The sequence below is a fragment of the Schistocerca piceifrons genome, chromosome 7 (assembly GCF_021461385.2).
Source record: "Schistocerca piceifrons isolate TAMUIC-IGC-003096 chromosome 7, iqSchPice1.1, whole genome shotgun sequence".
Lineage (NCBI taxonomy): Eukaryota > Metazoa > Arthropoda > Insecta > Orthoptera > Acrididae > Schistocerca > Schistocerca piceifrons.
The window spans coordinates 492,481,583-492,553,671 of NC_060144.1; the positions used below are offsets into that span (position 1 = coordinate 492,481,583).

The 72,089-nt window shown below is 43.7% G+C and overlaps 1 protein-coding gene across 1 annotated transcript; it reads left to right on the plus strand.

The window, feature by feature from the left end:
• Positions 1-10,134: 10,134 nt before the first annotated feature.
• On the plus strand, positions 10,135-41,253 carry LOC124804979 (beta-1,3-galactosyltransferase 1-like). Its single transcript, XM_047265369.1, has 3 exons — positions 10,135-10,264; positions 14,740-14,883; positions 39,203-41,253. The coding sequence occupies exons 2-3, from the start codon at positions 14,776-14,778 to the stop codon at positions 39,710-39,712; spliced, it is 618 nt and encodes a 205-aa protein (XP_047121325.1). The 5' UTR covers positions 10,135-10,264; positions 14,740-14,775; the 3' UTR covers positions 39,713-41,253.
• The last annotated feature ends 30,836 nt before the right edge of the window (positions 41,254-72,089 follow it).

Consider the following 72,089-nt stretch of genomic DNA (forward strand, 5'->3'; position numbering starts at 1 on the left):
TGTTTCACTGCGGAAAATCGTAACACGGTCCCTGACTTCAGCCGTCGCACGGACGCCAAAATGGAAAATATTGAAATAAACGATATCGGAATTGAAAAACAACTGCTATCACTTAGTAGCGGAAAAGCATCCGGACCAGACGAGATACCCTTAAGATTCTACAGTGATTATGCTAAAGAACTTGCCCCCTTTCTATCAGCAATTTATCGTAGATCGCTGGAAGAACGTAAAGTACCTAGCGACTGGAAGAAAGCGCAGGTCGTTCCCATTTTCAAGAAGGGTCATAAATCAGATGCGAATAATTATAGGCCTATTTCGCTTACGTCAATCTGTTGTAGAATAATGGAACATGTTTTGTGTTCTCGTATTATGACGTTCTTAGATAATACAAATCTCCTTCATCATAATCAACATGGATTCCGCAAACAGAGATCATGTGAAACTCAGCTCGCCCTATTTGCCCAAGAAATTCACAGTGCCGTAGACACTGGCGAGCAGATTGATGCCGTATTCCTGGACTTCAGGAAGGCATTTGATACGGTTCCGCACTTACGTTTAGTGAAAAAAATACGAGCTTACGGAATATCGGACCAGGTTTGTGATTGGATTCAGGATTTCCTAGAAGAAAGAACACAACATGTCATTCTTAACGGTTCAAAATCTGCAGATGTAGAGGTAATTTCGGGAGTACCGCAGGGAAGCGTGATAGGACCTTTATTGTTTACAATATACATAAATGACTTAGTTGACAACATCGGTAGCTCCGTGAGGCTATTTGCAGATGAAACGGTTGTCTACAAGAAAGTAGCAACATCAGAAGACTCGTACGTACTCCAGGAGGACCTGCAGAGGATTAATGCATGGTGCGACAGCTGGCAGCTTTCCCTAAACGTAGATAAATGTAATATAATGCGCATACATAGGGGCAGAAATCCATTCCAGTACGATTATGCCATAGGTGGTAAATCATTGGAAGCGGTAACGACCGTAAAATACTTAGGAGTTACTATCCGGAGCGATCTGAAGTGGAATGATCACATAAAACAAATAGTGGGAAAAGCAGGCGCCAGGTTGAGATTCATAGGAAGAATTCTAAGAAAATGTGACTCATCGACGAAAGAAGTAGCTTACAAAACGCTTGTTCGTCCGATTCTTGAGTATTGCTCATCAGTATGGGACCCTTACCAGGTTGGATTAATAGAAGAGATAGACATGATCCAGCGAAAAGCAGCGCGATTCGTCATGGGGACATTTAGTCAGCGCGAGAGCGTTACGGAGATTCTGAACAAGCTCCAGTGGCGGACACTTCAAGAAAGGCGTTACGCAATACGGAGAGGTTTATTATCGAAATTACGAGAGAGCACATTCCGGGAAGAGATGGGCAACATATTACTACCGCCCACATATATCTCGCGTAATGATCACAACGAAAAGATCCGAGAAATTAGAGCAAATACGGAGACTTACAAGCAGTCGTTCTTCCCACGCACAATTCGTGAATGGAACAGGGAAGGGGGGATCAGATAGTGGTACAATAAGTACCCTCCGCCACACACCGTAAGGTGGCTCGCGGAGTATAGATGTAGATGTAGATTTCAATTTGAGCTGCCGACATGCGGAGGGAGACAGTTCTCTCAGACGGTCGTTCTGGTGCCACTACAGGGTAACCAACCTCGACATCAGTAAGTCTTTCCACCCAGCCGGTCAAAAGCTCCTGGGAACGTATTCATCTCTCCACCTCCACCCCCATCCCCGTGTACTAGTTTTCTTTTTTTAAGTCATTAAATTTTCCTGCAGAACAGCAGCTCACCGACTAATATACACTCCTGGAAATGGAAAAAAGAACACATTGACACCGGTGTGTCAGACCCACCATACTTGCTCTGGACACTGCGAGAGGGCTGTACAAGCAATGATCACACGCACGGCACAGCGGACACACCAGGAACCGCGGTGTTGGCCGTCGAAAGGCGCTAGCTGCGCAGCATTTGTGCACCGCCGCCGTCAGTGTCAGCCAGTTTGCCGTGGCATACGGAGCTCCATCGCAGTCTTTAACACTGGTAGCATGCCGCGACAGCGTGGACGTGAACCGTATGTGCAGTTGACGGACTTTGAGCGAGGGCGTATAGTGGGCATGCGGGAGGCCGGGTGGACGTACCGCCGAATTGCTCAACACGTGGGGCGTGAGATCTCCATAGTACATCGATGTCGTCGCCAGTGGTCGGCGGAAGGTGCACGTGCCCGTCGACCTGGGACCGGACCGCAGCGACGCACGGATGCACGCCAAGACCGTAGGATCCTACGCAGTGCCGTAGGGGACCGCACCGCCACTTCCCAGCAAATTAGGGACACTGTTGCTCCTGGGGTATCGGCGAGGACCATTCGCAACCGTCTCCATGAAGCTGGGCTACGGTCCCGCACACCGTTAGGCCGTCTTCCGCTCACACCCCAACATCGTGCAGCCCGCCTCCAGTGGTGTCGCGACAGGCGTGAATGGAGGGACGAATGGAGACGTGTCGTCTTCAGCGATGAGAGTCGCTTCTGCCTTGGTGCCAATGATGGTCGTATGCGTGTTTGGCGCCGTGCAAGTGAGCGCCACAATCAGGACTGCATACGACCGAGGCACACAGGGCCAACACCCGACATCATGGTGTGGGGAGCGATCTCCTACACTGGCCGTACACCACTGGTGATCGTCGAGGGGACACTGAATAGTGCACGGTACATCCAAACCGTCATCGAACCCATCGTTCTACCATTCCTAGACCGGCAAGGGAACTTGCTGTTCCAACAGGACAATGCACGTCCGCATGTATCCCGTGCCACCCAACGTGCTCTAGAAGGTGTAAGTCAACTACCCTGGCCAGCAAGATCTCCGGATCTGTCCCCCATTGAGCATGTTTGGGACTGGGTGAAGCGTCGTCTCACGCGGTCTGCACGTCCAGCACGAACGCTGGTCCAACTGAGGCGCCAGGTGGAAATGGCATGGCAAGCCGTTCCACAGGACAACATCCAGCATCTCTACGATCGTCTCCATGGGAGAATAGCAGCCTGCATTGCTGCGAAAGGTGGATATACACTGTACTAGAACCGACATTGTTCATGCTCTGCTGCCTGTGTCTATGTGCCTGTGGTTCTGTCAGTGTGATCATGTGATGTATCTGACCCCAGGAATGTGTCAATAAAGTTTCCCCTTCCTGGGACAATGAATTCACGGTGTTCTTATTTCAATTTCCAGGAGTGTAATAAGACTGCTCTGCATTTAAACTATTATTGATGATCAGTTCATAGTGAGACCTTTAACTGCCTGTATGGTATTTGTTTGTATCCATCCCTTTCTAATACCATTTATTATTGCAGCAGAAATATCTGCAGTACGAAAACAAGAGTCCGATGTGTACACGATTTGTGGGCAGAAGATTGGCAGGTAGGAATTCTTTTATCTGCTACGAGGAAAACTGTAACAACCACGACAGCTACTTCATTTACCTAATTTGCATCTCTTCAAAATAAGTATTACACTCTTTTTCATCCAAGAACTTATTTCTTGGTCTTAGATTCTTACTTCCTCCTCTTCTTTCTTGTTCATACTGTGTATTAGCGAACCCAGCAATGCTTCGCAATCGCTAAATACACACTGTAACGCCAAAGAAAGTGGTATAGGCATGAGTATTCAAATAGATGGATATGTAAACGGGCAGGACACGTCGCTGCCGTCGGCAACGCCTATATAAGACAGCAAGTGTCTGGTGCAGTTGTTAGATCGGTTACTGCTCCAACAATGGCAGGTTATCAAGATTTAAGTGCCCGAATGAGATGAGGTATTGGCAGAAGTGAAGCTGTGAGGACGGGGCATGAGTCGTGCTTGGGTAGCTCAGTTGGTAGAGCACTTGCCCGCGAAAGGCAAAGGTCCGGCACACAGTTACAATCTGCCAGGAAGTTTCAAGATTTAAGTGAGTTTGAACGCGGTGTCATAGTCGGCGCACGAGTGATGGGACACAGCCTCTCCGAGGTAGCGATGAAGTGGGCATTTTCCCTTACAACCATTTCACGGTAACAGGAACCCGGTAAAATAAGGCTAAGAGAATCTTCCAACGAGACTGAAGCGCAACCGTTTTGCAAATTACTGCAGATTTCAATGCTGGGCCATCAAGTGTCAGCGTGCGAACCATTCAACAGAACATAGTCGATATGGGTTTCGGAGCCGAAGACCCACTTGTGTACACTTGATGACTGCACTACACAAAGCTTTACGCCTCGCCTGGGACCGTCTACATCGACATTGTACTGTTTATGACTGGAAACATGTTCCCTGGTCGGACGAGTCTCATTTCAAATTGTATCGAGCGGATAGGCGTTTACGGGTATGGAGACAACCTCATGAATCCACGGACTCTCCAAGTCAGCAGGGGACTGTTAAAGCTGGTGGAGACCCTGTAATGGCGTGGGGCGTGTGCAGTTGGAGTGATAAAGGGCCCCTGATACGCCTAGATACGACGCTGACGGGTGACACGTACGTAAGCATCCTGTCTGATCACCTGCATCCGTTCATGTCCAATGTGCATTCAGACGGACTTGGAAATTCCAGCAGGGGATAAGGGGTCGGTTATCATTACCAACAACCGTGATCTTAAAGGCAATCATCGAAGCTCATTCGAAGCGTGAGTTTTGTTTCATGGAAACGCCTATTTATTACTTCGGATTTCGAAAGAGCGAAGAGAAATTTGAACTTCTAAGTTTTTACTAACGAGTTTATTGGCAAAAATAAATACGTTACAACAATTTTGATATCTGCAAAACTGAACAAACGTAAATAAAGCTTTGATCATTGCTTTAAAAGTCGCTGAGTGAGTCGCTACGCCTCTCATTCCTCACGCTGCTTGATTCACTTTGTACCTCGCAATTAACCATTGAGTATGTGCTCAAAATGACCATAATTTGCTTCAATGAACAAATTAACTCTCGTTAGGAAACGTGTGACAATGAAAAGCTGGAAATCTCGTGGAATGCCTGCATAAGCTCTCCTGGTTTGTCCCATCACGTTTTCTCTTGTCAGCCGTTGCTCACAACTATTTTTCAAATATCGTTAAAGATAAAAATCAGAAGTTAGATAGGGTGAAGAAGCGGGCCACGGATTGGGACCAATCTACTGGTGTGTATATTTTTCGTTTGAAAATGTCCTTATTCATGACTAATGTAGAGGTGCACCATCCAGTTTCACCCACATTGTTTGACAGGTCCATAAATCAACGCCCTCATGAAATCCAGTTAAATGGTCAGTCAACATTTCTAAAAAATTGTTGATTTACATTATTACTAAAAAATAGACCAGTCAGATAGCCATTCACAATTCCGCAACAGACGTTAAGGCTCAACGATGTTGATTGTCAGGACGTGTGTACCGGTGTGGATGGACATCCGACCAGTAATTACAGTTGTGCCTGTTTATTCACCAGTATTTGTAAATGTGGCGTCGTCAGAAAACACCACTGATGTGAACTACTCTTGATATCGCAGGGCCCAGCGGTAAAATGCAAAGCTTTTTTTCCAACATCCGAAGCGTTATTTCTATACGTGGTGTGGTACGCATGAAATCTCCTCGCCTTTATGATTCTGAGAGCCGTTGACTTCGATAATCCAGTTTGCCGTGAGCGGATGTGAGGATTTAGCTGGACCACTGAAAGAACGGCCACGACGTGATTATCATTTTCCCTGCATTCATGACGTCGACATACACAATCTAGCCGTCCATGCCGGGCAGTATCAGTGAGATCGCGAATGGTGAAGTTACTTCGCCGTCATCTGTTGGGAAAACGTTCAGCATAAGTTGTGGGCGCATGGACGTAAACACCCTGACAGTCTGCTAAAATGGTAATCACGTCTACGATTTCATTTGGAGTGCAGCCAGCCATTGTAGCTATGTGAATAAAATAAAGGGAAATAGCGTCGCAGTCTTGACGAACGATCTCTCAAATTAGCGGCGAAACAAGACCAGTGTTCCAGCACGCAGACGTGGGCGACACCTCTCCATCGTCGAACTTTGTCTCTACACGACCGCCCCTCTTACCAGCTCTGCCAGAGGCGCTGGACAAGAGCACCAGAACAGACTGTGCGACGATCTGTCGCAATACCAATACGTAATGATAATTAGTAGTTACGCCATCTGCTTCAAATTTAATAAGTAAACTAGACTTATTCACATAAATTGTTACAATATAACGCCGGCACCGCGTCCATTTCCTGTGTATAAAATGCGTGTTTGTCTGTAAGCTGTTTTTATTTTACACTCAGATATCAGCCGGTTTCAGTCTTGGACCATCTTCACGGATAACGGTTAATATGGTTTAAGCTAGCACACTACATTTGTCATTACTTAAATAATTTGTAGAGCATGTCATGAATATTAGTATACGACACAGGACTTACAAGCAAACATACCAATACTAAATGTATACAGAGCAGTACTGAAGAGAAGATCAACTGACCTTAAAACACTTTAACCCTTATCCGTGAAAAGATGGTCCAAGACTGAAACTGGTTGATATTTTGGTTTAAAATGAAAACAGCTGATGGTCAAACATGCATTTTATACATTACTTGATGGCTGTTGATAGCCACCTTCAAAAATGTTTTTCACCCATTTTCATTGCCTTCTCGAACTGAACTTGTTCTACAAGAACTTTCTTTCTGTTCAGAAAGCATCATTTTATATGTAAAATGGGCCGCTCATTTCAGATTTAACTAAAATGGTATGGTCCCCCATTAAAAGAAAACACTAACTACGAAATCACCTTGAAAATCTTCATGTTCCAGGTCACGGCCATCAGTAGCAGTGCGTGACACTCTATGCCGTCTAAAGCTATTATATAAAACATTTTGGTGTATCTCATCTCTATGCCGCGTTATTACCCATTATGGATTAAAATGGTCCACCCCCTATGTATAGGCTGAACCACTTAAAACTTAGACAGCAGATATTGTGGAAATGGAAAGAGCTATTGATGTACGGTTTTGAGTGGTTCGTAATGTTTGTCGTGTATGGTTTTCAGTGGTTCGTATTGTCAATCAGCAGATTGTAATAATACTTATAAAGCGTATTTTTGTGGAACATACACTTTTTTTCAAATGGTGCAATGCCTGTAGACATTAAGAAACTAAAAGTAGGGTAAAATAAAATGTTAGGGCTATTGTTGGAGGCTTATAATGTGAGTTGTTTACGACATATCGTATTCTGAAAAGTTTCCACACAGACACTTGAACACTTGAAAAAAAGTGCCCTATGTCTATCTGAAAATTTATTAAACTATCGTTTAAAAATTAGAAGTAAAGCGGCCAAGAAATTTCCGAGAATGTTGCTAACAAGTAGTATACACTAAAACACCAAAGAAACTGGTGTAGGCATGCGTATTCAAATACAGAGATACGTAAGCAAGCACAATACGGCGCTACAGTCGGCAACGCCTATATGAGACAACAAGAGTCTGGTGCAGTTGATAGATCGGTTACTGCTGCAACGATGCCAGGTTATCAAGATTTAAGTGAGTTTGAACGTGGTGGTACGGTCGGCGCCCAAGCGATGGGACACAGCGTCTACCAGGTAGCGATGAAGTGGGGTTATTTTGGCCCTTTGAGCACTACACCATTGTACCGCGATTATCAGGAATCCGGTACAATATCAAACCTCTGACATCGCTGCGGCCAGAGAAAGATCCTGTAAGAACGGGACCAACGACGACTGAAGAGAATCATTCACCGTGACAGAAATGCAACCCTTGCGCAAATTGTTGCAGACATCGATGCTAGGCCATCGACAAGTGTCGACGTCCGAACCATCATCGATATGGGCTTTCGGAGCCGAAGGCCCACTCTTGTACCCTCGATGACTGCACGACACAAAGCTTTACGTCTCTCCTGGGCCCGTCAACACCGATATTGGTCTGTTTATGACTGGAAAGATGTTCCTGGTCGGATGAGTCTCGTTTCAAATTGTATCGAGCGGATGGACGTGTACAGGTACGGGGACAACCTCATGAGTCCATGGACCCTGTGTGTCAGCAAATGACTATTGAAACTGGTGGAGTCTCTACAATGGTGTGGGGGCGTGTGCTGTTGGGAGTGATCTGTGACCCCTGATACGTCTTGATACGACTCTGACGGGTGACACGTACGTAAGCATCCTGTCTGATCACCTGCATCCATTCATGTCCATTGTTCATTCCAACGGACTCGGCAGTTCCAGCAGGACAATGTGACACTTGACAAGCCCAGAACTGCTGCAGAGTGGCTCCTGGAACACTCTTCTGAGTTTAAAAACTTCCGCTAGCTACCAAACTCCCCAAATACGACAATTATTGAGCATATCTGGGATGCCTTGCGGTGTGCTGTTCAGAAGAGATGTCCATCCCTTCATACTGTTACTGATTTATGGACAGCCTATTTCAGACAATAGTAAAGTCCATACCACTTCGTACTGCGGCACTTCTACGTGCTCGCGGGGGCCTTACATGATGTTAGGCAGGTGTAGCAGTGTAGATTATCTTTTTTTTTTTAAATCTGTATTTCCAAATCTCAGTAATTATACAATTTTTTAACCCACTACCTTACATGATTAGTGGGTCCAGATGGTGATACAACGGTTACAATTGGAGATAAATCTTAAGTTATATTTAAGTAATTAATTAGTAAAGTGAGCTACAGGATAATTGAAATGGGCAAAACTAGCTGAATTTGATTGTATATGAATTACTTAATAAACCTAACTATTAAGTAGTTACTAATGCCTGCAGCGTTACATATGTGTCACTCAAAAGTATAAACCTACTTATAGAGCCTTGCTCATTGAGCTAAACCCAATGAGCGTGCCCCTGACACTGGGCGGGCCAAGATGTTAGTCGCTGCAGGTTCCTAGACATAGTACCTAAATCTAAGTCTTACAACTAATCCTATCCCAGAGTCAAGTTCGGTGCTTGTCCACAATCGGTAACGTTGCACCCCACTCCCCCTAAGTCTCGAACGCGGCGGATTTCCAGACGGTAGAAGTCGGCCTGTCCACGCTCAGATGGTATGGGAATAGGGTACCAGACTCTATAGGTGTTTAAATATTTCTCAAATTCTTGCTAATTCAAGTCTCTCAGATATTCCTTTAAAACTTTCTGTGATTCCACGTTTGCCAATTTGTTGATGGTCTGAAAAGTGTCGTGTTGTCTAAGTAAGCTGTATATGTTGTGCTGTGGTGTGGCAGTTGGTCACGTAACATTGAAGCTACATCATTGAAAAGGGGGCACTCGTAAACGACATGGTCAGGAGTACCCTCCGGTACACGCGGGTGTAGACTTTTTTTCCGAATCGACATAAATATGTCGGGTAGGGTCCATGACCAGTGAGAAAGTGGAATAGTCCCCGGGTTGGTTCGAAGTATTTCATTCCCATCCGTTCCCCAATATCCGGAAGAAGATCAAAAGTTCTACGTCCGGTTTCTTCAGCTTCCCAGGATTCTTGCCATAACTGGTCTCCTCTTACTCCGATCTCAACCCTGTTCCCAGCCCTGATGCCTAAAATCTCTTCTGTTTTCTCTATGTTCCCCTTCTTGGCCCAAGCGGCCTGTTCCCGAATTTTGAAGTCCAGGGGGCAAAGCCCCATTATGACTAACAGGGCTCCTCCCGGCGTAGTCCTGTATGCTCCCACTGATCTCATTATCACGTTCTTCTCGACTCTTCTCACTGTCATGGCAGGCACCACCCTCGTGAGTCTGTGTGCCCAGACTCCCGAGCCGTAACCCACTATTGATGTGAGTATACTATTATGGTATAATTTGATGAGATGTGGTGGGAGATTATCCGTTTGTGAATTATCCGTTTGTGAAATTCGAACATGTTGCACAAATTTACGACCTCTTTTTGTCTTAGGAATGATCACGGTGTCCACAATGCTGCTTGTGGTGGCGGTGAACACACTGCGCCAGACGGAGGCCGAGAACTGGGGGCCGGGGCCGGGGTCGGGGACTGGCGCCCGTATGGAGTGGCTGCGGGGGCAGGGGGCGCGCGACGCGGCGCGCTACGTGCGGCCGGGCCAGCCCACGGCGCTGCTGCCGCCGCCGGCCGGACTGTGCGCCGGCAGCCCGCCCCCGCAGCTGCTGCTCGCCGTCCCGTCCGCCGTGGCCAACCGCGAGCGCCGCGACGCCGTGCGCGCGACGTGGGGGCGTGCGCTGCGCGACTCCAGCCGCCTGCTCTTCGTTACGGGCCACTCCGGCGACGGCCGGCTGCAGGTAGGCCGAGCTCTATGCGGGACTCCTCTCCACACAGTGGGTGGCAAGTAATGCAAGTAATGACAAATATACATACTATTCTATGTCATCATCAGTTATCTGCTATATTAGCAGGTCCTTTGCTTCTCCATTTTCTGGGATCTATTGCTTCCTTCTTAAGGCTGCTGTATGTTGTACCGTCCATCCTGTCCTCCAGTATCTCGAATCTCTTCCTTCCTCGCTTCCTTTTCCCTTCTACATAACCTTCTAAAACTGTTTTGATCAGTCCGTCATTCTTTCTTAATATATGCTCAATCCAATTTCTTTTTCTTCTCTTTATTACATCTAGTAACTGTCTCTTTTCTCCCACTCTTCTCAATACCTCTTCATTTTTTACTCTGTCCATCCAACTTATTCTTTCCATCTTCCGCCATGTCCAGATCTCAAAAGCCTCCAGCCTTTCTCTGTCTTTCTTCCCCATAGTCCATGTTTCAGCGCAATATAGAACAACACTCCACACAAGACATTTTATGAGTCTCTTCCTGAGTTCTCTGTCCAGACCGCTGAAGAAAATTCTCCTTTTCTTATATAACGCCTCTTTTGTCATTGCTATCCTTGTTTTAATTTCTGTGGTGCACTTCCAGTCGGTGTCTATCCTGCTTCCAAGATACTTAAAATTTTGCACCTGTTCTAGTATTTCTCCATTCAGCATAATTTTTATTTCCTTATTTCCTCCTAGTGCCAATACTTTTGTTTTATTTGTGTTAATTTTCATTCCATATTTTTTCCGTTAGTTTTAATGGTGTCCACCAAATCCTGTAATTCTTTTTCCCCTGTGGCTAGAAGGACCATGTCATCAGCAAACCTCATACACCCTACTCTTCTTCCTCCAATTTCTGCGCCTTTGTCATCTAATGAGCATTGGTCAGTCATATTTTCCAGGTAGAGGTTGAAAAGAGTAGGGGATAGACAGCATCCTTGTCTTACTCATTTCCTTAGTCCGATCCAGTTTGTACTTTCTCTTCTCACTGTAACTGAAACCTTTTAATTAAGATATGAGTTTACAAGTCTTTTTGGTTTTCCAGTCCACTCTCTTTTTCCCTCATTATAGTCGCCAGCTTGTACCAAGCCACATTGTCAAATGCCTTTTCTAGATCGATGAAGCACATATATAGGTCTCTTCCTTTTTCAGTAAACCTTTCTCCCAAGATTCATAGGAGCCCTATTGCATCCCTATTCTATGTACCTTACATTATTTTTCCACATAGTTCGCTTGCCGATTCACGCATTTATCCCATCACAGCGCTAAATTTGAGATGCCCCTGCAGTTGAATTCGTCCAGCTTACTACAGAACCATTGTTGGACTGCTGTCTTGGCTTCATCGTTACTTGTGAATCGCTGTCCTGCCAGGAACTTCTTCGGCAGTCCGAAAACATGGAAGTCACTGGTGGAGAGGGGGGGAGGGGGCGAGGTCTGGAATGCATTGTGGGTGGTCCAGCATCTTCCAGTGAAATTGCCAGAGCTTTTTGGCAGTTCTGATTGCCACATGTGGTCTCGCACTGTCGTGGAGCAGAATCACGTTGTTGACATCGAGAATCCCTCGGCGCCTTCGCCTGATGGCTGGCCATAGACGTAACAGTGTGGAGCAGTGTCTGTCGGCGTTGATGGTTGCACGTTGTGGCACGAAATCCAGCAGGAGCGGTCCATGACTATTCCAGAAGGCCGTTAACATCACTTTACCAACAGACGGCGCTGAACGGAACTTTTTGTCATAGGCGAACTGGAATGTTTACGTATCGTGCTCTGTTTCTTGTATTCGAGCGTGAAATGCAGTATCCACTTTGCATCGCCAGTAACAATGTGGCCCAGGAAACCTTCACCCTCCTTGGAGTAACGTTCCAGATGATTCACTGAAGACATTATTCGCCTCCTTTTCATCATTTCACCCAACTGCTTTGGCACCCACCGACATGAAACCTCCCAGTACCCTAATGATCCGTGAACGAAGTCTTAAGCATTCCCATACGATATGCCAAGTTCTGGGAAATGGCCGTGATGGACACACACTGATCTGATTCACCACTGCACCCACCCAGGAAATGTCAGCGGCGAACGCGACCTTCCCGACTGCTCATGGTCATGCAAGACTACACGGCCTTTGTCGAACTCTCACCACCACCACCACCACCACCACCACCACCACCACCTCACAGTTCTCAATCCCAGACAGTTTTCCCCATGTGTGGTCTGCATTTCCCTGTAGACCTCTATGGGCGTTCGTCCCTTGCCCCATAGAAAACGAATCACAATTCGTCGCTCTAACGCCGTAGACGTTTGTATCACTACCGCCATCTTTAACAACTGACAGCAGCGCCGTGCGGCGGATCTACTGGCAGATGAGGCTGGTACGAACCAAGAAAGTACTACGCTGGGAATGGATATGTTGACTTCGCATTTACAGCCATTATTTGGTTAAAAGAAAATAGACGCAAAGACTTCCTGATTTAGCCTCATAGTTGATAGAGAGGCACATTCCCTTAAGACCCAAGCTGAATTACTGACTGCAAACGGATTAATAAACATAGTGAAACTGTATCGGTTGTTGGCTGCTGCAGATGACTGCTTGAATACTAATGATGGTTAATTTGCAGAGGTGTGGCAAAATAATTACTTTTGCAGACGATTTCTCTGTTTTCCTGCAAGTGGTGAGGTTTGTCATTCGCCTACCTGTCAGCTGCTGTCCCGACCGCGTCTGGCATCTAATTAATTCTCTTCTAGCAGAGGTTCAGTTGGTGGTTAATTGATGTAATCAATAGGACAATAGAAAGAAGCTAAAGACAGGAGAAAATGTCGGTTCTGGTAAATCTACTATATTGTTTCTGCAATAATACACAATAAATTGGCGGGGTAACCTGACCCAAGACTGTAGCTGTAAATTTTTGAAAACCATTTCCTATTGCTTTTTGATGTGTAGATTGCCATGAATGAAGGCGTGTTGTGCGGGAGTAGTGTCAATCTGCTTTGGATGATCCAGCGGAGGGGGCAGGAGGAGATGGGCATAGATAGGAGAAAGGAAGAGGAGGAGGAGGAGGAGGAGGAGGAGGAGGTTGACACAGAGGAGGAGAGCAGAAAAGGAGGTTGGTCAGGAGGTGGTGGAGGTGTATGGGAAGAGTGGTTAGGTGGTGGTGTGTAGGGAAAGGGTGGTAGGAGGAGTTGCGTACAATATATATGTCGAACATGTATGCAAGTGAGGTGTTGGAGTAGAGGCTAGTACATGTGTGTCTAAAACAGAATGTAAGCTTTTATGTACAGCATCTCACCATGAACCAGTAAATAATCTTCTACCGAATTTGCCACATATACTGCTTGAACAACGAGAATCAATACTGTGCAGGCTAGAAACCCCTAGATCCCATAGGAGCTGAGATATTGGCAGAAATGGTTTTTTTTACGTTCATATACAGATGGCCCTGCTTGACAGGTGTGTTGTGTTGTAGTAGTATTGCCCTACCTTATTATCCTGGTTTGAATTGCAGCCTACACCTCAGGCACAACAAATGTGTTTTCAACCCCGAGCATGTGTTACGGGACTAGTATTTGCCTGCTTTATCGACCTCTTTTAGCAGGTACCGCACATGTAGTAGGCTATGGGAGAGGTAGGGTTCAGATCGATAGAGGAGGGAATGGACAGAAAGAGGGGGCAAGGGGGTTGTATAGGGAGTGGGGGGAAAGGGAGATCAAGTGAGGTGGGATCAGGAGGGGATTTATGAGGGGAGAGGAGAGGAGGGGAGGGACAGTGAGAGGGGATGGGAGGGGACAGATGGGGTGAGGGGGAGGAGGGATTTTATAGTTAAAGGGCGCAATAGAAGATGGGTAGGGAGAATTGGCAGGAGACAGATAGAGAGAGAGGTGAGGAGAGGATGGGTAAGGACAGAGAGGGGCTGCAGGGGATGGACATTTAGAGGAGCAGTAGGAGATCGCTAGGAGGGGGGGGGGGGAAAGATCAGGTGAAGGATGTAGATAGGGAGGGGGGACAGACAGTGGCAGAGGGGAGGAGGAGATCAGAGAAAGAGTGTGGAGAAGGACGATATCGACAGTGGAAGGTGAGGGGACGGAATCGATAGGGAGGTGAAAATATACAAAGGAGGGGGATGAGGGGAAGGGCAGGAGGCAGGTAGAAGGTGTAGAGGGAGAGTGAGCAGGTGGAAAAGGAAGAGGGGAAGGGGTAGATGTACAGAGAGTGGGGAGGGGGGGAGGAGTTGGACAGAGATGGGGCTAGGAAGAGGTGGGCACTCAGAGGGAAGAAGGATGTGTGTAAAATATATGTGTGAGCCAGTTAGTATTGTTGATGGTGAATCATACATTCTACGTCGACTTACGGCTAACAGAAAAAATTTTTCTGCAGAGTGTGTCACAACTGTCGGATCTTTGTGAAAACATGTTGTCATAAAAACGAAGTGTGACACAGTCGCTTGACCATTGTGTTATGTTGCAGGAAGAGCTAATAGCCGAGGCACTGGTGAACGGCGACATGCTGGTTGAGGACATGGTGGACACTTACGACAACCTCACGGTAAAGACGCTGCTCATGCTCAAGTGGACGGCTGACCACTGCTCTCAAGTCTCTTACGTCGTCAAGGTACGTTTTGCTGTAACCGTAGTGTAGTGGACAGCTACTAGCCACGTACACTGTCTCATAAAATTTCACTTAAAAGTGTGTAGATGGAGTTGGGTAGATGTCATTTTGAATGGAAATCCCTGTGAATGGCATTCTTCTCGTGTTCTCGAAAGGTGTTCCGCTATTCCGCGTATCCTGGATGAAACGGCGATCGTAATTCGCTATGTGACGTTTTCTGTGCTTCGGGTCGATAATTACAAAGTCTGAGCCTCCATTAGATCATCCCCCAAATCAAACTCGTGGATTTCATCGAAGTCATGTGATGAACTGTAATGGCTACATTCAGTTCCAGGTATCGGGTCCCAGCGTTCATTTGTTTTATGAAGTTCTAGTAGTTATTCCTTCTGTGAACGTCGATGAATCAAAACATCTCTTCATAATAAAATATTTGTTAAGCAAACGACTCGCAAAAGAATTTCTCAGTAACAACTTCTATTATTACTTTTTATTTCATCCGATTTAGTATGTGTGAACTGTTTGTGAAATAAGTCTGTAAACGATGCACTTACTTTAAATGTTACGTGTGTGTGTGTGTGTGTGTGTATCGACTCCTAAAACGTTACATCTAATCACTAGACTAATTTCGTTCGTCTGGTGTTTTTGTACTTCGGATGTTTTTTATCTCTTGTAAGATTTGTCTTTCGTTGTCTTGCTGTCGCAAGGTACGGACGGCATTCTGCTGTGCTCATAGTATAGATTATTATGTAAATGATTAGGTTTTCTTAATATAGTATGGAGCCAAAGTTATTCTGCCTTCTATTTCTAACAAAAACAATGTCACTTTTATATGGTTTTCAATTTGTGTGGTGTGTCTTCCGAGGATCGCGGCTGGAACAAAGACGACGGCGGCACATTGTTAGTCGACGTTAATGACTGAGCAGTTTTCGTGTTAAGTCATTACTTATCATTGCATCTTACTCTGTACTTCCCTAAGATACTTGTATTGGTCATATTATTTGTACATTTCAGGATTTTCGCGCAAGCTATGCAAAAAATAATTCGGTCATTCGTCTACTAACAATGACGTCGTCGTGCGGCCTACACCAGTTAGACTCAGGAACGTTTTGAAGTTTTTGATGGTTGTTAATTTCCCCTATATGCTGCATTCTCAACTTCACGCCGAACTCGGCACGAAGCATTGGCTGCATTACCACGCTGAGCCGTACATATTGTGGACCGACTACATGCGCAACCAGCTGGCAACTGTGGCCGAGCGGTTCTAGGCGCTTCTGTCCGGAACCGCGCTTCTGCTGCTGTGGTCGTAGGTTCGAATCCTGCCTCAGGCATGGATGTGTGTGATGTCCTTAGGTTAGTCAGGTTTAAGTAGCTCTAAGTTCTAGGGGACTGATGACCTTAGAAATCAAGTCCCATAGTGCTCAGAGCCATTTGAACCATTTTTTTTAGAGGACGATGCTACCGGGAGAACTCGAGTGCTCGAGTCATTTTTCCCTTTCAAAAATGGTGATATGTCAGTTGATGACAAACCTATGTCTGTTCGTTGTGCAACTGTTCGAACACATGGAGATGTTGAAATCATTTGTGCAGCCATCAACGAAGGTCGACGGCGGGCCATTGAAGAAATTCTGGAGCTGTCGGGAGTGACATGGAGCTCAGTGCAACGAATTGTAACAGAAGACATTGTAACAGAAGACATGGGAACGAAAAGGGTGGCTGCTAAGTTCGTGCCACGACTGCTGACTGCAGAACAAATACAAGGTCGCGTGGAAGCATGCTGTGCTTTGAAAGAAGTCCTGAAATGATCCACACCTTTTTTTTCCAAAATTATCACAGTTGACGAAACTTGGTGCTATGCTTATGATCCTGAATCAAAGCAACAATCAAACCAGTGGAAGACTTGAAAGTTCGCCTCGCCCCAAGAAAACTCGTCAGGTGAAATCAAACACTAAGAAGAATGTAGATTCGTTTTTTTCGATATGATAGGACTCACCCACTAAGCGTTTCTTCCACAGTGTCGGATACTTAACCAGGCTTTCTACTTAAAAGCCGTGAAAAGATTCCACAGCAGCGTGCGGCGGAAGTGGTCTAATTTGTGTAACTGGTTTTTCCATCATGACAATTCACCTGCTCTCACAGCCCTGTTTGTACGACAATTCTGGCCCAAAATTGTTATGACCCCTGTTTCTCACGCCTACCTCGCTTTGCGACGTTTTTGTTTCCTAGAATGAAGACACACATGAAATAGAAGCGTTTCGCTGAGATTGAGGAAGAAAATGACGGAGTCGCTGTCAGGCATCACGAAAAATGAATTTAAAATTGTTTTGAAAAATGAAATAGAAGATTAGAGAAGTTTTAGTGCAAATAGCGAGTCCTTTGAAGGGGATTTGATGTTTGTGCTTCAAATGTGAATAAATTAGTGTAAAAAAATAAGTTCTGTTTATTTTGTAGTTTTTCTCTAAAGTAAGGAATTCTTGCCTGTCTTCTTCTAAATTGAAGAGTCTTCTGTAAACTTTGTTAGCGTCCGGCATTAAACAGCCACCGATTGATGTCGTAGTGTTTATTTGAAGAAGGGAAGTACTAAACGGAAGTGCCGTTTTCTTCACGAAAAGTGTTTCCAGTGCTGTAGTGTTCTCAGTACACTGTTGCATGTTCCCAGACTCGTTAGGAGTACGAACTCACGGAGAAAATATTTAAAACATTCACTACTAGATGACGCACAGTATTTGTGCCGACTAATGCTTCCCTCTGAGTCAAGGTCTTCTTAAAAATGGTTCAAATGGCTCTGAGCACTATGGGACTTAACTGTTGAGGTCATCAGTCCCCTAGAACTTAGAACTACTTAAACCTAACTAACCTAAGGACATCACATACATCCATGCCCGAGGCAGGATTCGAACCTGCGACCGTAGCGGTCGCGCGGTTCCAGACTGAAGCGCCTAGAGACGCTCGGCAATTTCAGTGACGCACAGTTGGTGTGGTAAGCAAGGGTGCATGTGAGCTTTTATTTGTATCAGTAAACATATCCGTAGTAGGAGATAATATGGGTTTCAAACAAGTAGAAAAAAGTTGGAAAAGTGACTAGACAAAACAATGTGTCTGGAAAGCATTAAATAAAGCCATTTCGCCCTCAACATCACAGGGAGTTTTGAGGTAAATTTTGCAACATGTAAGCCATGTAATAGATTCGTGTCAGAGACAGTAGTCACTACTAAAATAGCTTTTCTGTAATTTTTGTATTATTCTCTTGCAAAAAGGAGATGTGAGAAACGGTTTTTGTTAAGTACAGTTTCACTTGCTAAAACATTACTGCTGTATGGCTGTACTTGTGTTAAGGCTGATAAACGTAGTGCCTCTGTATTAATGACACTACCAACAAAAAATTTTCTTATTGGCACATGGAACCAGTCAGCTCCCGGATATAGCACTTAGAACATTTTGTAATGAATAATTCCAGGTAAGCTGTAAATATTTTAATTAGTATTTTTTTCTTTTTTGCTACAAACTGTTTCGGCTGTAGCGCCAATCTTAAGTAAACTTCTAGATGTTACAGTTGATGAGACAACTTATATTTGTAACAGATGCATATAAAGGTCAGTTTGTGTGTGTACTTACGTCCAGATGGCATAGATGTCCATATTTCATTAGCGAGTAAACTGTTAACTTATCTATACGTTGCTAGATTGTTATGTGTCACGAAAGTTGTATTTTTACAGAATTCTGTTAGTGAAATTCTTCTGATAGCTAGAATGATAGTTTATTATCGTTGATGATTTACATTTAATGTTTAATCTTCGCTAGTCAGTGATGCGAGTCATAAATATTATAATTCTGTTGTGATTGTATCTATGATTATCTTTTGTTTCAGTTAATGTGTGCCTTTTAGCCATTCTCGTTTTCCAAAATTTCAATAAAATTTTCTAGATAATTGTTATGTTTAAGATAGATCGTTTGGTAATTTCTTGTGTGCATGTACATTTCTAATTCTTCCAAGATGTACGTAGCATCCATTTGATATTTTGTGTGGCACTTGCGTTCCCTTTTCGATGCATTGTGCTTCGGTTTTTCAGGTGTATCCAAAATCTTGGACCGCTATTTCACAATAGTATAACATAATATGACAAACGCAAACTGAACATAATACATTCAACAGCATAAATCAGGAATTACTAACACAAATGCAATAGCAATAAAATCGGATAAGGTTAGCAGTGTAGTTATTATAAATCATAGTGAATATATTAATAAAATTACTTTTTTGGAAGACAACGTTACAGAAATGCCACACAACCCCATCAAGTATGCTGCACAGGCAAAGAAATGCATCAAAAATTGTATTATAATACCAACAAACGAGGGAGAGGAAAGCTTCCATCATTATGTACCCACGTACTCCAAAATTGCACGCAGAACCTAAGAGACACAAAGAATTAACTTCAAATCGCCCAATTATAAATTGTACTGACTGCCGAGCGTACCTTGTAAGTAAAAAAAACCTAACACATTCCTTATCAAGGTATATGGCTACAACAAGAAGTATCCCATAAAAAAACTCATGAAACATTAGCACATGGCAGAAAAGATATACAAAGACCACAAAATCACAGATTTTTTCCTTTCATATTACAAAGCTATATACAGACAAACCCGTACAGGAAAAAATAGAAATTATGAAAGGTAACCTTCGAAGACCTAGAAAAACTTCAATCGCAGGAACCTATGAAATCATAGCTCTGCTAAAACTAATTTGGAATGAAAATTATTTTGAATTTAATCACAAAATTTACACACAAGCTAATGCAGTGGCTGTGGGAAACTGTTGCTGGTACCGTTGCCCACAAATTTATCATCACACTGGAGGAATAATTTTTCGGCTCCCAAAGGCCATTACTCAACACAATTAGATATTATCATAAATATGAAGATGGCACGTACGTGGTAATGAATGAAAATGATGAAGTCATCGAACCAATTCATCAAGAACTCAACGAATTGCATAAAAAATAAAACTTAGGTTGGAAACAGAAACAAACAAATAAATCCATAAATTATCACGATATTAAAATGTGCAACAGTAACAACGATCGTGCTTGCAAAATCTACAAAAAATCAACTACCGCAAACAGCATAATTAATGGAAGATCTTGTCAGGCGAATCGCAAAAGTATGACTACTTCAATTCAATGATGAATAGAATAATCAATTTGCCAGTCGAACATTAAGCAATACAAAATGAGCTAACAATACTTCAACATACAGCTCAAGAAAAGGATTTCAATCCAAATTTAGTTCAAACTGTATGAACAACACATAAAAGCTAAAAGCCAAACCATACAAATGGACATAAAAGTTGTTGTTTTTCTTCTGTCCAGAGACTGGTTTGATGTAGCTCTCCATGCTACTGCATCCTGTGAAAGCTTCTTCATCTCCCAGTACCTAGTGCAACTTGCATCCTTCTGAAACTGTTTAGTGTATTCATCTCTTGGCCACCCTCTACGATTTTTACCCTCCACGCTACCCTCTAATACTAAATTCGTGATCCCTTGATGCCTCAGAACATGTCCTACCAACCGTTCCCTTCTTCTAGTCAAGTTGTGCCACAAATTTCTCTTCTCTCCAATTCTATTCAGTACCTCTTCATTAGTTATGTGATCTACCCATCTAAGCTTCAGCATTCTTCTGTAGCACCACATTTCGAAAGCTTCTATTCTCTCTTTATCTCAACTACTCGACATAAAAGTAACAAAAGAAATCAAAATTAAAGGAAAAGTGACATACATACCGACAATATACTTGGAACACGTAACGAATGAAATAAACTAATTCTTATACATAACTACCATAAAACTAGCATTCTGAACAAAAACAATCTAAAAACGAATGTTCGATCTGGAAAAACCAAAATATCCGACTTTAGCAACGCTGGCACATACATTTCGTGTAACGACTGCATTAAATCCTATTGCGGTCAAACTGGATGAAATTTTAGATTTAGATTCAAGAAACACACAAGAAAGCGACAGCAGTGAATTAAGCTTTTACCTATACCCCAAAAAACATACCGAAAACGCATTTCAAGCGGTACATAGAACATAAAGACAGGATACGAACATCTTCGAAGAATTATAAATATATACGCACACACAGAATCATCCAAATGATATTTTTAATGAACCAACCAATCTTAAAGATGAAAATTAACCAGAAAATTTTATTGAAATTTTGGAAAAGAAGAACGGATAAAAAGTAGACCGTAAACAAAAACAAAAGGTAATCATAGATACAAATCATAACCACAGACATACAGGACTAAACTGGCAACATAGACGTACATTGTTAGACTGGAAATATCTTATACTTTATCACTGGTGTCACTGAAGCCAGCAATTTGCAATAGCAACCGAGCGCAAACGACGTGCAAAAAGCTTTTTGTTTGCAGACAAAATACTGGTAAGAAATGGGAATAAACTGATAAAACTACGTTACCCTTAGTTTTGACACTATGGTTCATATATGCGTCGCGTTTGGCGGTAATTTTTTGTACAGCAGACGGAAGATAAAAAGAAAGGAACATGTTTCAGAGCAAACATAACTAGAAACATCTTACGCGTTTTTGTTTTTGCGCTGTGTGTAAGCCTAAATAATGACACTAAACTTTGTTTTATCCGAAATCCCGGCAGTATTTGTATAGTTTTTGTGGGAGTTTAATTATCTAGTATTAACAGACGTAGCTTAATGATGTGTTTTCATCCTGTTTTGATCATCTTCTGCTTTTCTTGCTTTTCTTCGAATACCATACTCATTATGAAATTGCAGCCATAAGTAGAACGTGTAATTTGTCGTCGATAACAAGTGTCTTTCTTCATTTGAGTGTTCTTACGAAAAGTGCAATCTGCTTAAAACATGCGTATACGTACTTGATGCGCTTCTCGTAACTCAACTAGTACGCAAATATTTCTCTACTGCAAGAATTTCTTAAACCAATTCGTAGATCTTACAACGTTATTTCGTTTCAGAAAATCGTTTTGGTATAGCACACTTCCCGATGTCGCCATCTTTCCTCACCAAACGTCAAGCTTCAGTAAAAGCTACGTCTTTGACAGTCCAGTAATGTATGTATGTGATCATAACAGAGCTATAGCAATGAAACATATCATCACTGGCTAGCAAAGATTGTACAGTAAAGGTAAAACATCAACGAGAATAAACAGTCATGCTAGCTGTCAAAATAACTTCACGAAGGAAATTCTATACAAATAGAATTTATCTGACTTTTAACAATCTAGGAACATCTAGACAATCGATAGTTCATTGACTGGCGCAATATGGGCGCCTATTCCTACTAGACGTAAGTATATATGTAAAGTGACATTTACAACTGTTATAAATGAAAGAAGACTCACCAACTGGAACCTCTAGAGATTTGCTTGGGAATGGAGCTGTAGCTGAAACAAGTTTGTAGTAAAGAAGAAACAATAATTTGCATTTGACTTGGAATTATTTAATATAAAAGGTCATATTATGAAACATACTACGCTGTGGGTCCAGCCGAAGAGAAAACCTGGAACATTCTTAAAATAAATTACGTACTTTCTAATTTTTCCACTGATGAAGTGGAAAGAGGTGATGTAATTATGCGACATCAGAATACGTTCGGTGCTTTTGGGTACAAAGAAGTAATACACAAAAAGAGACATTGGCTTTTGATTATTTTGACAAATGTGAGATTTGGCTCTTGCGACGAGACCATCAGGCCTGTTAATCAAATGGTGCAAATGGCTCTGAGCACTATGGGACTTAACATCTATGGTCATCAGTCCCCTAGAACTTAGGACTACTTAAACCTAACTAACCTTTTATTAACCTGACACTTTCCACAGCAATACGAAGTGTCGTATTCATGATCTATGGAACAAGTACTAATCTAATCTAATCTAATCTTTGCCATGTCTTACCGGGCACCCTGTTTCTACAAAACATTTATGCCACTTATAAATTGTATGCCCACTAGACGGATCTTCAGCGTACTTGGTACGGCAATTACGCTGAACTGTTGTCGTCGACTTCGATTCTTCAAACCAAAACACACAGCTAGCACACTCTGGTCCAGTGAAGGCAGCCATCTTTAACGGAACTGCCACTACCGCACTTCGGCACTAGAAAACTTTGCGAGACAAAACTTGATGTATTTCCCTACAAATTGACACTACAGTCACCTCTGTAGCTACTATAAATTAATTTATATGAATTTTCAAAGTTGTAAAGTCATTTTAAACACCCTGTAGTGTAAGTCATGCAAAAATATTCATAAATAGTCCATGGGGACGATTCGGGATCGATTCGCGGTGCTGCCAAGAATTCCTTCTTCGTGAGAGGATTGATGTCGTGGACTCAGTCTCGTGATGCCGATTGAGGAGATACTTTAATGAGAAGTAGCGGTTCCACAGTTTGGAAAGTCTGCGAAACGGTGAGGAGAGCGGCGAGTTGACCACATGCCCCTCCATACCGAATCCACGTGACACCGCAAGGCAGAGGTTGACACGGTGGCAGGTCGACATTTTTTGGGCGTTCACGTCCTGGACCAGGATCTGATTAGGTGCTTCATCTGGTCGAATTATGTCGTAGAGGTGTCGTAGAGTGCTGGAACTTCCGTATGACACCAGAGGCTATGTCATTGTCTCTGACTGTAGAACATTGGTAGCAATGTTGATTTTTCTAGACAGTGGGTGAGCTGATTTCTTCCTTGCTTATCGGCATCAAGCATCCGTTTCAATACACTGCTAAGGGTGTAGCTGCTGTCTCTGTTCAAGTTGTCGTTACAGTTTCCTGATTTTTAATAGCAGTGAGATCGCTGGTTGCTCCAGTTGCTTGTGAATGTAAGCCAAAGTAACAAATTTTCCCTGCGTACAGAGAAATGACAATTTTTCCAATTGGTGTCGCCACAAAATCACTTCTTCCTCCTTCTCATCTTCTTCTATTCAGACAGGAGAAACCCACGAAACACCAATTTACCCGAGGCGACATGTAACATGCAAAATTTCAGAGCATTAAGATGGAAATAAGCTGTGTGCATTCAGTCTTACGCGTAAGAGCACCTACGTGATTATAGCGAGCTCAGCGAATATTACAGGGCGGTTAAGCAGTTACCTGTTGTTAGGTGGTGGTGGTGGGTAATTTCCTTGTTGAGCAGCAGTATCATGATACTACTTTCACGGCAGGAATTCTGGATTCAGACCTTCAACTTCGAAACGATCACACTGCTCGTAGTGCAGCCACAGGCCTTTTTCTCCAAAATATGGAACACAATGTGGCAAGACTGAAACTGTTCTCATGTGAAACTCGATTTTCGCAAAATACGAGGAATCGTTTTCACCAACACCACATTGCGTATTGTTCCACATATATTTCGACTTTCATTTTTATCTCATGAGCGGTTTAAAGACCACACATCTCATCCTCAATCGCACATTACTACATGTTGAAGACACGATGAAAAGATAAAGCTTGATGATGTAATAGCAGACATACCATCTTCATACCGCCCATGCAATACTATAGCTGTAATCCAAGTATCTGTCGGAGAAGACCTACTATGTTCGTCAAATATGCAAGAGTTTACTACCTGTGCTGCGTTAAGTGTACATGGACTGTGTGAAAAAAAAAAGGAAAAGTGCTCCACTGTTATTTATACACTATTTTATAAACAATAAATTTGACTTAATACTACTTCTTAATAGCAAACAGTAAGAATTTAGATTCTCTCGAACGTGAAAAAATAGATATTGCTTATTACCTGCACGGCAAGCAATGAATCATTACTCAAGATAAGTACTTGGTTGGTCTTTCGGTACCTTGAGTTCCGAAACGTTTTCTGTTTCACGCTGCAAGGACAATTGCTCAAGTTCACCCTTGGGTAAAGAAAGTGGCGGGCTACTGTTGATTAACAGGAAATTGGAGAAGTGTAATTTTTTCCACAAAAGACATTTCTCATAATAGCTTGTGCGGACTATATTTTAATGTCATTAGATTCTCTGCGATGTAAAATTGGAGTAAATCATGAACAGGATTAACCCGTCCTTCAACTGTGTAGGAGGATAAAACTGATACGTAGGCCTTTTTAATCCCAGACTACATGGTGAGTTTTCTTTCGTGTCATGGTCTCTGCGGAAGCTATTCTTGAAAAGTTGAATATTCCCCGCTTGGTAAATATTCTTCAAATTTTCTAAGTAGATACCAATTTGAGATTTTTGATTTATCTTAGACTATCACAGAACATGCAGGCGACTGTTCACGTTGCACAACTGTTCACGTTGCACGACTGTTCACGTTGCACGACTGTTCACGCTGCACGACTGTTCACGCTGCACGACTGTTCACGCTGCACGACTGTGTTCACGCTGCACGACTGTGTTCACGCTGCACGACTGTGTTCACGCTGCACGACTGTGTTCACGCTGCACGACTGTGTTCACGCTGCACGACTGTGTTCACGCTGCACGACTGTGTTCACGCTGCACGACTGTGTTCACGCTGCACGACTGTGTTCACGCTGCACGACTGTGTTCACGCTGCACGACTGTGTTCACGCTGCACGACTGTGTTCACGCTGCACGACTGTGTTCACGCTGCACGACTGTGTTCACGCTGCACGACTGTGTTCACGCTGCACGACTGTGTTCACGCTGCACGACTGTGTTCACGCTGCACGACTGTGTTCACGCTGCACGACTGTGTTCACGCTGCACGACTGTGTTCACGCTGCACGACTGTGTTCACGCTGCACGACTGTGTTCACGCTGCACGACTGTGTTCACGCTGCACGACTGTGTTCACGCTGCACGACTGTGTTCACGCTGCACGACTGTGTTCACGCTGCACGACTGTGTTCACGCTGCACGACTGTGTTCACGCTGCACGACTGTGTTCACGCTGCACGACTGTGTTCACGCTGCACGACTGTGTTCACGCTGCACGACTGTGTTCACGCTGCACGACTGTGTTCACGCTGCACGACTGTGTTCACGCTGCACGACTGTGTTCACGCTGCACGACTGTGTTCACGCTGCACGACTGTGTTCACGCTGCACGACTGTGTTCACGCTGCACGACTGTGTTCACGCTGCACGACTGTGTTCACGCTGCACGACTGTGTTCACGCTGCACGACTGTGTTCACGCTGCACGACTGTGTTCACGCTGCACGACTGTGTTCACGCTGCACGACTGTGTTCACGCTGCACGACTGTGTTCACGCTGCACGACTGTGTTCACGCTGCACGACTGTGTTCACGCTGCACGACTGTGTTCACGCTGCACGACTGTGTTCACGCTGCACGACTGTGTTCACGCTGCACGACTGTGTTCACGCTGCACGACTGTGTTCACGCTGCACGACTGTGTTCACGCTGCACGACTGTGTTCACGCTGCACGACTGTGTTCACGCTGCACGACTGTGTTCACGCTGCACGACTGTGTTCACGCTGCACGACTGTGTTCACGCTGCACGACTGTGTTCACGCTGCACGACTGTGTTCACGCTGCACGACTGTGTTCACGCTGCACGACTGTGTTCACGCTGCACGACTGTGTTCACGCTGCACGACTGTGTTCACGCTGCACGACTGTGTTCACGCTGCACGACTGTGTTCACGCTGCACGACTGTGTTCACGCTGCACGACTGTGTTCACGCTGCACGACTGTGTTCACGCTGCACGACTGTGTTCACGCTGCACGACTGTGTTCACGCTGCACGACTGTGTTCACGCTGCACGACTGTGTTCACGCTGCACGACTGTGTTCACGCTGCACGACTGTGTTCACGCTGCACGACTGTGTTCACGCTGCACGACTGTGTTCACGCTGCACGACTGTGTTCACGCTGCACGACTGTGTTCACGCTGCACGACTGTGTTCACGCTGCACGACTGTGTTCACGCTGCACGACTGTGTTCACGCTGCACGACTGTGTTCACGCTGCACGACTGTGTTCACGCTGCACGACTGTGTTCACGCTGCACGACTGTGTTCACGCTGCACGACTGTGTTCACGCTGCACGACTGTGTTCACGCTGCACGACTGTGTTCACGCTGCACGACTGTGTTCACGCTGCACGACTGTGTTCACGCTGCACGACTGTGTTCACGCTGCACGACTGTGTTCACGCTGCACGACTGTGTTCACGCTGCACGACTGTGTTCACGCTGCACGACTGTGTTCACGCTGCACGACTGTGTTCACGCTGCACGACTGTGTTCACGCTGCACGACTGTGTTCACGCTGCACGACTGTGTTCACGCTGCACGACTGTGTTCACGCTGCACGACTGTGTTCACGCTGCACGACTGTGTTCACGCTGCACGACTGTGTTCACGCTGCACGACTGTGTTCACGCTGCACGACTGTGTTCACGCTGCACGACTGTGTTCACGCTGCACGACTGTGTTCACGCTGCACGACTGTGTTCACGCTGCACGACTGTGTTCACGCTGCACGACTGTGTTCACGCTGCACGACTGTGTTCACGCTGCACGACTGTGTTCACGCTGCACGACTGTGTTCACGCTGCACGACTGTGTTCACGCTGCACGACTGTGTTCACGCTGCACGACTGTGTTCACGCTGCACGACTGTGTTCACGCTGCACGACTGTGTTCACGCTGCACGACTGTGTTCACGCTGCACGACTGTGTTCACGCTGCACGACTGTGTTCACGCTGCACGACTGTGTTCACGCTGCACGACTGTGTTCACGCTGCACGACTGTGTTCACGCTGCACGACTGTGTTCACGCTGCACGACTGTGTTCACGCTGCACGACTGTGTTCACGCTGCACGACTGTGTTCACGCTGCACGACTGTGTTCACGCTGCACGACTGTGTTCACGCTGCACGACTGTGTTCACGCTGCACGACTGTGTTCACGCTGCACGACTGTGTTCACGCTGCACGACTGTGTTCACGCTGCACGACTGTGTTCACGCTGCACGACTGTGTTCACGCTGCACGACTGTGTTCACGCTGCACGACTGTGTTCACGCTGCACGACTGTGTTCACGCTGCACGACTGTGTTCACGCTGCACGACTGTGTTCACGCTGCACGACTGTGTTCACGCTGCACGACTGTGTTCACGCTGCACGACTGTGTTCACGCCGCACATTCCCTGGCTTCTCGGATCTGCATTGATTTACAGACACTTAAAGTGTATTCCATTACGAGGCACACAAGTGTTTTAAAAGCTGTTTTGTAGGCAAACGCCAGTTTTCCAATATTCTACTAATCTTGATCCTTTTCCGCACCTAGTGGACTCGCAGATATTTCTATGAGATGTCTGATACCAGTTGTGATTCATTAATCCTTTGATTAAAGGTTACAATTTTTTTAAGTTTTGGAATATGTTCAACTTTAAAATTTTCCTTTTGATGAGCTAGAAACAGACCTTTGCACGAGATTATTTCGTACAAACATGACTGGATATTACATTTTTTTTCATCAGGTAACACTTCCTCATAGATAACAGCGCCAAATCTGAGATTACAGCTTCTTCTCATTTGTACGTTGCTGCCGGCTCATCCGTTCCACTCCGGGGCTGCGGCCACACTTGGAAGAGACGTCCTCATTTCCGACAGGGAATACTATCACCACCATTAATTAAGAGAGTAGCATGCGTCATGGGAGATCTAAGAAACTATTACTTCAGAATCCGCTAACTGCAGGTGCTTCCATGGAAAGTCCCAGAACAAATCCCACTTATAAATGGTAATAACGACCACATAATAGTACGAGCAGAAAGCTGCTGAAACCAGTCATGAACAATGAAATGACAAGTTCCGACTGGACTGTATATCCCAGTGATAGGTTCAACTCCTGTGGAGGAGTGATTATAACTGAAAATAACAACATAATACCCAATGAGGCTAGTACAGATTCCGAATGCGAAATAATTTTGGGTGAAGATAACTGTTAAAGGTGGAGTAAACATGGATACCGATTGCTTTTATAGACAGACTGCCTCGGAAGCAGTAGTGGCGGAAAATTTATGGAAAACTTAAGATTTTGAGTAAACTTCCTGGTTATAATATTAGAAGCAGATTTCAACTTACGAGCTATGGACAGGAATGTTACAATCATTGGGGGTGGGGGACAGTGAATCATGTGAAGTTCTTCTCAATGCCTCATCCGAAAATTATCTCGAACAGCTAATCAGAGAACCGAATCGTGAAGGCAACACCTTGGATCTGCTGGTAACCAGCAGGTCCGAATGAAAACTACTATAAATAGGAATGTAAATAAATAGGAAGATATTTCTGGATAGCTAGTGCGAGAAACAATGAATTTCAGTTTACCTGAGCGGTCAACATGAAACATTCATCTTCAGGACTGTACGTTGAGCGTAAACAAACTTCAAAAAAATTACACACTGCATCTTACAAATACATATTCGGAGAAAAAATTGTGGGGGATGGCAAAGCCCCACCGTGGTTCGACAACCGTGTTTGAAAGCTGCTCAGAGTGCCGTAACCTCACAAACAAACTAAACGAAATCAAAAGTTGCGTAAGGAGAGCCGTGAGTCAAACACTCGACGAATTCTAAAGTAAAATTGTCCAACAATCTAACAGAAAACCCTAAGAAGATTTGGCCTTAAGTTAAATTAGTAAATGGCGGAAGGCCATGTGTCCATACTCTCTGTGACCATACTGACGTCGAAACTAAGGATGACAGAGAGAAGGAAGAGGTATTAAATGCATTTTTTACATAAGTTTCACTAGGGATTATCATATCGTGGCACATACATCGAAATGACCTATATCGAAATAAAGGATCACAGCGTAGAAAATCAGTTGAAATGGCTGAAAAGGGGAAAAGCCACTGTATATTACGGGACACCAGTGCTATTCTACATAGAATATGCGAAAGAATTCGCTTCCCTTCCAACAGCAGTGTAACGCAGGTCACTGGAGGAGCGAAACGTTCCTAGTGGTAGGGAAAAGGAGCAGGTCATTACCGTTTTCAAGAAGGGTAGCCGAACATACGCAAAAAAACTATAGGTCTGTATCAGTGACGTCGGTATGTTGTAGGATTGTGGAACATGTTTTCCCCTCGCGTATTATGACTTTTTCGGAGACAGAAAAATCCCCTCCGTAGGAATCCAGAGGGGTTCCAAGCGCTTCGTTCGTCCATGAGACCCAGAAAGCATTATACATCGTCACCTAGGTTGACGCCATGTTCCTTGACTTTCGGTAGGCGTTCGACAAATTTCCGCACTGCATTCTAATGAATAAAATACTGTACTGAATGTCAAATAAGCTGTGTGGTTGGATTGAAATGTTTCTAGCAAACAAAACACTGTATGCCATTCTTAATGAAGAGAGATATCAAGATGTAAAAGTAAATTCCGTCTCACTCCAAGGAAGTGTACTAGGACCATTGATTTTCACAATATGTATACAAATGACATTGTGGAAAGAGTGAGACGTTTCATGATGCTTTTCGTGATAATGTGAGGCACACAGTGATAAAATGGCTTGGAGTATACGTATGGAGTGATTCAAAGTTGAAAGAGCTCAAGAAACCAATCGCAGGTAAGGCAGATGCCAGAGATACATTGGAAGACTCTAGATCAAAAGATGACACCTGTGCACGATAAAATGTTTTTGTATTGTCTGAATCTACAACAACATGAGAGTTAAAACTGTCTGTTACCCTAATGCGATAATAAGTAGCTAGAATAACAGGTAGATCATTTGCCGTTGTCATCCCCCAACCTATAATTACGTGTAATCTATGTCTGCGTATTGTGTATGTGATTGCGACATTCAGTTACGCTGTGTAGAGATGTGATCTTGTTGATTTAAGTGAAGAGAGAATGAAACAGACATGTCGAAACCTGGGCCCATCACTTACCTTACTCGTCTGTAATACCATACAGGGTCCATCTGCTTAACCTCTTCTGTCTGGCAGATACATCGTAGTTAAGAGTCTACCATGATCCCACTCGATGTGATGCCATAGAGTACTTCAGATACTGGCGAAGAACACTAGTAAAAATTTCGGGAATGGTCGGCCGGTGTGGCCGTGCGGTTCTAGGCGCTTCAGACTGGAACTGCGTGACCGCTACGGTCGCAGGTTCGAATCCTGCCTCGGGCATGGATGTGTGTGATGTCCTTAGATTAGTTAGGTTTAAGTAGTTCTAAGTTCTAGGGGACTGATGACCACAGATGTTAAGTCCCATAGCGCTCAGAGCGATTTGGACATTCCGGGAATTCTTTACACCAGCTCAGCGTCACTACTTTCTAGCATAACACTGACAACATAGAAGATTGGAGTTACTCAGCTTTAGGACGAGCTCTATTTATTCACCTTCATACTTTCACCTGTTATCACGGAATCTAACACAGGTCGTATGACTAACATCTTCATAGATAATTAAAAAAATGTATACATACATGGGTTGAATAAAAAGTAGTGGCAACACAGCCGTAACATGCTGTGCAGCACGTGGCATACCCGCTTTCTGTAGCTGATAGGTCAGTTGAAGTAGTGTAGATTGCGGGGACGGCTGGTTTTGAGTAAGTTGCAGTGTGTTCTGTGTGAAAGTGCGGAAGGCCACCATGTTTAGGAAACACGATCAATGTGTGTGGATCCAGAGTGAAGTGGCGCGTTGTTGGGGCGCATCACAATGTTACTTCTGGGCTCTGCATCCCATCATCCTTCACGATGCCCCACGGCGAACCCCGTGGAAGAGCTTCTGCGTATGTGGGGATGGGAGGTACTGGAACATCAACCGTACTCACCTGATATGAGTTAGTGCGATTACGAACTTTTCGTCAAAGTGAAGGAACCCCTACATGGCGCTACAACAGAACAGAAGACATCATCCGTGCCATAGAGCGGTCCTTGAGTGCTATCGAGAGAGATGGACGCGCTGACTGTGTACAACAGCTTCCATCACAGTGCGGAAAGGTGATAGAGGTACGGGGCGACTACATTGAGGGTATGTAATACGGTGAAGGTCTGTCCGTAAAGTCTGATATGAAATGTAACAGTGTTGCCACAACGTTTTGTCCAGTCCATGTACGTTATTTATTCCTGGCACTGTTTAACATTAAGAAATAAATAATTAAAAATTCTAATCGTACAAAATACTAATGGTTCAACTGGCTCTGAGCACTATGGGACTTAACATCTGAGGTCACCAGTCTCCTAGAACTTACAACTACTTAAACATAACTAACCTAAGGACATCACACACATCCATGCCCGAGGCAGGATTCGAACCTGCGACCGTAGCGGTCGCGCGGTTCCAGACTGAAGCGCCAAGAACCGATCGGCCACAAGGCCGGCACAAAATACTAAAATACTGTCGAAACCGGTTACCAGAATAAATAAATTTGTGATCAAGACTCATTTTAGTAGTAACTATTAGCAATAATATTGATCACTGTCTGCTCCCACGATGTATTCAAAAGTAACTAATGCTACTACTTTCTGCTATTACAAACTTACTATAAACGTCCAACCACTTACCCAGCTATTAATATTACCGTTGTTGAGGAGTTACAGGTCACTGTGAAGGTGACAGCGATCCAGTGTTCTGAAATTTTTATAAATGTCACAACAGTTAGTGATAGCAAATATTTGTTTCTTCAATTAACAGTTCGATAGCTTTGATCATATTCAGATTGATCTACATACAGAAGTATGCATATGTTATACAAATGTACCTAATTGTAGCCTATCAAGTGTAATAAGCAGTATCATAGTATACGAGGACCGTAAAGTTAGCAAAAAATACTTGTCTTCATAAAGTTAGCAAAGAAAGAGATTGAAATATGTATCTATAATTCGTATTCTGAGTTGTAGTCACGTCTTAGAAGGAAGCACTTGAGATGTCACGTCATCAAAAAACAGCCCCAGTATGCCAATATCGATAATTTTTTAGAGGTGCATACGGGGCCTGAAGATAGCGTATTGAATTGCCAAAACTCGTAGCAAAAATAAAATAACTTTTTAACTTGTACTGCTGTTTGTTAAATATTTGCTTGTTAAATATTTGACGAGCCGCTGGCCCACGTCCACAATGTATCAACAGAGACAGTTGGTATTGTCACATGAAATCATGATAAGATAGTAACCTTACATGTCCCGTTAACTCGTGTTGTTGCTTGTCTACCGTGCTTACAACACCGGTGCAATCAGGTGACGGGGCGTGGCCGCTAGATGCCGTTGGCCAAACACAGTTCGCAACGGCGCGAAACTAAAAATGTAATCGTTGACTACGTCCGCATACGACTAAACATAATACATAAATTACAATTAAAATGGAGCTAGAGTTATAACAGGAGTCAAATGGAGATACCAGTTTAAATTCTGGAATGTAGCTGCAAATAAATGTATGTGCTGTTCGCAATACAGTTAAGTTATTCAGCACCTTGTCAAACGATAAAAAAGTCTCGGGCTTAGCGAGCATGCCAGAACCAGATGCGACTAACCGCTGGCGGCATGGAGTCAAGAGAGAATGAAAATGGGGAACTGAAGGATAAAACTAGTAATAAAATTAGTAAACGCTCCTAGGCTAAACGAAAGTATGTTCATGAACTACCGTAAATATTATAAAAGGTAATGCCTACAAGTAGTCTGTAACTTGTCCAATAAACAAAACAGCGATTTGATATGCTGCTTTAAACATCTAGCGGCCACGACAGTCAGCTGTTTGCACTGCTGTTGTGCTGTTGTAGGCGCAGAATCTAAGCGACGACCTGACATTACGGGACGTGTCTGATTACTATTTTGTCATTATTTTAATTCTTGTGACAATACCATTTATGGATACATACTTCAATAGCTTTGTCTGTTGACTTCATGAGCACAGTTAGGTTTTCCTAACTTTGTAATGTGTGTGTGTGTGTGTGTGTGTGTGTGTGTGTGTGTGTGTGTGTGTGTGTGTGTATTATGACACTGCTTATTCAAGTTGATAGCCTCTCATTAGGTACATTTTTATAACATATGCACACTTCTGTATATATAATCTAAAAAAACTAAAACACTCTAAATTGATAATTGAATGAGAAAATATTTGCGGTCAGTGACCGTTGTGCCATTAACAAAAACTACTGTTGGTACTAAATTTCTTGTTCTGTTTGTTCGTTTATTGAATTTCCGGACTACTTCTGGACTATCGTGCTTAGTGACTTTGGATGAAACCTTAAAGATGCCCATTTACCAGTAAAAAAAGTGCTGCACCTATTATAACTTAGAGTTCTTGACTTTCGCGAGGCGTTCGATACAGTTCTCAACAGTCGTTTAATGAACAAAGTAAGAGCATATGGACTATCAGACCAATTGTGTTGATTGGATTGAAGAGTTTCTAAATAACAGAACGCAGCATATCATTCTCAATGGAGAGAAGTCTTCCGAAGTGAGAGTGATTTCGGGTGTGCCGCAGGGGAGTGTCGTAGGACCGTTGGTATTCACAATATACATAAATGACCTTGCGAATAACATCGGAAGTTCACTGAGGCTTTTTGCGGATGATGCTGTGGTATATCGAGAGTTGTAACAATGGAAAATTATACTGAAATGCAGGAGGATCTGCAACGAATTGACGCATGGTGCAGGGAATGGCAATTGAATCTCAATGTAGACAAGTGTAATGTGCTTCGAATACATAGAAAGAAAGATCCTTTATCATTTAGCTACAATATAGCAGGTCAGCAACTGGAAGCAATTACTTCCGTAAATTATCTGGGAGTAGGTATTAGGAGTGATTTAAAATGATCATATGAAGTTGATCGTCGGTAAAGCAGATGCCAGACTGAGCTTCATTGGAAGAATCCTAAGGAAATGCAATCCGAAAACAAAGGAAGTAGGTTACAGTACACTTGTTCGCCCATTGCTTGAATATTGCTCACCAGTGTGGGATCCGTACCAGATAGGGTTGATAGATGGAGAAGATCCAACGGAGAACAGCGCGCTTCATTACAGGATCATTTAGTAATCGCGAAAGCATCGCGGAGATGATAGATAAACTCCAGTGGAAGACTCTCCATGGGAGACGCTCAATAGCTCGGTACAGGGTTTTGTTGAACTTTCGAGAACATACCTTCACCGAGGAGTCAAGCAGTATATTGCTCTCTCCTACGTATATCTCGCGAAGAGACCATGAGGATAAAATCAGAGAGATTAGAGCCCACACAGAGGCATACCGACAATCTTTCTTTCCACGAACAGTACGAGACTGGAACAGAAGGGAGAACCGATAGAGGTACTCAAAGTACCCTCCGTCACACACCGTCAGATGGCTTGCGGAGTATGGATGTAGATGTAGAGTGAGGAGGCAACGTGGGTTTACACATGCCTGTCGCTGATATTTGTGGGGGTTGGAATGGGAAAGTGATGACATGTAATTATAACTCTGGAACACTTGTAGCTATTTCAGCCAAATTTGATAAGAATGTGACTTACTGCACGAAAATACGCTACAGAATGAAGACAGTCGTGACCTTGCGGGAGTGGGGTAGCAAACGTGACATTTTAGTGTCGCTTTGGGAATTGTGGAGAAATTTCATCCATGTATGCTGTATATGTGGTTTACTACACACGAAAAATTTGGGGTAAGAAAACGTTAGCGCCTCTAACTGTAGGGAAGTGGGTGGCGAGGTGGTGAAATGTCCGCTTTACACTAGAGCACCTGGAGCAAGTTCAGAAAACTTCATTTTCACGAAAATAAAAATCATTCGTCAGCTGAAAAAAAAAATCCCTTTACCGTTTCCAACGGGTTAGTCTGTCATCAGAAATCTGACAGAGGCTTCTGAAGATGGCAGTTTAATCTGTTAAAGCCGGTAAAGTGGAATTAAAATTTTTTGTGCAGCTGACGATTGATCTTTATTTTGACGAAAAGAATATGCAACGAAGTTGCGGAACTACTACTTTGAGCTAAATCAACAATCCGTGTACAAAACCCAACCTATTTTCTGGAAAAAAAAAACACTGGCGTCAGGGTCAAGCCATCCCTAGCACAGCTGGGAGTGGAGCTCGAATAGACGTTATTCTCGTACGTTAAAATTTTCGGAAACGATGTGAATCGGTCATTTTGATATTGCTAGACTAATTGATGACGGCTCCATTAGCCCAATGGCAAGTGAGCCATAAGGATGAGTGTGGGGGTGGAGTGGTGTGGGACAGGCAGAGATGACACGCAAAGGATATATATTAAATAATTTGAACCAACCTTGTGCCAGAGAGACTCTAGAACATGGTAACTTGGCCTTTTGTGGGAAAGTGTTGTACAGATTCAGCTATCAAAGTGCGACTCACAACTCGCCTTCACGGCTCTACTTCCGCCAGTGCCTCATCTCCTACTTTACAATCTTGACAGAAGTTCTCCAGTATGCCTTGTGGGCTAGCGCTGCTGGAAGAAAGGATACTGCGGAGATAACGGTAAACCAGAGTCTCGAGGATTGTTTCCAGAAGGAATTTTCGCTCTGCAGATTAATGTGTGTTCATCTGGAAACTCCGTGGCAGATCAAAACTGCTGGGAACCTCCACAGCGAATATCTCACATGTAGTGTCCAGGCTACTACGAAGTCTAGACTTCACCACCTTTGATATTCAGTTGGGGGGGGGGGGATGCTCATTAATGGTATCGTTCTACAAAACCGCTACAATACCACTAACGACGCGAAAGACACTCCCAGCAAGGCTCCGAAAAACGTTGCATGGAACCTACGAGCGTATTATCCTTTTCTGTGCGAATGACAGTGCACAGACATTCTTTGGATGGTTCATATATCAAGTAAATCCTCTGAGGAACTGTTGTTAATGTTATTTAAGTATAGGAGTTTATGTTGGTAATTATATGCGGGAGGTGTGTCTTTGTGACCATGCTGTAGAGGGAAAATTCATTCGGGAATTTCTTCCAAACTTGGTACACATATCACTTACTCTATGGTAGCATCCTGAGGATTGGTCTGGCCCACCACCCGTGTGAGCAAATAGCTAATGGGTCATTGTCTGACTGGTGACAGTTCCGATGATACGAGGGTCACTCCAAAAGAAATGCGCACTATTTATTTTAAATCTATCTTTTATTCTACATGTTTGAAAGTTTTACAGTGTGTAGATACATCCTTTAGGAACAATATTTTCATTTCTCCACATAATTTCCATCCCTCTCAACTGCTTTACGCCATCTTGGAACCAGCGCCTGTATACCAGCACCGTAAAATTCTGGACCAGCCTGTTGGAGCCACTGTTTGGCAGCGTACACAAGGGAGTCATCATCTTCAAACCTTGTTCCACGACGAGAGTCTTTCAGTTTCCCAAAGAGATGAGTCACATGGTGCCAGGTCAGGACTGTAAGGCGGGTGTTTCAGTGTTGTCCATCCGAGTTTTGTGATCGCTTCCATGGTTTATTTGACTGACATGCGGCCATGCATTGTCGTGCAACAGCAAAAATCCTGCTTTTTCCGATGTGGTCGAACACGACTCAGTCGAGCTTGAAGTTTTGTCAGTGTCGTCACATATGCATCAGTATTTATGGTGGTTCCACTTGGCATGGTGTCCACAAGCAAGAGTCCTTCAGAATCGAAAAACACGGTAGCCATAACTTTTCCAGCAGAAGGTGTGTTTTGAATTTTTTTTTTTTCCTTGGGTGAATTTGCATGATGCCACTCCATTGATTCTCTCATCGTCTCTGGTGAAAAATGATAGAGCCATGTTTCATCACCTGTCACAATTCTTCTAAGAAATTAATCTCCACCATTCTCGTACTGTTCCAAAAGTTCGCTGCATACCGTTTTTCTTGTTTCTTTGTGAGCCACTGTCAACATCCTGGGAACCTTCCTGGCACAAACCTTTCTTAACGCCATCACTTTCAGTATTCTACAAATACTTCCTGCCCCTATCCCGACGTAGCGTGATAATTCGTGATGCGTGTCAGCAGTTACCAATTCGTTAACTCTCTGCACATTGTCTGGAGGGTGGGCAGTACGAGGCCTGCCGCTGCGAGGACAATCCTCAATATTGCCGTGCCCGCTTTCATCACGTAACCTGCTTGCCCACCGACTAACTGTACTGCGATCGACAGCAGCATCTCCATACACCTTTTTCAATCTCTTGTGGATGTTTCCCACTGTCTCGTTTTCACAGCACAGGAATTCTTTGACAGCACGTTGCTTCTGACGAACGTCAAGTGTAGCAGACATCTTGAAGACATGCTGTGATGGCGCCACTCACGGGAACAGGTTGAACTAAGTTTGAAAACAAGCGGGAAGGATGTATCTACAACCTGTAAAACTTTCACACGTGCAGAATGAAAACTGTATTTTTACAAAATAGTGTGCATTTCTTTTGGAGTGACCCTCTTATTACACCACCTACTCGTTGGGTAGGGGTGGGAATCTGGCGACATAAAACTACTTACAATGAAATGAACACCCTTAGCTGCTTACAGGCGTTGACATACGTCAACGGGGACAGATGAAAACGTGTGCCCCGACCGGGAATCGAACCTGGGATATCCTGCTTACATGGCAGACGCTCTATCCATTTGAGCCACCGAGGACACAGTGGATAGCGCGACTGCAGGGATTTATCTCTGGCACGCCTCCCGCGAAACCCACATTCTCAACGTATTGTCCCGCACTACATTCGTAGTGTCCCCGCCCATTATACTCATTACTCGCGGCGCGTTGCCGACTTCGCTAAGAGTTCGGGCACTGTTTGTGCATTCGCACAGAAGAAGAAGATGGTCAAGTGGCCGGTGAGCCTTAACTATACATTTTACTAAGATGTCCGGAAGAACAGATAGCATCGGTGACCAAGCAGCTCATTAGAATGAACTAACAATGAAATGAACACCCTTAGCTGCTTACAGGCGTTGACATACGGGAGGCGTGCCAGAGATAGATCCCTGCAGTCGCGCTATCCACTGTGTCCTCGGTGGCTCAGATGGATAGAGCGTCTGTCATGTAAGCAGGATATCCCGGGTTCGAGTCCCGGTCGGGGCACACATTTTCATCTGTCCCCGTTGACGTATGTCAACGCCTGTAAGCAGCTAAGGGTGTTCATTTCATTGTAATTTCATTCTAATGAGCTGCTTGGTCACCGATGGTATCTGTTCTTTCGGACATGTCCGAAAGAACAAATACCATCTTAGTAAAATAAAAATACTTAACCAGGCAATTGTGGCTAATCAGGTAGTGAAGCCAATAAAAACACAACGTAGGCCTGATATCTCTGCCAGTAAGATTCGTTGTCGGTGTGTTAAGCCTTCAGCGTCGATGGAAGCAAGCGCCGGCAAGTGCATCTGCGAACCGTTGCAGGTGGACGACGACGTGGTGCTCAACGTGCGCGCGCTGTCCCGCGTGCTGGCGGGGGCGGCGGAGCGGGGGTGGCCGCTGGTGGGGCGGCTGCTGCGCCGGCCTCCGCCCTTCCGCTCACCCAACCACAAGTGGTACGTGCCGCGCTGGTTGTACCCGGAGGACGCGCTGCCCGAGTACCTGTCGGGGCCCAGCTACGCCGTGGCGGGCTCGGCGCTGCGGCCGCTGCTGCGCGCCGCCCTAAAGACGCCCCTGCTGCCGCTGGAAGACGTCCTGACCACGGGCGTGGCCGCTGACACCGCAGGGCTGACGCGCTACGACGTGCCCGGCCTCGACGCCGTTCCGTCACCGCTCTGGCTGACCAGGCCGTGTCTGGCGCGCGCCTCGCTCTCCACGGGCAGCCTCACCGCCCACGAGATCCGCGCCATCTGGGACACCGTCTCCAGGCCGCCGGCCGGCCTCTGCTGGTTGCTCGACCGCCTCGGCATTATTGACCACGGACGTGAGTGGTGACGTCGGCCTCTGCAGCAGACGGGTCTTCCTCCGGTGATCGGTGCGCCCAAGTCCTGACCCCCCCCCCCCCCCCCCCCCGATGACAGTCGATACAACTGTCACTTGCTGTGTTGACTCGTTGCTGAACTTCTCAAATTGAAATATCTAACTGTGTCTACAGCACTTGGGGTTAACCATCAGTGGTGCTATGCTGACTGCTGACCAATATAAGGATGGTCGATGTGGAACGTTGTAGCTGATGTAGGCCTCTGGAGCTGAGAGGTCTTCTTCTGGCGATCATTGAACTCCAGACTTGTGCTCCAGAAGATTGTTGGCAGTCGCTAGAACATGTAGTCACTCACTGCTGAACTCCTGAGATGTCAGTTTCCGAGTGCGTCTATAATGTTGCTCTGCTGGCTGCTCGACTAATTCGGGTCGTCGACTTGGGACTGAATTCTGCCGTTGACATCTGCATCAGCTGGTCCTCCTCCTGACCATCGGTGCACTGGAGCTCCGCCAATGGAATACAACCAACAATGTCCAGAGCATGCAGTATGCTCATTTGTTGCTGAACCCACGAGATGGTTATTTCTGATAGTACATACAGCGCTCGTTCTGATCAATTGATGATGCAAGCTGCCTCCAGATCATCGATGTGGACTATGAATTGTGACGTCGATCTGACGAGCAACTGGCTCTGGTATGCTGCACCTTAGTTCTGTTCGCCTAAAGACTGCTGACAGTGTCCAGATCACGCACTGTACTGATTGGTTGCTGAACTCGTCATATGGCAATTTCTGACGTTATCTATAGCACTTGGTGTGGTGACATGTCGATGATCAACGTTCATCCCCACAGACATCTCGTGTGACAGACTCGTTTTTCGTGAACTTCGAACACCTCGGAAGGCTACTTGTGACAGTGTTTAATGCTCTCACTTAGCTGATAATTTACTGTGGGTCCTCGATAACCACAGAAAAAAAGTATGCGTCACTTGGTGTGCTGACTCGTTTACAGTGTATTTAAAGTGTGAAGACATCTGCTCACAGGATATACAAAAGTAACTGTGTTTAAACTCTCCCTGTATTGGCTGGTATCTTGTGATCTCACGGCACTGAGACATCTTTAGAGTACGACTTAGCTCTTTATGACTCAGACAATATCTGGTGATTCAGTGTTCAGTGTTCGCACAAATTTTACCCAACCTTGGTGTTCGTACTTAAAGAGAGATTTTCACGTTTTCTTAACACGGACAGAAACAGTGTTGATGCCTTACTTGTGGATAGTTCTCTGCAGTGACTCTTTCTAGTAAAATTTTTAAAAATATTTATCGTCTAATTGTTAAAGGTCAATTGATGAACAAATTTCTTTCAACACTTAATTTTTCACAATATCTGATCCTGATTGATCAAGACAAGAAAATTGAAGCAGTGTATTGTTGCAACATATTTTTCTATTTATTATTATTAATCATGATGAATTTCATTGATGTTTATCATAAATGTGAAGTGATAGTGTCGACGTTATGCTTTTCTGTGTGTTCTAGGTAACAATGTCTGCTCTTCGTTGTGGAGCAAAGCAAAAATAAACAAAAATAATACAGTACCTCGTGCAAGTAATTTGCAAGTCCTTTCGAACGCACACTCACGCCACGCGGGATTAGCCGAGCGGTCTGAGGTGCTGCAGTCATAGACTGTGCGGCTAGTCACCGCGGAGGTTCGAGTCATCCATGGGGCATGGGTTCGTGTGTTTGTCCTTAGGATAATTTAGGTTAAGTAGTGTGTAAGCTTAGGGACTGATGACCATAGCAGTTAAGTCCCATATGATTTCACACACACTTTTTTGTACACTCACGGGAAAGAATCGCAATACCACGAAGGAGCTCTGCTACACAAACGAAATTTGGTAGGCATTTTTCTACATCTCACAGACGACGCCTCTTCAGATTTCGCGCCAGTCGCACAAGACTGCCGCTAGTAGCGCCACTGTGAGGATACAAACCAAGTTTGCTATAAATACAGGCTGTAACGGTCGTGAGCGTTATTCACCGTCGAGACAGGACGTGGTGAAATGATTTCAGTAAAGAATGCCTTTCAGGTGACAAAGACGCCATTAGCAACAACTCACGGAGTCCGAACGTGGTGGTTTAATAGGGCTACGAGAAGCTACATGTCCCTTCTACGATGTTGCAGACAGACTGGGCATTAATAGCAACTGTGCTGGGCACGAGAAGACCGGGCTCCTGACGGTCACGTGGCACTGCCGAGAGAGAAGAGCATCGTGTTAGGCGCGTGGCTCTGGTGCATCATACTGCTTCTGCAGCAGCAAACTGGGCACCAATTGGCACCACAGTGACACAACGAAACGTTACAAATGGGTTTCTTCAAGGACAGCTCTGAGCCAGACACCTTTTAGCGTGTGTTCCACTGCCACCAACGCACCACCATTTGGTACTTCAGTGGTGTCAAGCGAGAGCTCATTGGAGAGCAGAGTGCAGTTCTATTGTGTTTCCTGATGAAAAGTGGTTCTGTCTCGGTGCCAGTGATGATGGCCGCTTGTTGGTTAGGAGGACGCCAGTTGAGGCCCAACAATAAACCTATCTGTGTGCTAGACACATGGACCTACACCTGGAGTTATGGTCTGGGATGCGATTTCTATGACCGCAGGAGCACTCTTGTGGTTATCACGAACACCATGACTGCAAATTTGTACGTCAGTCTGGTGATTCGATCTGTTGTGCTGTCATTCATGAACAGCACTCCAGGGGGGTGTTTTAAAACAGGACAACGCTCGCCTACACACCACTGTTGTAACCCAGCATGCTCTGCGGAGTGTCGACTTGTTGCGTTGGCCTGCCCAATCAACAGATCTGTCTCCAATCGAGCACATAAGGGACATCATCTGACAACTCCAGCGCCGTCTACAAACAGCCTTAACTGTACCAGTATTGACTGACCAAGTGCAAGGGGCATGGAACTCCATCCCACAAACTGACATCCAACACCTATGCAACACAATGCGTGCACGTTGGGGGTATGCTTGCATTCAGCGTTCTGACGGTTACCCCGGTTATTAATGAACCACATTTCACATTTACAGTCGCGTATCTCGCGTTTACATTAACCTGTGAATTTGTAGTGTTCATAACTTAAACATGTTACCTAGATGAATGTATTCCCGAAATTTCATTGCTCTACATTTTTGGTATTGAAATTTTTTTCCATCAGTTTCTTCCACATTCATGTCGTGTGTAATTCCATTTCGTGGAAAAGGGGGAGAGATAGAACACACACAGTGAGTGAGAGAGAGAGAGAGAGAGAGAGAGAGAGAGAGAGAGAGAGAGAGAGATAGAGGGGGGGGGGGGGAACGAGAGGGAGCTGAGATGAAAAATATTAATGAGGTACCATCACACTTGTTTGATACTCGATTTGTGTGGGCATGATTGGTTGGTTTCAATCCCAGTCTTTCTGAGTGAGGTGGTATTTCAGTAGTTTCCCAAAATCAGACAGAGCGAATACTAATCTTACTGTCTGTTTCCTTCGATTAGGCCATGGTCACTTACTGTTCCAAACACATTCCATTCAGTGTCCTACAGTCGTACATTGTGAAGTTTATATGTGCACTGTGAATGAAAAAAATGGAAAAAAAAGATATAACTGAGGAAAGGAATATAGTTGTTCAGTAACTGACTGAGAAAGGAATAGAAACAATGAAAAAAAAATCAGTTGCTTCCTGCAAGTGAAAGTTTTCTCAGTTTAAATAAAAGGCAGTATAGTAAATACAATGAAGTGCCAAAGATACTGGTGTAGGTATGCATATTCAAATACAGAGATATATAAACAGCCAGGATACGGCGCTGCGGTTGGCAACGCTTATGAGACAAGAAGTGTCTGGCGCTGTTCTTAGATCGGTGACTTTTACTGCAATGGCAAGTTATCAACATTTAAGTGAGTTTGAACGTGGTGTCATAGTCGCCGCACGAGCGATGGAACACAGCATCTCCGCGGTAGTGATGAAGTGGAGATTTTCCCGTGAATGTCAGGAATTCGGTAAAACATCAAATCTCCGACATCGCTGCGGCTGGAAAAAGATCTTGCAAGAACGGGACCATCGACGACTGAAGCGAATCTTTCTATGTGACAAAAGTGCAACTCTTCCGCAAACTGTTGGAGATTTCAATGCTGGGCCACCATCAAGTGTCAGCGTGCGAACCTTTCAACGAAACATCATCGATATAGGCTTTCGGAGCCGAAGGCCCACTCGTGTACCCTTGATAACTGCACGACACAAAGCTTTACGCTTCGCTTGGGCCCTTCAACACCGACATTGGACTGGTGATGACTTGAGGCATGTTGCCTGGTCAGACGAGTCTCGTTTCAAATTGCATCGAGCGGATGGACGTGTACGCACATGGAGACAACCTCATGAATCCATGCACCCTGCATGTCAGCAGGGGACTGTTCAAGCTGGTGGAGGCTCAGTAATGGTGTGGGGCGAGTGCTGGTGGAGTGACGTGGGACCCCTGATATGTCTAGATATGACTCTGACAGGTGACACGTACGCAAGCATCCTGTCTGATCACCTGCATCCATTCATGTCCATTGTGTATTCTGACGGACTTGGATAATTCCAGCAGGACAATGCGACACCTCACACTTCCAGAATTTCTACAGAGTGGCTCCAGGAACACTCTGGCCACCAAACTCCCCAGACATAAACATTATTGAGCGTGTCTGGAATACGTTGCAACGTGCTGTTCAGAAGACATCTCTAACCCCTTGTACTCTTACTGACTTATGGACAGCCCAGCATGATTCACGGTGTCAATTCCCTCCAACACTACTTCAGACATTAGTCGAGTCCATGCCACATAGTGTTGCGGCACATCTGCGTGCTCGAGGCGGCCCTAAGCGATATTAGGCAGGTGTACAAATTTCGTTGGCTCTTCAATGTATAACACATCATATGGAGTAGTTAATATGGATAGTGACCAGGGTTCAATTCCTAGTACTGGATGGGAGGATTGCAACGGCGTCCACGTAGCCTCGTGATACCAACTGGGGAGCTGCTTGAATGAGAACTAGCAGCCCCATGTCTGTAAAACCGATGTCAGGTGAGCAGTCTGCTGACAGAATCGCTCAGAATACCACAGCCGAATGACTTAACATGGCAGAGGGTGACACAGGGACCGGTCGGCAACATTCTGTCGTCTGGGCCTGATCGCGAATTTGCTTTTATACATTACTGAGGGATGAAAGCTGAAACTAAAAATACTGGTATGTTCTGTATCGAGCAACTGTTAAAATACTTAAGAAATGAAACCATACTGGAAAATTTACTCGTTCATTTCATTACGATGTAATATCTACGAGAATTCTAACCCTTACGCAAACTGTATTTTCCGTGTATCAAAAACAAATTTGAATTACTTTGCGAGATCACAAATGCAGATTCTGCTGTCGCATATTTAAGCTCTTAAGAATGCTGTTAATGGATAATTGCTTTGACAATTTAATGCGGATGCACAACAGGGTCTGAGCCGCTTACAGGAATATTGATATCGCTGTGAGCGAGTAGGTGAATGGACAGTGGACGCTACTACCATGTGACAAGTTGAGAATTTGGATCGGACGATAAGCGTGTCTGGATGCACGAGGAACTTCGGGCAACCCCTTGCGTTAGTCGGGAGATCAGGGTTCGAGTCCCAGTTCGGCCCAAATGATCAACTTTCACCATCGCATTATTTCGATGTTCCACAGCGGCTGGTACTGGTCTATCCTTCGAAAGGTTAGATAACATTCACTTTCTGATGACTGTACCAAAAGATACAAAGGGCACTTTTGCTTGAAAATGACATTAATACCCATTAATGCTAGAGATAAGTATCATACACTACTAGGATAAGAAACAGACGTAACCTGCTGACTATTCTATTGGCTCAGAAACTTGCGAGCTACATTGCTTCCGAAAAATGATAAATGAAACAAATAGAAAGTAGCGACACAGTGGGAACTTACTTCTCTGTGACAAACACGATTTTGCACTGCATGAAAGCAGGAACTGTTAATTAGTATCTCTCAGGTTTCAGACCAATCTGTTCTACCACAAAATATTCTGCCAGTCACAGTTTTTATTTATTCATTAATTTTATAACTGGCTTTCGATATGTGCCAACACTGCCATCTCAACAGGGGAAAGTCAGTTACGACGATTCGAGCGTAAGGACAACACAGCACTCAATCGCGGAGCGGAGAAAGTCTCCGACGCGGCCCGGAAACGAACCCGGGCCTCTTTTGATAGCAATCCGCGGCGCAACTACTGGAGCGGACCTGTGACACTGTTTCGACCAATACTGGTAGTACAACAAAATGTAGGACTAACTCCAGAACCGAACTTTCGGCGGTAAGTATCGTTTTCACTATTTGTATGACCACCCCTCAAATGCTATTACACATCTGAAGAAACGTCTCGTTTCCGCACACATGTTTATCGGAACGATTTTGCTTCTATCATCGTGTACTTTCACGTCTATTAGTTTCGATATTACTTGCGATACACCCTGTATGGTCGACAAATATCTCGGGGGTAGCACAATGGAAAACTTGTGTTGTTACATAGAGCAATACATGGTGTATATGCTTTCCTTTTTTTAAAAAAATGAAAGGAAGAAAGTCATCAGTCTGGTTTGATGCATACCGCCTCGAATTCCTCTCCTGTGCGAATCTTTTAGTGTCAGAGTATCAATTTCACCCTACGTCTTCGATTATTTGTCGGATGTATTCCAATCTTTGTCTTACTTCTAGTTTTTACCCTCTGCAGCTGCCTCTAGTTATTCCGTGATGTCTTAAAAGAAGTCCTTCAATCCTGTCCCTTCTTCTTGTCAATGTTTTCCACATGTTCCTTGACTCCAGGTTTCTGCGTAGAACTTTTTTCCTCATTGCGCACCTTATCAGTCCACCTAATTTTCAACATTGGTCTGTAGCACCACATTTGAAAGTCTTGGATTCTCTTCTGTTCTGTTTTCCCCCCCAGTCCATGTCTCACTACCATACAATGTTGTGCTTCAAACGTACATTCTCTCTCCCTCCCTCCCTCTCCCTCCCTCTCCCTCCCTCCCTCCCTCCCTCCCTCCCTCCCTCCCTCCCTCTCTACGCTTCGGAGAAGAGTCCTCTTCAAATGCTGCTGGATATGGGTAGACTGCCTAGTGGTAACTTTCCAGGAAGATAGCACTGCGGCCAGTAATTTTCAAACTAAAGCCAGCCGTTGATAAAGGTGACCGCAAATTTCATTGTTCTTTCGACACAAATTTAATAACAGTGCTAATGAGCTGCAAGTCGGGATTACACTCATCGTAATAGAGCTGCTTCTTCGCCTTTGAATTTCAGTAATTTCACATCGTGTGTGTAGATACAGTGAATGTTTGTCACCTAACGTCAATCGTATCTTACATAGTATTTAGAACACCACGTTGATTAGGTGCCATCGTTTGCCACTGGAGAAGCATTGTTAAAGGCAGAATAGTTCACGCACTCCTTCAGTATTCCAGACCATTTATACCTCAGATCGTCATTCAGAGGCGCAGCTATTACGTGAATTGCTAATCCAGATTACATCTACATCTACACTCCGCAAGCCACCCAACGGTGTGTGGCGGAGGGCACATTGCGTGCCACTGTCATTACCTCCCTTTCCTGTTGCAGTCGCGTATGGTTCGCGGGAAGAACGACTGTCTGAAAGCCTCCGTGCGCGCTCTAATCTCCCTAATTCTTTCCAAAAATTTCGAAGATTTCTTGACTGACTTACTTCAAATTTTTCGCGATACTTCGATACACATGCAGATGTAGCCTATACAGACTTTTTTTAAACAACGTGTAGGTTTAATATTAAAACGGACTACGAGAAAGAAAATTGTGTTGTGCTATGATGATGTGGGGTTCCGTTTTTTTTTTTCCTCAGTCAATTTTAACTGCGATAGCGGGCCATTTAAGCTATCAGCCAAATTTTCTCCCACATACACCCTAAGACTAAAAGAGCAACGTACCACGGAGGAATTATCCGAATGGGACGGGAATCGCTAGATGTGATGTACGTGTACAGACAGACAAAAGGTTGAAGTTTCAGAAAAATTAGATGATTAAGGTGTAGAAAAATTTCCGCTACCAGTCATCATATAAGGTTACTTATTTGTCACACGAACGGTTTCAGGCCTGCGCCCATCTTCAGGTGTTTATACCCTGAAGATGGGCGCAAGCCCGGAACCGGTGGGCCGGCCGAAGTGGTCGAGCGGTACTAGGCGCTTTAGTCTGGAACCGCACGACCGCTACGGTCGCAGGTTCGAATCCTGCTTCGGGCATGGATGTGTGTGATCTCCTTAGGTTAGTTAGGTTTAAGTAGTTCTAAGTTCTAGGGGACTAATGGCCTAAGATGTTAAGTCCCATAGTGCTCAGAGCCATTTGAACCATTTTATTTTATTTATTTAAATGTCAAGTTCCGTAGGACCAAATTGAGGAGCAAATCTCAAAGGTCATGGAACGTGTCAGTACATGACCTTACAACATAAAAAGTAATAACAGATAAAAATAAAAGTTCATGAACCTGAAAGAAAATCAGTCCATAAGTTTAAGCAAACGCTATCAGCAATACAATGAGAATCATCTTAATTTTTCAAGGAACTCCTCGACAGAATAGAAGGAGTGACCCATGAGGAAACTCTTCAGTTTCGATTTGAAAGCGCGTGGATTACTGCTAAGATTTTTGAATTCGAGTGGCAGCTTATTGAAAATGGATGCAGCAGTATACTGCACACCTTTTTGCACAAGAGTTAAGGAAGTCCGATCCAAATGGAGGTTTGATTTCTGCCGAGTATTAACCGAGTGAAAGCAGCTTATTGTTGGAAATAAACTAATATTGGCAACAAGAAACGACAATAAGGAATATACATATTGAGAGGCCAATGTCAAAATACCCAGACTCGTGAAAAGAGGTCGACAAGAGGTTCGTGAACTCGCACCACTTATTGCCCGAACCGCCCGTTTCTGAGCCAAAAATATCCTTCTGGAATGGGAAGAGTTACCCCAAAACATAACACCATACGACAGAAGTGAATGAAAATAAGCAAAGTAGACTAATTTACGTGTCGAAATATCACTCACTTTCGATACCGTTCGAATAGTGAAAATGGCAGTGTTAAGTCTTTGAACAAGATCCTGAACGTGGGCTTTTCACGACAGCTTACTATCTATCTGAACTCCTGGGAATTTGAACTGTTCAGTTGCACTAATCATATGCCCGTTCTGTGAGATTAAAACGTCAGGTTTTGTTGAATTGTGTGTTAGGAACTGTAAAAACTGAGTCTTACTGTGATTTAAAGTTAGTTTATTTTCTACAAGCCATGAACTGAGGTCATGTACTGCTCTACTTGAAACTGAGTCAATGTTGCACACAACATCCTTTACTACCAAGCTAGTGTCATCAGCACACAGAAATATTTTAGAGTTACCCATAATACTAGAGGGCATATCATTTGTATAAATAAGGAACAGGAGCGGCCCCAACACTGATTCCTGGCGCACCCCCCCCCCCCCCCCCCCCACTTGACAGTACCCTACTCAGATCCCACATTGTGAATAATGACCTTTTGCTGCCTGTTGCTAAAGTAAGAGGTGAACCGATTGTGAGCTACTCCCCTTATTACATAATGGTCCAACTTCTGGAGCAATATTGTGTGATGAACACAGTCAAATGCCTTTGTTAAATCAAAAAATACGCCAAGCGTTCGAAACTTTTTGTTTAGCCCATCCACTACCTCACAGAGAAAAGAGAATATAGCATTTTCAGTTGTCAAACGACTTCTATAGCCGAACTGTACATTTGATAGCAAATCGTGTGATATAAAATGATCAATTAACCTTACATACACAGCCTTTTCGATAACTTTTGCAAACACTGGTGGCATAGAAATAGGTCTAAAATTATCTACATTATCCCTTTCTCCCTTTTTATAAAGCGGCTTTACTACTGAGTACTTTAATCGCTCATGAAGCTGACAATTCCTAAAGGAAAAATTACAAATATGGCTAAATACAGGGCTAACATGGGCAGTACAGTGCTTTAATATTCTACTAGACACTCCATCATAACCATGAGAGTCCTTAGTCTTCAGTGATTTGATTATTGTCTCAATCTCCCTCTTGTCTGTATCACAGAAGAGTATTTCAGACGTCAATCTCGGAAAGGCATTTGCTAAGAAATTTATATGATTTCCTGTAGATACTAAATTTTTATTTAATTCGCCAGCAATGCTCAGAAAATGGTTGTTAAATACTGTACATATATCTGATTTATCAGTAACAGAAATATTATTACTGCAAACTGACTATATACCGTCAACATTGTGCTGCTGACCAGACACTTCCTTCACAACTGACCATATGGCTTTAATTTTATCCTGTGAATTAGCTATTCTATTTGCATACCACATACTTTTTGCCTTGCTAATAATATTTTTAAGCACCTTACAATACTGTTTGTAATGGGCTACTATAGCTTGATTGTGACTACTTCTAACATTTTGATATAATTCCCGCTTTGTTCTACATGATATCCTTATCCCACTAGTCAGCCAAACGGGCTGGCCATTACTGCTAGTGCCCCGTTTAGAATTTTCTAATGGAAAGCAACTCTCAAAGAGCATGAGAAATGTGTTATGGAAAGCATTGTATTTATCATCTATATTATCGGCACTATAAACATCTCGCCACTCTTGTTCCTTGACAGGTTTTGAAAAACTCTCTGGCCGGCCGCGGTGGTCTAGCGGCTCTAGGCGCTCAGTCCGGAACCGCGCGACTGCTACGGTCGCAGGTTCGAATCCTGCCTCGGCCATGGATGTGTGTGATGTCCTTCGGTTAGTTAGGTTTAAGTAGTTCTAAGTTCTAGGGGACTGATGACCACAGATGTTAAGTCCCATAGTGCTCAGAGCCATTTTTGAAAAACTCTCTATTGCTGTTGGATTAACTTTCCTACGTAGTTTGTAATTAAATACGACATTGGTTAGAGTACAAAAACCTTTTAGTGTCAAAATTTATGCATCATGGTCTGAAAGGCCATTCACCCTTTTACTAACAGAATGCCCATCTAGTAATGAAGAATGAATAAAAATATTGTCTATGACTGTGCTACTGTTCCCCTGCACCCTAATTGGAAAAAACACAGTTTGCATCAGATCATATGAATTTAGGAGCTCTACCAACATCCTTTTTCTTGGACAATCATGTACAAAATTAATATTGAAGTCACCACATAGAACTACTTTCTGGTACTTCCTACAAAGTGAATCAAGAACCCTCTCTAGCTTAAGCAAAAATGCTCTGAAGTCGGAGTTAGGGGACCTATAAACAACAGCAATTAGAAGTTTATTTTCACTAAATTCAACTAATGCTGCACAACTTTCAAATATCTGTTCAGTGCAGTGTCGTGATACGTCTATGGACTCAAATGAAATACTGTTTTTTACGTACAGAGCCACTCCCCCACCCCGCAAGGAACTCCTTGAGAAACAGCCAGCTAATCTGTAGCCTGGTAAAGGAAGCCTCTGAATTATCAAATTATTTAAGTGGTGCTCTGATATACCAATAATTTCAGAGTTAACATCTATTAGCAGTTCATTAACTTTATCTCTAATACATTTTATATTTTGATGAAATATGCTAATTCCTTCTCTACTTGGAAACATTACATCCTCTGGAGGTGATCCCTTAGTTGGAGGCACTTCCTTTAAGAAGGTATACCTATCAGCTGACTTCAGTCTAAAAAAGGTGCAGCTCTAACACCAACTACTATAGCAATTTTTCCATGAGTGATACAACCACTACCACCACCACCACCACCACTACCAACTACACTGTCACCTATAAGCTTAGCCAGCCTCCCCTTCCCATACCTATTGAGGTGCAGGCCATGCCTAGTGAAACCCCATCTACTGATAGACCCAAGTCGCACATCTGAGATGTGATCCATGCCCTCCGCCATCAGTGCCCTCCCCAGCCCCACATTAACGCGCCTAACAGCCGCATTAAGGTGAGGCCGATCATGACGCTGAAACAGTTGCACGAAATGCACATTAGTACCACCAGTTTGAGTAGCTATCTTAACCAAGTCACCACTGAAATCACATTCCCCGTCCCTATCCAGACTGTTCCCTGCTCCACCCACTATCACTACCTGATCCTCTTTCGTAAAATTCTTAGATAACTCCCCTATGCTTTCAGTCACCTGAGTCAACTCTGCACTAAGCTTCACAATGCTGGTGGCCTGGTACTCACTCCTCAACACTTCCTGCAACTGCTGGCCCACACCTCTACCGTGGGGACTGCCTAGCAGCAGAACCTTCTTTCTGCTAGACTTTGCAACTAACCTAGGCCTCCTAATTGCTGAGGACTGCTGCAAGTTACTCACATCTACGGCTACACGAGGCTCCTCTCTACTCAACTCTGACAGTTGGTCGTATCTATTCCATGTATGCAAAGTAAAGCTGAGTACCTCCTCTTCCTAGCTACCTTCTTGCCAACTGCCAGTTCCCATTCCCCACCACCCTTCACCCCCCTCAACCTATCTAGTTCCTCCTTTGCGCATTGTAACTGCACCTGAAGGGCACAGATCTTACGCTCCTGCTCCTCTATTAACTTGTTTCTACTACAGAGTCTACATTCCCAGGAGAGGATCTCCCTAAAATGACCACTGGCTTCCGCACTACATTCCCCCCAATGAAAATACTTTGAACAAATCCCACACCGTAATCCACTACTCACAAACCTAAGACAGAGCCCACACTTTTCACTCATGGTAAATTTTACAGTTACTGAAAAAAACTATACGTCTACGTTACCATAGTTCAGTTACACCAGTAGAACTATTTAAGAACTAACAATAATGGTCTCGAAATTCTCTGCCTACTAAGGAAGCAGCTACTTGTATTAATACTACTACAACACAGCCGATACCAATACCAGCAAAACTTCATAAAATTATTAACTACAACCAAAAAATTAAAACTACCACTGTAACACTAAGCGAAGTTAAAACACTATATGAAAATTTTACTGAAATATTTCACTAGAAAGAATAATAAACGTCAGTTGAAAACTAAAGCAAGAAAATTACTAACGACTTCAACACACTGAGAACTCTCTAAAACACAGCGAGCGAACGATTACAAAAGTTTATTAAGTCATTTCTCCACAAACGGCACGCAACACCGCTGAAATCTATTAAATTTAATAACTGTATTACAGAGCACAAATAAGTTTGTCAATACTTAGCTTATAACCGCTACAGCTGCAGTGCACGCCGCAAAATGTAAACACAGTACTCAGGCGCGAGGCTTAGACGAACGACGAGAGCAGACTCACAAATAACAGACCACTCCAGTCAATAACACAGGAAGAAAGACTGAGGTTAATGAAAATCCACTAATAAGTTACTTTTACGGCAAATATTAAAACAAATAAACTTTAAAATAAGTAAATGAAGTCTAAAATTTATAAAATATTAACGAGCTATTTCAACAGCAGTGCAGCACACGTGACGTCACACCAAACCGGTCGTGTGACAAATAACCTTTCATTGTGACTGGTAGCGGAAATTTTTCTACACCCTATAAAGGAACAGGCACGGAGTTCAACAGCATCCACCATGGATAAAATTCAATTAGATGATTTATTCAAGAGAAAGAGCTTCACAAATTGAGCAAGTCAATAACGCATTGTTTCACCTGCGGCCCTTACTCAAGTAGCTATTCAGCTTGGCGTTGATGGGTAGAGAGGTTGAATGTCCTCTTGAGGGACATCACGCAGAATTGTCCAATTGGCGCGTTAGATCGTCAAAATCCAGAGATGGTTGGAGTATCTGACCATAATGCTCTCTACGTTCTCAATTGGGGAGACATTGGCGACCTTGTTGGCCAAGGTGTGTTTTGGCAAGCACACATACAAGCAGTAAAAACTATCGTCGGGGATCATCTTGCTGAAATGTAAGCCCCGAATGGCTTGCCATGAGGGACACCAAAACGGGGCGTAGAATATCGTCGAAATACGTCTGCGCTGTAAGGGTGCCTCGAATGACTACTATATGGGTCCTGCTATGAAAAGAAATGACACTCTAAACCATCACTCATCACTGAAAACATTTCCACTTCAGTCAATGAGATTCCAGGTCGAAGACGTGTGTGGAGACGCCCCAGACAGCAACAGGATACCAACCTGACTGTCTTCCGCCAGACAACCCGATGACGAGAGTGATGGTCTCGGAAGCCATTTCTTTTCATGGCAGGATTCCCTGGTTTTCATCCGGGGTGCGTCGACAGTATTCCACGCCTTGTTTTGTTGCCCTTAGTGGCAAGCCGTCCTGGGCTTACATTTCGGCAAGCTAGTCCTTCTTGTTCTCGTGTTTTATTTTATGGCCACCTGTTTAATAGCGTGTTGTTCCACGTTTCAAACACGTAACAGAGGCTGTGCTTGGCATGGGTTCAGCCGGCCGCTTTGGCTGAGCGGTTCTAGGCGCTTCAGTCTAGAATCGCGCGACCGCTACGGTCGCAGATTCGCATCCTGCCTCGGGCATGGAAGTGTGTGATAGGTTAGTTAGGTTTAAGCAGTTCTAAGTCTAGGGGACTGATGACCTCAGATGTTAAGTCCCATAGTGCTTAGAGCCATTTGAACCATTTTGGCATGGGTTCTACAAGTCCTTGGCAGGATTCCAGAAGTATGAGGCACCAGATGTCTAGGCTCAAACAATTCCCGCAAATTACGGTATGCCGGTTTACTGGCACGCTGGTGGCGCCCGGTTTGTGTTGCAGTGGGTACAGATCACACACATTCGCTAGCCAAGGCATCAATTTGAGGTCACTATAATGCCCCTCAAGCCATTGTAGCACGATTCTGACATTGCAGCAAGGACAGTTATCGAGCTGGAAGATATCTCCGTAGTGCACAAAGCATGAAGCGGTGCAGATGGTTCAAATGGCTCTGAGCACTATGGGACTTAACATCTGAGGTCATCAGTCCCCTTGACTTAGAACTACTTAAACCTAACTAACCTAAGGACATCACACACACATACATTCCCGAGGCAGGATTCGAACCTGCGACCGTAGCGGTCGCTCGGTTCCAGACTGAAGCGCCTAGAACCGCTCGGCCACACCGGCCGGCGGTGCAGGTGGTTCGCAATAATGTTCACGTAGTTCACTGTCGTCATGGTCTCTTCCATTACCACCACAGACATCACGCAAGCCCAATCCCATAGCATAATTGCCCTCATCAGCCTGCATCTGTGGGGCGGGGCACGTTTCGTGTAGCCATTCGCCTGAATGACTGCGTGTACAGACCCATCAACTCGGTGTAACAAGAAATGAGGTTCATTCGACAGGCGACACATTTATATTGATCCACGATGAAAACTCAGTGATGCTGTTCCCCCTGAAGTAATAACTGACAACGTCGTTGCGTCAACACGAAAACACGTAGGGCTCGTGTGATGTTGAGCTCCATGTTGAATAATGGCCTTCGAATGGTGTTCTCCGAAACACATGTGCCTGCACTAGCATTACACTCTGTCGTCAGACCTGCTACAGATCACTGGCTATCGCGGGTTACACAGTGGAGGATCTACATCTACATGGATACTCTGCAAATCACATTTAAGTGCCTGGCAGAGGGTTCATCGAACCCTCATCACAATTCTCTATTGTTCCAATCTCGTATAGCACGCGGAAAGAATGAACACCTCTCTCTTTCCGTACGAGCTCTGATTTCCCTTATTTTATCGTGGTGATCGTTCCTCCCTATGTAGCTCGGCGTCAACAAAATATTTTCGCATTCGGAGGATATAGTTTGTGACTGGAATTTCGTGAGAAGGTTCTGTCACAACGAAAAACCCCTTTCTTTCAATGATGGCCAGCCAAAATCCTGTATAATTTCTGTGACACTCTCTCCCATATTTCGCGATAATAAAAAACGTGCTGCCTTTCTTTGAACTTTTTCGATGTATTCCGTCAGTCCTATCTGGTAAGGAACCCACACCGCGCAGCAATATTCTGCAAGAGAACGGACAAGCGTAGTGTAGGCAGTCTCCTTAGTAGGTCTGTCACCTTTTCTAAGTGTCCTGCCAATAAAACGCAGTCTCTGGTTAGACTTCCCCACAACATTTTCTGTGTGCTCCTTCCAGTTTAAGTTGTCCGTAATTGTAATACCTAGGTAATTAGTTGAATTCACGGCTTTTAGATTAGACTCGTTTATCGTGTAACCAAAGTTTGAGGTCCTTTTAGCACTGATGTGGAGGACCTCAAACCTTTCGTTATTTAGGGTCAACTGCCACTTTTCGCACCATTGAGATATTTTTTCTAAATCGTTTTGCAGTTTGTTTTGATCTTCTGATGACTTTATTAGTTGATAAACGACAGCGTTTTCTGCAAACAACCGAAGACGGTTGCTCAGATGTCTCCCAAATCGTTTATATAGGTAAGGAACAGCAAAGAGCCTATAACACTACCTTGGAGAACGCCAGAAACCACTTACGCTTTGCTCGATGACTTTCCGTCAATTACTAAGAACTGTGACCTCTCTGGCAGGAAATCACAAATCCAGTCACATAACTGAAAATCCTCCGACCTCTACGTTTTGTGACTAGACGTGGTCGTCAACTTCAATCGGCCTACTCGTTATTTTACCATCCTTCAACCACTTTCCATAGGTGCTCATAACAGTATTACGTGAACAGGCGACCAGCTTCAGCGTTTCAAAGATTCTCGTTTCAGTGGATTTCCTCATTTGTGACCCGTATCTTCACTATGATGACTATCTATTCGTCTCTCTTCCGCTTACGTTCTTTCCTTATTGCGTCGTGTGCCCGCAACACCACCAGGAGGCATTCAACGTCTCTGTGGGCTGTGGCCATCATATTTTGCCTAATCCACGTGCACTTCTACATCTACGTGATTACTCTGCTATTCACAATAAAGAGCCTGGCAGTGTGTTCAATGAACCACCTTCATGCTGTCTCTCTACAGTTCCACTCTCGAAAGGCAAGCGGGAAAAACGAGCACTTAAATTTTTCCGTGCGAGCGCTGATTTCTCTTATTTTATCGTGATGATCATTTCTCCATATGTAGGTGGGTCCCAACAGAATATTTTCGCAACCGGAGGAGAAAACTGGTGATTGAAATTTCATGAGAAGATCCCGTCACAACGAAAAACGCCTTTGTTTTAATGATTGCCACTCCAATTCACGTATCATGTCTGTGACACTATCTCCCCTATCTCGCGATAATACAAAACGAGCTGCCCTTCTTTGTACTTTTTCGATGTCATCCGTCAGTCCCACCTGATGTGCATCCCATACCGCACAGTAATACTCCAGAATAGGGCAGACAAGCGTGTTGTAAGCAGTCTGTTTAGTAGACCTATTGCAACTTCTAAGTGTTCTGCCAATTAATCGCAGTCTTTGGTTAGCTCTACCCACAATATTATCTATGCGATCGTTCCAGTTTAGGTTATTTGTAATTGTAATCCGTAAGTATTTAGTTGAATTTACAGCCCTCAGATTTGTATGACTTATTGCGTAATCGATATTTAGCTGATTTCTTTTAGTACTCATGTGAATAACTTCGCACTTTTCTTTATTGAGGGTCAATTGCCACTTTTCGCACCATACAGATATCTTATCTGAATCATTTTGCAAGTCGTTTTGATCATCTGATGAATTTACAAGACGGTAAATGACAGCATCAGTGTAAGTGTATACTGTAGAGTTCTGAGAGCCTGTGAAACTGTAGCAAGCACACGTTATCTTTGGCGCCCCTTGGTGCTATTCGAGAACAATAAGCTACCGCTCTTTACCGTCATCACTATCGCCATCAATTATCTTATCGCCATGACATACAACGCGAACATAACGCCACCCAACAGGCGCATCCATTACACTCACCTACACTCCGCAAATACTCAAAAACAACTCTCACGTATCTGCAAGGAAAGTGGCAATTTCGCAAGAATACAGTTTCCGACTAGGCGGCTGAAACTACACCCCTTGGGGCTCCCAGCCAAAAATGCTGTTAGACTTCACGATGATTTACTGCGCACTTCTTCGCTATGTAATAATTGTACAAATAACAACACTACAATTTAGGAACAAACCCAAATAGCTTCTTAGGAGATTTTTATCGTCCCAGTGGTGTGTTTCCCTGTTAGGGTTTTTAAAGTGCGTCTTCCAGAACAATTTACAAATTATGATGCGGAGTTATATGGCATTCTAATGGCACTGGAGAGGATTCACAGACATCACCGGACGAGTTTTGTTATCTGTTCCGACTCTCTTAGTGCACTGCAAGCGCTTCACCAAATGTATCCGGTAGACCCGCTGATTCAGCTCATCCATGACTGCTCACAGCGGCTCCAACGCCGTGACGAGGTGGTGATCTTTTGCTGGGTACCTGGCCACGTTGGGATACAGGGTAACGACATGGCTGATAAAGCTGCCAAGGAAGCATGTTGGGATGGTGCTGTCCATCAATGTTCCACTATCTCATTTTCTGATAGATGCATCATGCGTCAGTGGGAGACTGAAGGGCTGCAGGTATCTGGCAACAAACTGCGGTCACTCAAACCGACCACAAAAGCTTGGCGGACTTCGAGTCAGCCTCGCCGCTGGAAGGAGGTTTTGCTTACTAGACTGCGCATCGGGCATAGATCTTTCACACATAGCTTCCTCCTCCGGGGGGAGGATCAGCCTTTCTGTGAAGCTTGTGGCGTGCCGCTTTCAGTTCAGCATATTGTGGCTACATGTGTCCTGTATACTGATAATAGGGCAGCCCTTGTTCTCGCTGGAGATCTGCCCACCGTCCTCGCAGATACCGATACCAGTGTTGACAGAGTGGTGGAATTTTGTGAACTGTCAGGCCTCATCCCTAAACTGGTGGGGAAGGGCGGCAGACATTAGTACGTTATAAACTGCTCTTCATGTGGGGACAACCTTCGTCCCCACCCATGAGATTTCATGTTGACTTTTCGTCAGGGCGCTGTGATGTCGAGGGCCCCCTCAACCCAAATCATCATCATCATCATCATCAGTGGTGTGTTTTAGGAACTTACATTCTTTTATTCATACTCATACAATAAATATTAAATTCAGTATTTTCAAGGATTTCCAGCTTGCTGCATTGATAGCAGAACTTGCGTTGGCCAGTTTGGCATAGAAACAGCTAAAGTAGTAAGATTTATTTTTTTTTAAGTGATGGCTATGTGACAACCCCATGAGCTCAGTGGTTGTAATATGTCATGATGACAGAGACGTATTGTTTGGGAGAGAGGGTTGACTCACGCTGAAGCGTGCAGAGAAACACCAGCAAGTGTGTCAAGGACGCTCTTGCATCGAAGTACACACAGGCCTTCCACTGATCCCGGTGACGGCGCCAAGTGGTGTGCATGTCTGGGTCAGGGCCAATGGTAACGCCAGGATCCGCTGCGTCGGCGTCCAGCCGCCCAGCCTTACAGATGTAGTCCTCCTACACACGGCACGGTTACGTGGCCACTGCGTGTGTTGGCTGCGCCGCTCCAGCGGTCCACCCAAGGCAGCTCGTTCAGTGACCGCAGACACCCAAGAGGCCGCAAGTTCGCGCCACGGCTCCGCCACTGCGGACGTCTGGCTGAAGTCCGCCGGACGAGGTCACCCAGAGAGCGGAGGACAGCAGCCTTCTCGCGCCGATGCAGCTCGAAGGTGCTGCCCGGCCCGTGCAGCGGAGGTTGGAGGTAGTTTCAGCGGGCCGGTTGGGTGCCGATACCCATCACCAGAAGGTCGTCGTGATTAGCCTGCAGTTTAAACATTTGTCATTCTCTCCGGTTTTGGACACTGATAGAGTGGCGACATGACTGCCTGATTTGAGCCTCCGGGCTCATTTGTACTCCCTTTTCCTAGGTCTCCGATGTAGTTCTTCTGCAGGGAAGAAGTGGCTTTCTCTTCGGTAATTATGTCAGCTTTCCTCAGCCCGCTCCAGCCTCCACACGCAGGTTACTAGGTGCTGTTGTGATTGTAGCGTATGGGTTCTTCAGAGCGCGTCAGTGCGCTGTTCTGCCCTGATTACTTCACACTTGCATACAGTACCTGCCGGGCCGTGCCTTCCCTCGTCTGCGAGCGGTTTAGTACACCTCCCTCGCAAAATCGTTTACAAAATATCAACACTGTCTGCACCTGCCATACAATGTGCCAATCCGTCCCTTAACTACTACCTTCCAGCCATAGCTGTACGAAGTTTACAAGAATTCCCTAAATCCATGCTTGTACTTACCCGTGGCGCAGCATATCCCTCCATTCCGAGAAGATTCGTCTCTAATCTTTAACATCGTGAACCACTCAATTTAATAATTTACGTATTGAGGACAATCTCCCGAATTTGCCGTACAGGACTTACGTTCCCACTTTACTACCACTGTGTATCACTTATCATACCCTTATACAAGTATTAAGACCTTAAAACTAATTGATTCCCTGACAAGTGTCGGTCAACCGTACTGGTAATTAGTGTGTTGGCATGTCCACAGCCTGTGCCCACTTGCGTCTTACCGAGAGATACAGTGCGCAAAAGCTTGCTAGAAATATATCACAACTGGTGGCCGATAAGCTCACAACTAATAACTTTTTGCTTCTGTTCTTCCTAGAAATAGTGTATGAGACGCCCGTTAAACCCGCAGGGCAGAGCAGGTGATTAGGATTGTGGAAAGGGCCAAATAAGGTGTCGGTCAGGTTCACTCAAAATTGTAATTTATTGTAATTTAATAACACCTTTAAATCAAAACGGCACATAGCCGACCCTTTAGAACTAAGAGTTTCAAAAAGGCAATTATTTCTTGGCTGAAGGCCTCCAAACAAGAAATATTAAAAAGTCAAGAAAATAAAAAATGCAGTTAAAAAAAGCAATTAAAATACATATGGTATCACAGCTAGGTTGTAAAGCCTCAAGGCAAAAGTAGATAGAACAAACAAACAATACAATCAGCTGAGGGCCACAATTAAATTTGAACATTTTAGAATATATCATCATAATATTTTAAGGCAGAAGGCCGAAATGTTTTTGCTTAAAAGGTAATTTCAAGAATAAGGTTTTAAGCGGCTTAAGGCCCAAAATTGATTTTCCAAAATTCAGAAAATACATAGTCTTGTAAAAAAATAGAATTTTTAATTCATTGCCTATGATGATTATAAACAGACAATTAAACACCAGTGCGAAGGACAATAAAGAAAATGGAACACTCTCCTCCAGGGAAGTCGGTCTACCCTTGTTCACTTAGGTGAGACAGGTGGTGAGCCCAACTATACTTGATCCGTCGGAACCCAACCAGGGGACAGCCACGGACCGACCGACACAACAACTTGCTTCCCGTCAATCAGTACATGAGAACTCAAACACAAGAGGTTACGAACGTGATTATCCACAATGAAATATGTATTAGCTGTCAAAACTGAACACCATGTTGGACAGCGACAACAGGTGAGGAAAGGACGCTACCTGAAATTACGTTAGTGGCCAGGGCAGGTAACCGGAACACTAACGGCCACAAAGCAAAAAATTCCGCTGGTACACTTGAATTTGAAATACGGTAACATAGTTAACTTCACCCAAAAGGATCATTGCCTGAATTTACGTCAGTGGCCAGGGCAGGTAACCAGAACACTAACGGCTACAAGGCAGAAAATTCCGCTGGTGCACTCGAATTGTAGTCAACCAATATAGTTAATTGCACCGCATGGCTGCTGAATTTCAGCAATAGAAACACTCGGTGTTGCTCACAGGACAACCTCCCCAACAGTGAACCACCGAAACGAACCACACCACATGAATGGACGTGGCTTGGGTAGTTCAAACCACTACTCAACCTTGACGTCCTGGGTCGGTGAACCACGAAGCTCGTAGCGATCGGGCAGCTCCACACACGCTCCGACACTGTGCAGAGACCGCCAGCGGACCCAGCCGACTGCACCACTTGGAGATAACTTCCCTGGTCCGCAGAAACCGACAGACTCCCTGCAGAACCCCTAGTCGGAAACTATATGCACAAAACCAAAGATAGTACATGGTGTAAATATCGATACACATCGCTGGTGCCTGTGTAAATATCGATACACATCGTAGCTGCCACACGTAAAAGGAAGAAGAACCACGACGTAACCGCAACCAGGGCGGGAAACCAAACACAAATAGACAGTGAAGTTCACGAAAACGCATAGTTGGGACTGAGCACAGCTCAGTGTACATGCAGCCACATTTGTTCCATCGATTTCCCCTTACTGGGACACTCTTAATCTGTCCAAGGACAGCTATTGCTCTGGACTGAGTGTGTCATTTATATATGTTAAATTTTGAACAGATAACACCCTAAGAGATTCTTTTGACCAACACAATGTATTCCGCGACAATGTCATAACAGTTGAACCTTTAGGCGCAGCTAGAAGACGAAAATCCGTGCCAACTACCTCATAAGTCGTGTCATTAATGATTATTCCGCTTTCCCGAAGCTCGAGTTTTTTCAACCATACCGGTCTGCCTCCTTCGTAGCAATTCAATGATAGTTTCTGGCGTGAATACGAAGTATAACAAATATGTACCCATCCTCTGGAAGTACATTTGAGCTGGCAGAAGGACCTTCCCAAAGCCTCGTCCCATTTACTTCCATCCGGAAATAAACTCTCCTCACATGTCTGCTTATCAGTCTGTACTCGGCCACCCAGACAGATCACAACTTTCCCTTGTATGCACCTTTCTAACTCTACCGGTGGCACCATCACCCAGTTCCCCAATATCCCCCATTTCAATGCATACAGGTGAATGCTGTAGCAGTGAAACCCGGAGTTTTTCCCTGCAACAGGTACACAGTTAGCTAAATGCACCCTGGCTCCATCTGTTTCCACCTCCACACTACCTCTATGGTAGAACAGTGCCAGAGTATCCTGCAACACTTTGGCTATATTCTGTAACTACGCAGGAAGCTGCCTTTCTGTCGCCACAGTCCCATCATGAATTCTGTCAGTGTGACCAATATGGGATTAAGTTGCCCGTTCCCTGCATGAAACATCACCTCCTCTGATATCGCCACTTCACTCCTAGCGTCCCCAAGTCGGTCCGCTAGCACACACAGCAACCTTGCTACGAGGGCTGTTCAATAAGTAATGCAACACATTTTTTTTCTCGGCCAATTTTGGTTGAAAAAACCGGAAATTTCTTGTGGAATATTTTCAAACAGTCCCGCTTCGTCTCGTATAGTTTCATTGACTTCCGACAGGTGGCAGCGCTGTACGGAGCTGTTAAAATGGCGTCTGTAACGGATGTGCGTTGCAAACAACGGGCAGTGATCGAGTTTCTTTTGGCGGAAAACCAGGGCATCTCAGATATTCATAGGCGCTTGCAGAATGTCTACGGTGATCTGGCAGTGGACAAAAGCACGGTGAGTCGTTGGGCAAAGCGTGTGTCATCATCGCCGCAAGGTCAAGCAAGACTGTCTAATCTCCCGCGTGCGGGCCGGCCGTGCACAGCTGTGACTCCTGCAATGGCGGAGCGTGCGAACACACTCGTTCGAAATGATCGACGGATCACCATCAAACAACTCAGTGCTCAACTTGACATCTCTGTTGGTAGTGCTGTCACAATTGTTCACCAGTTGGGATATTCAAAGGTTTGTTCCCGCTGGGTCCCTCGTTGTCTAACCAAACACCATAAAGAGCAAAGGAGAACCATCTGTGCGGAATTGCTTGCTCGTCATGTGGCTGAGGGTGACAATTTCTTGTCAAAGATTGTTACAGGCGATGAAACATGGGTTCATCACTTCGAACCTGAAACAAAACGGCAATCAATTGAGTGGCGCCACACCCACTCCCCTACCAAAAAAAAGTTTAAAGCCATACCCTCAGCCGGTAAAGTCATGGTTACAGTCTTCTGGGACGCTGAAGGGGTTATTCTGTTCGATGTCCTTCCCCATGGTCAAACGATCAACTCTGAAGTGTATTGTGCTACTCTTCAGAAATTGAAGAAACGACTTCAGCGTGTTCGTAGGCACAAAAATCTGAACGAACTTCTCCTTCTTCATGACAACGCAAGACCTCGCACAAGTCTTCGCACCCGAGAGGAGCTCACAAAACTTCAGTGGACTGTTCTTCCTCATGCACCCTACAGCCCCGATCTCGCACCGTCGGATTTCCGTATGTTTGGCCCAATGAAGGACGAAATCCATGGGAGGCACTACGCGGATGATGAAGAAGTTATTGATGCAGTACGACGTTGGCTCCGACATCGATCAGTGGAATGGTACCGTGCAGGCATACAGGCCCTCATTTCTACGTGGCGTAAGGCTGTAGCATTGAATGGCGATTACGTTGAAAAATAGTGTTGTGTAGCTAAAAGATTGGGGAATAACCTGGTGTATTTCAATGCTGAATAAAACAACCCCTGTTTCAGAAAAAAAATGTGTTGCATTACTTATTGAACTGCCCTCGTACATTCAATTCGCTGTCCAACGCACCTAACTGCTTCTGTATTTTCTATAAATCGTTATTAGCACCTCCCTCGTTGCATTGGCACAGCAGGTTAGCTCTGCTGCTAATTCCTGTACTAGTCTCATGTTATTGAACACCTTGTTCTACGTTCGATAACCACACAGTGTGCCACCCCGTGGCATCCTTCATGGAACTTGCCATTTGCTGAACCTGACCAACTACGCTACTTAACTCCTTCACTTCCTTTCGTCTGCTGTTCCAAATATGGTCTTCAACAATTTTCATCCAGCATTTATACAGCCCCTCTTCCGTCGACTCCTATTTCGAGGAACCACATCCACCAACTGTGACCACTACACCCTTAATATACCGTAAGTGAACTGCAATTCCCAATAGTCTCCCTTTATCTCCATAAATGAATTATTCCCCTGTGCCTCCTTATATAATTCTGGAAAGGCGTCCTCCAACCTACGTACCTCATTCCTAATCTCCCAGACCTCCACTGTTGTTTTTAGCGTCCGGTTATAACTAGTAAACCACACATTTGCTTGTCTGCAGAACATCACATCTGATTCTAGAGGCTGAACAACCGTTAAAAGTCCTGCCTCGCCCTTGCAGACATACAGCAACAGCAGGACTATCCTCGCTCCACAGGATGTACTTAAGTATTCGCCACCTGTAGAACAAAATTATTCTACCATCCGCTTCACCAATCTGAGAACGCACAATCCATAAAAAGCAATATTAGTATAAATGACATGGAAAAACGAAAAACTCAGAAAAAAATCCCTATGGCAATAAAAATACATACTCCCTGATATACTAAACAAAAAAACAACAAATTACAATTATACAACTTATTTACGCGACTGTAACCTATACGGTATATCATGCACCTTAGGTTTCTCCTGTTTGGTTATTGGCAGCCGTGGTATCACCTCTACTAGTCTTTTAAACGGTTTTATGCGACTGACGTGTACAACAAACGTTTTGGTGGGGAACTTTATCTTCACGTTGGCCGGTGTGGTCATTTCGACGACCTGGTATGGTCCCTGGCTTTTTGTTAAAAATTGGATCGTTTTCCGCTTTGTCGCATAGGGACTAGTGGCCGTTACCCACTTTCCCACGCGGTACTGCGTCTGTTTGATTGTGTCCGGCGTTCTAGTGCCTTTTGTTCATTCCTCCAAATTCCCCTAATTCTTCTGGCAAACGGCCTCACCGACTCACAATCCGATCCTAATTTAGGAACCAAAATGTCAAAGGGGAGATGACATTTTCCTGCCATACATCATGTCAATTGGCCACAGTATGAACTTTCGAATTATAGGAACATTGCACATAAGGTAAGTAGGCATCCCAGTCGTCTTGCTGGAACCTACTAATATCTCAACGTCTTCGGCAGTTGTCTTGTGCACACGTTCAGTTCTCCTGTTGGTCTGTTGATGAAACTCACTTTTCAGTAACTTCCGTATACCCCAACAAGTGACATAGTTGTTTTGTTAAATCCGAGACGAAATTCGTACCTGTATTCTGGTCCGCAATTACGATTTCAATCACCCCAAACTTCAATATCCAGTTTACTAACACCTGCGCTAGAATACTAGCTCACTTGTGCGGCATTGATACCATTCCCAAAAATTGGGAAAAATGATCTATGAACATGAGAACTAACCTATTTCCTGCAGGTGTTTTACTGTATAGCCTGAGGACATCCAACGGTAACGTAGAATATTGACTGGACGCCTCTGGTAATGTTTGTAATGGCACTTTCTGAAACGAAATTTTGGCCTTGTGCGTACGGGGCACACAGTCCTTAACATACTGCGTCATGTAACACTTCCTGTTCCTCCAATAGAACTGCTTTGCTACACGTCTACCAGTCATGTGTCGCATACAATGACCTGATAACATAGTCGTGCGCTTGCTGAAAAACTTCTTTCCAAAATGATGAAATGTATGATGAGATAAAAGAAATTATTCAGGTAGTGAAGTCATGGGTGACTGGAATTCGACAGTAGGAAAAGGAAGAGAAGGAAACATAGTAGGTGAATATGGATTGGGACTAAGAAATGAAACAGGAAGCCGCCTGGTAGAATTTTGCACAGAGCATAACTTAATCATAGCTAACACTTGGTTCAAGAATCAAAAAAGAAGGTTGTATACGTGGAAGAACCCTGGAGATACTAAAAGGTTTCAAATAGATTATATAATGGTAAGACAGAGATTTAGGAACCAGGTTTTAAATTGTAAGACATTTCCAGGAGCAGATATGGACTCTGACCACAATATATTGGTTATGAACTGTAGATTAAAACTGAAAAAACTGCAAAAAGGTGGGAATTTAAGGAGATGGGACCTGAATAAACTGACTAAACCAGAGGTTTACCGAGTTTCAGGGAGAGCATAAGGGAACAATTGACAGGAATGGGGGAAAGAAATACAGTAGAAGAAGAATGGGTAGCTTTGAGAAACGAAATAATGAAGGCAGTAGAGGATCAAGTAGGCAAAAAGACGAGGGCTAGTAGAAATCCTTGGGCAACAGAAGAGATACTGGATTTAATTGATGAAAGGAGAAAATACAAAAATGTGGTAAGTGAAGCAGGCAAAAAGGAATACAAACGTCTCAAAAATGAGATCGACAGGAAGTGCAAAATAGCTAAGCAGTTATGGCTAGAGGATGAATGTAAGGATGTAGAGGCTTATCTCAAGAGGGGTCAGACAGATACTGCCTACAGGAAAATTAAAGAGACCTTTGGAGAAAAGAGAACCACTTGCACGAATATCAAGAGCTCAGACGGAAACCCAGTTCTATGCAAAGAAGGGAAAGCAGAACGGTGGAAGGAGTATGTAGAGGGTCTATACAGGGGCGATGTTCTCGAGGACAGTATCATGGAAATGAAAGAGGATGTAGCTGAAGATGAAATGGGAGATATGATACTGCATGAAGAGTTTGACAGAGCACTGAAAGACCCGAGTCGAAACAAGGCCCCGGGAGTAGACAACATTCCATTAGAACTACTGACGGCCTTGGGAGAGCCAGTCCTGACAAAACTCTACCATCTAGTGAGCAAGATGTATGAGACAGGCGAAATACCCTCAGACTTCAAGAAGAATATAAGAATTCCAATCCCAAAGAAAGCAGATGTTGACAGGTGTGAAAATTACCGAACTATCAGTTTAATAAGTCACAGCTGCAAAATACTAACGCGAATTCTTTATAGACGAATGGAAAAACTGGTAGAAGCCAACCTCGGGGAAGATCAGTTTGGATTCCGTAGAAATGTTGGAACACGTGAGGCAATACTGACACTGCGACTTACCTTAGAAGAAAGATTAAGGAAAGGCAAACCTACGTTTCTAGCATATGTAGACTTAGAGAAAGATTTTGACAATGTTGATTGGAATGCTCTCTTTCAAATTCTGAAGGTGGCAGGGGTAAAATACAGAGAGCGAAAGGCTATTTACAATTTGTACAGAAAGCAGATGGCAGTTATAAGAGTCGAGGGACATGAAAGGGAAGCAGTGGTTGGGAAGGGAGTGAGACAGGGTTGTAGCCTCTCCCCGATGTTGTTCAATCTGTATATTGAGCAAGCAGTAAAGGAAACAAAAGAAAAATTCGGAATAGGTATTAAAGTCCATGGAGAGGAAATAAAAACGTTGAGGTTTGCCGATGACATTGTAATTCTGTCAGAGACAGCAAAGGACTTGGAAGAGCAGATGAATGGAATGGACAGTGTCTTGAAAGGAGGACATAAGCAAAACGAGGATAACGGAATGTGGTCGAATTAAGTTGGGTGATGCTGAGGGAATTAGATTAGGAAATGAGACACTTAAAGTAGTAAAGGAGTTTTGCTATTTGGGGAGCAAAATAACTGATGATGGTCGAAGTGGAGAGGATATAAAATGTAGACTGGCAATGGCAAGGAAATCGTTTCTGAAGAAGAGAAGTTTGTTTACATCGAGTATTGCTTTGTGTTAGGAAGTCGTTTCCGAAAGTATTTGTATGGTGTGTAGCCATGTATGGAAGTGAAATGTGGACGATAAATAGTTTAGACAAGAAGAGAATAGAAGCTTTTGAAATTTGGTGCTACAGAAGAATGCTGAAGATTAGATGGGTAGATCACATAACTAAAGGGAGGTATTGAATAGAATTGGGGAGAAGAGGAGTTTGTGGCACAACTTGACTAGAAGAAGGGGACAGTTGGTAGGACATGTTCTGAGGCTTCAAGGGATCACAAATTTAGCATTGGAGGGCAGTGTGGAGGTTAAAAATCGTAGAGGGAGACCAAGAGATGAATACACTAAGCAGATTCAGAAGGATGTAGGTTGCAGTAAGTACTGGGAGATGAAGAACCTTGCACAGGACAGAGTAGCATGGAGAGCTGCATAAAACCAGTCTCAGAACTGAAGACCACAACAACAACAACAACAACAACAACATCAACGTATATAATATTTTTTACTAGTTTATCTAACCTTTCTTACAACCTAAGCCTTGCATTTGATTGGTGAATGATCCTATAAAAGAATTTGTAGTTGTAATATTTTCTACATAATAATACTTGAAATTTTAGTTCATCTCTACTGTATTCTCATAAATAAAATTTATGTCTATATTACCTAATCAGTCATTCAGTAGTATTCCATAAAAGTGTGGTAGATCTGTATCATACTCATTTTTACTCATATTTTGTCACCATCCAGATTTTCTCACTAATAAATTATCTATCTTGGCAACAGCTTGTTTTCCTGTTTTCTTCATACATTCAAGATACAAGTCAATATTCAATTTTTCTTTCACTTCTGTGATACATATTTCACTGTTTTCAAAATTGTGTTCACTGGTTTCTAATTTTATTTGCATATAGTCTTGCACATAATTACTTTCTACATTTACCCAATACCCAAAAAAATGCAAATGACATAGGACCAATTCTGATACCAAATATTACTGTACTGATACCATGAAACTGAAAGGTAAGGGAACATTTCTCATATGGCACAGTCAAAACATTAAAGAAAATTCTGTATTCAATATGAAGAGGAAAACTGAGTACTGTCATTCAAATGTAGGTATAGTGAGAAGAGGTTGTATAAAACTAATAAAAAAATTCTTAGAGATAGCTAATATAGATCCATTCTGTCATTTAACAATTGCTGGAGTCTGTATGGCTATATACAGATCTAAACATTTGTCTAAAGGAAGAACTGCTTTATTGGATGGAGAAGAGAAAGAAAATTATGGTAAAGAATCCATAGCTTGGTTAAATAATTTCAACAATAATAATATTCAACATCCTCTTAATGGAGGTGTAGTAAAAGTTGCTGGAGCTAAAGGAGATAGCTTTGGTAAAGAAACCAATGCTATTTATCAGTACTCTGGCTGTTTTAGGCATAGTCGTAAAAAATGTTTTAAAAGTGCAACAGTTAACAATAAAAAAATTAAGAATTGATGGATCATCTATATTAAAAGATATTGACAAGAAGAAAAGAAATAAGAAATACTGGATATGATTTAGTGGAGGTGTGGGAATGTGATTCACTTGCCTTAGCAGAGTTAAAAAAAACTGAGAAACTAAAAGAGTCACCCAAAGTTGTCAAATCATTGAATCCAAGAGATGCTTTTTATGGTGGTTGAACAAACACAATAAAATTCAGAGATAAAGCGGATGGTGTTAAAACAAAAAGATAATTTGATGGTGTGTATTCTAAAAAATGGTATAGATTTATATAATGTAAAGTATTGGCACCTAGGCAATTGTATCAACTAGTTTTACAAGTACGAATGAAGACTGATAAAAAGGAAAAACTGTTGTTTCCTTGTGCAGAAGAAAATAATAATAAATGCAATCACAACTAGGAGGAAAGACGTTTTATTGGCACTTAGGTAACTGAAGAAGTAGAGAAGGCTTTGGAAAAAAGAAATGACATTTTAGATGAAGTGATGAGAAATAAAAACATGTTGTTTAAAAATTATGTCAAAGATTTTATGAGAATAAAATTAGAAACCAGTAAACAGAATTTTGAAATCGGTGAGAAGTGAGAGAAAAATTGAATACTAACTTATATCTTGATAGTATAAAGAAAACAAGAAAAATGAGCTGTTGCCAAGATATTTATTAATTCATTGTGGTGGAAATTTGGATGATGACAAAATATGAATATAACTTAATCTGTTACAGATTTACAACAATTTTATGAGATACTATTGGATGACTGCATAGATAATATAGATATGAATTTTATTAATGGTTCTATGGTTAACATGAAATACAATTTCAAGGATTATTATGTAGAAAATAATACAGCTTCAAATACAGGGTGTACATAAAGTTTGGGATCACTTTCAGTTATTTATTGCACAGGAACTAAACATTGTCCCGAGTTCGAATCTCGATCCAGCACACAGTTTTAGTCTGCTAGGAAGTTTCAAGTTTCATTATACAGATGTCATACATATTGCATTTTGAAGAGACACTCTGAAAGTTTTTTTTACAAACATTCGATATGTGAACCATGAGTGAGTGACCTGGCAGATGTCAATATGGTAATTGAATTCTTGCCATACTCATCCCAGCATGGCATCGTCAACTGTGCCAGTCACTTCCTGAGTTCTCTCCCGGAGCTCTGCAACATCACGTCATAGACATGAACATACACCAGATCTTTAATGTGTCCCCACAGAGAAAAGTCACACAGAGTGAAATCTGGTGATCAGGGAGGCTATTTCACGAAACAGCTGTCTCTTTTTGTAGCACGGCCATGTTTGCAACTTGTGCTGATTATCGGCAAATTACCAAACTATGCTGTGGCAGTATATGTGGAAAAAAACTTTAAGGGGTCTCTTCAAAAATGACATATGTATGATACCTGTACAGTGTTTGGTTCTTGTTCAGTATATAATTGAAAGTGTTCCCAGACTTTATGCACACTCTGTGTTTTTATAGCAGCATTCACCATATCAAATGCAAGCCTTAGTTTGTAAGACAGATTAGATAAGTTAGTAAAAAAATACGGACAGTGTAGTATACATCGACGATGGTGAAGCCTATATAGAAAAAGGTTGTATGTTAGGTGAATGGGCAGATGAATTAAGAGACAGTAAATGGATTACAAGTTGGGCTTTGGCTGGACCTAAAAGTTATTATTATGACAAAAAAGATAAAAGCATGCTGATGAAGGTAAAGGGATTTACTTTAAATAATAACATTCAAAAATTCGATGGTGACTCTATCATGAGTTTGAGAGTGAAGTCAAAGAAAAGATAGTTACAGTACAATCAGTTAACAAGAGATGGAGACGCTAAAAATTTAGGAAGCAAGCAAGTTAACAACGAATTCTCATTTCAGTGTGATAAGAGTAATTCTAGAAATTTATGACATGGGGCCTTATGGCTTTTAAAATTAAATTTTAATTTATTACTTAATAAACTTAATAAATAAAATTAATATTTCTGTATCATGTAACAGAAGCTTAAAAATAATAATGAATTTCATGACATAGATTTCTGGTTCAATTTTTAAATTCAGAATATACTTTTTATTTTCAGTTTTTTATTTAGAGCTCTTAGTAGCCGGTGCCCTGCTGCCGCAATCCGTTTCATTATTTTTCGAGTTATTAGTTATCAATTTTTTATTCAATAATTAATGTTTTTATATCAATGTGTGTAGTATGTGGGATGCTGTTGATTTTTATGTAGACTCATTAATGTGTGTCCTAGTGCAGCCAACGTACACACTTAGTAATCATAACGAAATGTGGCTGATACTTAAATAGCTGACGCGCCTTGTCCCTTGGAGGTGGCTGCTACCACTTTTCAACGTTCTTCCCTAGCGTACTTAACACTGGAGCTTAATGAATCTGCATTTGCGTG

Bases quoted from the DNA above. Each gene is read 5' to 3' on its own strand.
- LOC124804979 (XM_047265369.1), top strand. From the start codon at position 14,776: ATGCTGGTTGAGGACATGGTGGACACTTACGACAACCTCACGGTAAAG. The intron at 14,884-39,202 runs GTACGTTTTGCT...GAACCGTTGCAG, and splicing joins AAGTCTCTTACGTCGTCAAG to GTGGACGACGACGTGGTGCT.